The 72089-nt window shown below is 40.0% G+C and overlaps 2 protein-coding genes across 5 annotated transcripts in view; both read left to right on the forward strand.

Moving 5' to 3' along the window:
* The window catches only part of CTXN2 (cortexin 2), a 5003-nt gene extending 3160 nt beyond the window's left edge, over positions 1-1843 (forward strand). For all 3 annotated transcript variants that reach the window (XM_031046168.1, XM_005145876.2, XM_005145875.2), the window contains one exon: positions 1403-1843. In XM_031046168.1, the coding sequence (XP_030902028.1) occupies positions 1452-1700 (249 nt within the window). In that variant the 5' untranslated portion in view covers positions 1403-1451 and the 3' untranslated portion in view covers positions 1701-1843. The remainder of the gene's footprint in view (positions 1-1402) is intronic.
* Positions 1844-9595: 7752 nt separating this feature from the next.
* On the forward strand, positions 9596-57676 carry SLC12A1 (solute carrier family 12 member 1). 2 transcript variants are annotated; one of them, XM_005145873.1, is made up of 26 exons: positions 9596-10006; positions 15413-15544; positions 15756-15831; positions 19699-19794; positions 21188-21327; positions 21911-22021; positions 22968-23079; positions 23574-23701; positions 25857-25941; positions 27622-27773; positions 29364-29471; positions 30226-30349; positions 31299-31400; positions 33222-33377; positions 35685-35784; positions 35871-35982; positions 37427-37567; positions 39430-39536; positions 40391-40473; positions 42940-43083; positions 44961-45092; positions 45318-45429; positions 47815-47901; positions 49747-49882; positions 56480-56547; positions 57541-57676. In XM_005145873.1, the coding sequence occupies exons 1-26, from the start codon at positions 9596-9598 to the stop codon at positions 57674-57676; spliced, it is 3291 nt and encodes a 1096-aa protein (XP_005145930.1). The 2 variants fall into 2 exon arrangements, with proteins under 2 accessions (XP_005145930.1, XP_005145931.1); XM_005145874.1 differs by lacking the exon at positions 19699-19794 and adding an exon at positions 20419-20514.
* Positions 57677-72089: the final 14413 nt, after the last annotated feature.

Below are 72089 nucleotides of genomic sequence, written 5' to 3' on the forward strand. Positions count from 1 at the left end.
GTGAGAAAAGAGACACCAAATGAGATAAAAGTTTTGTCCATTTCTGTCTTCTTAGGAATACCAAATCCTGTTCTTACTTTTTTTCTGTTGCTCTTAATTATAGGCTGTCTCAGTATATGGCTACTTTCAGCTACGACTGCAGTAGAGTAGAGATACTGGAACTCTCTTTAAATTGGCTGGCAATGCAGGTACCTGCAGCAGTGTAGCCATGGCAGCACGGAGCTCTGACTGGCCTAATTACTCTGCCAAGAAATAAACGGATACTGGAAATTCCCTGAGGGAAAGATGGTTGAATTGTTAACAGAAAGAATTTCCCCCTGAGGCAGGTTTGTTAAATAGGTGTTAACAGCCAATAACCTCAAGCTCCAGCCTTAGAATAAAAATGCCCTTGTCCTTTGGCACTTCTGATGTCCCAGTCCTTCCAATTCTCCTCCTGTCTACAGAGACAAAATAAATATGATTTCACTATCTGATAGAAAACCTGAAATCAAAATTATTCCCACCCCAACTAAAATCTATATGTAAGATCTCCTTTAAAAGACAAAAATAAAAGTCTCCTGGCTGGAAACATACACAGCTCTCCTGGTGACAGTGGCAGGGTGGACATCTTGCCTCCATAATACACAGAGTCAGTCTCCAGAGATTCATGAGGAGTATGTGTTTACTATGCATGTAAAAATGGCAGGATATGGATGTGTTTAATTGGGAAGACCAAGCAGAAGAAACAGAGAACAAGATTTAGGGGAAGGGAAATCCCTTCTATTATCTCTCTTCCCATCTAGTTTTCCTCATACACAAAAGCAGACATACATAGAGGAAGGTGAAGGAGCAATTTTACCAATATGCTCACTTTCTTACAAGCTCAAAATGCACACAGCACTTTTCTGAAAATGGAGCCCAAGACTTCACTAAAATTGCATACACAATGTTTTATTTTACAAGTTGAATTTATATATTTAGCTTTATAAGCTAAATTACATAAGCAAAGACCATATTTGGCTGAAATTCCCTCTGAGATCAATGCAGATTTAACTAGTTTAAGGACTGAGGTGTAAAGCCATTTCAGAATTTCTCCAGGTGGAGACCTTGGTGAGTATTGCCAAATCAGAATTTGTAGGTCTGACAGAATGCTGTTTGAAACAGCCATGTACTGAAATAGCTCTGTTTTGAGGAGACAGAGAGCCAGAAAGCTGTGAGTTTGCTGTCTCATAACAGAGGCCAGTAAGTGGATGGTGTGTAGAGGCTGAAAGTTGCAACTTTATCACATAAATTTAAATGTGAAAAAGCAACAGGACATTATTAAAATCCAAACTGCTGTTCATTTCCAAATGTTCATATGCTACAGATCAGATATACACACCCCATTCAAGTTTAACCAAAATTATTCTACTTTTCTATGCAGGCAAAGAAGCAATAGAGGTGAAAATCCCACAGAGTCACCATGATGCCCAATGATGAGCAGTAATTACTGCAGCAACAGTTCAGCCAGCATGAGTGTCAATGAAATGTCTGCCTTCTCTCTGACTTTAGAACAAAAAACTGGCTTTGCCTTTGTGGGGATCTTGTGTGTTTTCTTGGGACTTCTAATTATCAGATGCTTCAAAATTCTGTTAGACCCCTACAGTAGTATGCCTTCATCTACATGGGAAGATGAAGTTGAGGGGTTGGATAAAGGAACATTTGATTATGCACTTGCATGAAAACTCACAGAATATCCTGCCTTATATTTGATGTTGATTTCATTTTGGAAACCAACTGTTGTTACATTTGTTATACATACCTGCATTTTGGAGATATGTTGGTGCCATCCATTTTGTTAAATAAATTTGTTGCAGACTCAAAAGGCACTGCATGTTGCTTTTGTTTTAGTAACAGTTAAAGGGTAGATAAGACATGGTTAACAGCAAATAAATACTACAATAAACAATTCACTAGAAAGTTACCATGGTCAAAAAGTATTTTCAGAATCAAATGATACCTGCCTCTTCAGAGGAGGATCTCTTTTCTATTGAGTCCCATGATCAGCTGTGAAAGATGAAGGATAAAAAACATTCATGAATGGTGAATGCTTAAGTGTAATTCCTTCCCCATCTCATCTGACACAATTTTCTGAAGTTCGCAGGCTGTGCTTGTATACCGAGAATATAAAAGTGGAGAACAACAACTGGCTGTGGCTCAGAGGAGGTGCTTGCAAGAGGTATGTGTCCATGTTGCTGGGATATAAAGAATGAGGGCTGTTCTATGCACTACAAACAACAAGGAACTAATGGGAAAGCTAAAGATCACATCAATTAACTTACCTCTCACCTTCCAAGAAGAGCAGGTGCTGTGCTAGTGACTGTTTATAAGGAAAGTCTACATTGCTTCTCCTGTATGAAACTTGATGTGGTCCTCTGCAAACAGTGCCTCGCTCATATGAGGGTATTTTTTGATAGGTCTCCCTTCTCCTACTCTACAACAAAAGAAAGTCAAGCAGAATTAGTGGAAGGAAAACAAACATCATCAAGGAAGTTTTTGATTCTACAAATATTCTGTAATACAAAATAATAATTATGCATAGACCTCCATTCTGAACCAACATCACTACAGTGGTGAAAGAGAAAATGTGAATGTTAGGTAAATTCTTACGGTCTGAATTGGTCAAAGCATGGCAGTTTTTTACTCCACTTGGTTACGGAAGAAGATTCAGTTGAAACATGAGCTTAACCTGTCTGGTTTACAGCTCCCAGTAGTAATTGCACTTGCACTTGCCAAAGCAGAGTCATGCTGAACACCCACCTGTAGCCCTGAGAGGGGCAGGGGTCTAGAGCTGACTGGAGATCTCTGTACTCTCCAGCCTCTCACCACAGTTGGTTCTTCCTATTCATGCTCCTGTAACAGTGCACAGGGTATAATTTGGATTATCAGATTGAAGAATCAGTCATAGGAGCTTCTATCAAGGCAGAAGAAGTAACAGTGAAAGCAGAGACTCAAATATGGGTATTCAAGGTCATCCTCACATACACAGCTGTTTAGCAAGTGTGACAGTACTTGACACAAATGCAAATCAGATTTTAAGAAGGGTGGCATTAGAATTTTAAGCAGTCAGTTTTGCTAAATAGCTCTGTTTGCAATGAGGAGCAAAGACAAGGAGATCAGTTACAGCAATTGGTTTCTTTTGAAAAAATACATATTGTCTCTTGACCTACATACTAGGCAGAGGCAGACAGATGAATAGAAGACCTCAATTGCCATTTGGAACATGAAATACTTGATTGTACAAGGAAGGAAGGACATGAATCTCCTGTCTGAAGAATGTGAGAGAGGAACAGGCAACACTAATCTACATTGGTCCATTTGAATTATAAACCAATTTTGTGAATGTAAGAGCTTTTAACCTGCTTCAGATTCTGTGTAAGAAAAAATGCCAGTTCTTCAGAGATTCAGTATGTTACATTTATCTTAGTTAATTTAACTGCAACATCAAAGGTAGGTATCAGTACACTGATTCATGTGACCTGTTAATGCTGGATAGGATCATCCACTACAGGGACCTGACTCTGCCATTCTTTTTCCATGCACCTAATCAGCACAGCCGAGCTCCATGCTGTCAGGTTAAGAGTCCTGAAGGTATTTATGTTATCTGGGTTAAATATAGTTTGGTTATCTCTGAACTACACAGCAAACATACCCAAAGAACCCCAATACTGCTATACTACTTTTGTTCTTAACCCAGTCTGTTGCTGGAAGCAATTATCAAATTCTTTTATGATTAGAAAGCTTTATCATTTCCTGCCCATCCTCCTCTGCACCCCCAAAAGACAAGGGAGTCAGCCTTCCTGGTAGGAATACACAAAACATACTTTTTCAAAGGTTTCCCCTAAGTCTACAGAGTAAAACTTTGAACAGGGTTATGTGCAAATGGTTTAAAACCACATGTAGGGCAAGGTGACCCACCAATGAGTGATCCACTGAATTCTCTAGAATCTCTTCTGCATAAAATTCTTTGAGCAGAAGCCTGAACTCTTATTATCTCCATTATTATATATGCAGAGCTGAAAAATAGAGAGCTCATTATCTGTGCACACATGAGGCATAGCTGGGAGGGAAATTGAGATAACAAAAGTATTTTCAGTCCCCCTTAGAAATTTTGCAATACCATAAACCCAGTAATTGTAATGGATAGGAACATTTGCTGGTTAATAGTTAACAAACTAGAATGGCTCCCTAAATCACCATCCAGAAATGTTTTGAACAAGAGGGACTGGATGATCTATTCAGTATATTAAGCAGGAGAAAAATCTGGCCAATAAGGCAGAGTCTGTAATACCTCAAAGAGAGGGACACGCTATACACATGAATAAAAGAGATAGATTGTCCTTCCCTAAAAGCACAGGATTGATGGTAAGTTAAATTATCCTGAATAAGGTAAACTTGATTATTTATGCATAATGCTAGAATGCTAAACACAAAATTAATGGCAAATAACAATTGAGACACCTCTGGAAATACAGTGTGAAAATTAAAGTATTATTTTCAAGAACTGCAGAAGGTAAGAGACTTTTCTTTTCCTAACAGAATAGTATTATTATAGAAATAAAACAGTGAAATTACAGAATCATTTTACTTGGTAGCAAAAAGCTCAGTGTCATCAAAGAATCAGGATTTCATTCAGTCATGGAGATGGAAACAAACCTACTTTCACTGAACCTAATGACAACAGATTTGTTTTTGTTCCTTCATGCTTGAAGATGAAACATTTCTTGCAACTTTAAAAGGCTGAAGGAAGCAGACTACGGTCTATGATCAAAGATGTGTAGTAGTAGTAAAAATAATATTGATTATCCAAATCCAATAGAAGTAAAATAAACTAAATAAATGTAACATGTTGCTGTGAAGCTTACAAAATATTTAACAAGAAAACCAACATAAATATGAGGGGGGTATAAAGTGGTATCATAGAAGAGGGGTGACAGCAGAATACTATGTGTAGCTGATGGAAGTAGCCAGAAAATATGCTTTAGCTATATCTCATACTGAAGATAGACGACATTCAATTATCAGCTGTTGAAATTTATTTTGAGATGTGATTTTAGAGAACATGTACATTGCTGGAGTGTAGCTATTGATGCAGTATTTTATCTTTCAGTGCCAAATAGCCAAATGCATTTTACTAAATTATTGAGAAATTTAGATAGGAAAAAACTCTGGGGGGGTCATCTAGTCCAACCTTTTGTGAAAAAACAAATGCCTTTAATGGACTTATTTAACCAGATTTTGAGTTCATATATTCCTTTATATAGATAACTCTTGTTTCTAAAACTTTCTGGTTTTACATACAGTTGCAGAATTTCAGTGTCTAAGCATGCTCTGTTTTAGCCAGTTTGAACAGACCTGGACTCCTACTGAGTTATACAGGTCTATACAATCACACTCCCTTATCCTCCTTAGAACCATTTTTCAAGATGTATGGATGTCCATTGTTTCAATAGCTTATTTCAAAGCCACCTAGGCCATCCTTGTAGGTTGCTGCAAATGTACTTAACCTACTAAAGGCCTTAAATGTAAGTACCCCTTCTGTTTTGGGGGTTTTTGTTTGCTTGTTTTTTTGAGGGGGCTGTGTGGAAAGAGAAGGTGAGAAGCAGATTGCACAGCTATCGTATGTTCACCTTTCTATGGGCTGCCACTCAGAGGGACATAAAGAGGCTGGAAGAACAGGCTAACAGCAATCTCATGACATTCCCCAAGGACAAATGCAAATCAGACTCAACCTCTGCACTGTACAGGCTGGGGTCTCACTGGGAGGGAGCAGCTCTCTCGGAAGGGACCTGGTGACCAGCACACTACAGAGGAGTCAGCACCATGCCCTGGGAGCAATGAAGGTGAACAGTGACCTGGGCTGCATTAACAGGACCATAGCCAGTAGATCAAGAAAAACAGTCATTCCCCTCTAGAAACCCTAAGTTTGTCTACCTGTCCTGCCCTTCCCTGCCTTTACTTCCAAGATATTGATAAACTTGTGTGTGTCTGATGGAGGGCCACCAAGATGATCAGGGGTAGAAGTATTTGCCCTATAAGGAAATGGGGCTTGTTTAAGCACAAGAAGAGGCATTAGGGGAACCTAAGCAGCCCCCCAGTACTTACAAGGAGGTTACTGAAGTGCACAGGAGAGAGAGAGATGATGATCACAGAGTGACATACAGAAGGTTCTGACTGAATATACATTAAAAAACCCCAAACCAAACCCACTTTGAGGGCAATTAAGTATTATAATAGGCTGACAAGGCAGGTTTAGGAATCTGTCCTTGGAGGACATCAAGACCTGGCTGCTAAAAACTCTAAATAAGCTGATTTACATTCAGTGTTCCCTCTGCTTTGAGAGGGAGGTTAGACCAGCGTTGTTTAAGCCCAGCCGCTGTGCTTGTTGCTTGAGATGAAGCAGCCGCATTGTCTGTTGTTTTACCATCAGATCCAGAGACATCTTTTACGTGTTCCCTACAGAACAAGGCTCTGTTAGGTGTAGGCCAGGCCCCAGCATGTTGCAGTGAGTTGTCCCTCTCTGGTATTGCCAGGACAACAGGACACCTTGTCTAAGTGTTTTACTAGTTTTTCTGGATTTCGCACTTGTTCAGGGGTGAAGTTCCAGAGCACTGGAGGAGCCCACTGGCCCAGATGCTTGCCCATATAATCTCACATACCCTGCCACTCATGACTGTCCAGCCTCAGGGAAAATCTCTTGGTGGTATTGTTAGATAGCTGTTTAACATTAGACAAGACCCAAGCCCAACACTGCTTATTAGCTTCTGAGATCAGACACGATCAGGTGTTCTCAAGGTGGTGTGGCTGTAGGTAAAACATATGCAGCATAGGCAGCAACATGCTAGTTCCCAGCAAAAGGAGCAGGCTGGTTTCAAGGGCATTAAAAGAATATCCAAAATCTTTAACATTCTCAAATGCTGCTGTAAATAGCCTGTTGGGGAGTGAAGGTTGTGAGAGGATGCCTCCTCCATAGATTGACCCTCCAAGGGGTGAAAAAAAGAGGTGTAATTGTTAACAATTCCTATTATATGCTTCCCATAGCATAGAGGTGATGGCCATGCCAAGAATGCAAGCCAGACCAGTTTTATGATCAATAATTCTATTGTATTACAAGCCATTATCATAAAGTACAGCAAAATGAGAACCGTAGCTCAGGTCCCAAAGCCGATAAACATTAAACCAGCAAATACTGACTGCAAGTAAGGTATAACATAATGGAACTCTGAGACCAAGCACAACAACCCCAAGAGCAAATAAATCAATATTGCGACAAATGACTATTAATCCAAAACAATGAATGCTTATCACAAATATGATTAAACACATTCTGCTCAGATCTGTTGTTATCTCAACTCTTCGTGCCCCACACTGGGTGCCACAAGGAACTGTTGTGGTTTAAGCCCAGTCGCTCACTCACTCCCCCACTTCTCCTTCCCCCTGCTTCTGGAGGGATGGGGAGGAGAATCGAAAGAATGTAAATCCCATGGGTTGAGATAAGAACAGTGCAGTAACTAAGGTATAGCACAAACCACTGCTGCTACCACCAGTAATAGTAATGATAAGGGAAATAACAAGGGAAGAGAATATAAAGCTAAAAAGGAAAGGAAAAAAACCCAATAAACACAAATGCTGCACAATACAATTGTTCACCATCTGCTGACTGATGTCCAGCAACCAGCCCAAACAGTGATCTGGGCCTTCTGTGTGAGTACCACCAGTTTCTATACTGGGCATGATGTGCTGTGGTATGGAATACCCCTTTGGCTAGTCTGGGTCAGGGGTCCTGTCTTTGCTTCCTCCAGTCTTCCTGTGCCCCTCCTCACTGGCAGAGCATGAGACTGAAAAAGTCCTTGATCAGGGTGAGTATCACTTAGCAACAACTAAAACATCAGTGTGTTACCACCACTGTTCTCAGACTAAAGTCAAAACAGCACTGCACCAACTAAGAAGAAGAATAACTGTTACAGCTGAATCCAGGACAACTAGATAAGCTCCCAAGCTTCGTGATTCTATGACTTGCTATGATTTCTTTCAAATCATCTTTTTGAGTGTACAAATGTGAAATTGACTGTAAAATTCTATGAACTTTTCAATCCCAGGACTGCTGTTAGTATTTCTCAATAACTACTACTTTACCACAGTCATTTATTTCCCCCATTATAATTTAGAAAGCCCAATGCTATTTTTGGATCTGTTTGAGCTCTCTGTTTATTATTTCATATTTCATCAATTTCATTTACATGAAAGATGAACAATTTGCTATATCTTAATTGCTTGCTCATAGTCACCATCCTGTAACTACTGAAATTTAGTTGAGCTTTTGTAGTTATTTTTTTACAGAGATACTTGATTCAAGCTTTTCATGCAAATTTAATTCAAGATTATGAGAGAAATATACATGGTATCATAATACTTAAGTGGAACATAAACAGTAAATGGACTTCATGGAATCTTATATCCTTTTCTCTGGCTTACTAAACATACATTTTCTCTGGCTTCAATTAAATATTGCATTATTAAAATAAATGCTACATTTGGAAATCAATTTTATGTACTTAAATCTGATCCAAAGCCCATTTTATGTAAATGGCATAATGAGTCATGATTTAGGATCCTGCCAACTATGCCAATTTGTTGCAAATGGGTGATTTAGATTGCTTAAAGAATCACTTTCAAAGGTATTAGTAAACATGATTTTAATATGGTGTTGTAAAAGTTACCATACTACAAGGTTATGCAAAGTATTGGTCACTTACTACGGATCTATCATTGGTAAAAGGTTCCTCTGCCTCAAGGAGCAACATAGAGAGGCAACCCAGCTGAAGCAGAGGTCACCACCATGCAGCCACACTGACTAGCAGGAAGAGATCAAAGAAGGCTTATTTAGGCTGTCATGTTTATGGAATACAGTGGTTGACTTGTAGTTGAATTACATGTGATGGAAAAGGTACGCATGAGACCCCTTGTACCCACAACTTTCTTTGTTCATTGATAAATAAGTCTTGGAAAAACCACCTACAATTCATGTGTTAATTGCATGAAGGCTATTACAAGGCCATCTGCATCGATGGTCACTGTGATACTCTGCTCCTTTGTGAGTTTTCAGAGAACACGCTGAACCTAGAGGAGTTCTTGGCCTATTTACATCTTAGGCCTCTATCTCCTTTGCAGCCTGTACCAAACTACTGCTAGTTTGATTAAGAGGTCAAGCACATCCATCGTAAATGGAAGCAGCCCCACAAACTCAGTATCTAACTAAACTAGTTTTTTACTCAACAAGTCATAGGATTACAGACTCATGGATATTTGATGAGTTGGGGAAGAGCTTATGGTGGAAAACATATCTAACTGTGCAAGTTAATAGAAATGTTTTATTTATATTTTTATGGCAGAAACACAGCGGACAACATTAGGAAGATTGCTTAGAGGTTTAAAGAAAAATATCTAAGAACTTCATTGCTTGGAGCACAGATTCCATATGCAACGGCACTAAACCCTTGGTTGTAGCTGCAACTAACTAGCTGCAGCCACAGAAAAGTAAACGGATCACTGACTTAAAACCACAGTATCCCTCAAGATGTCAATGAATAATTCACCAAATGTATTTTTGGATCCAAATGCAAATCGTTTTCAAGTTAACATAATTAATGAAAGCCATGACAACAATGAAACACCCCAAGAAGATGTGGGCTCTGACCCACCACATTATGAGGAAACATCTTTTACTGACGAAGCACATAACAGACTGAGAATCAGTTACAGACCAGGAAAAAGAGAATTATATGATAACTTTCTTCAAAATGGGGAGAAAACAGAAGCTAGTTTACATCCCTATGATACTCACAATAAAATGTATTATCTACAAACTTTTGGCCATAACACAATGGACCCAGTTCCCAAAATTGATTACTATAGAAACACCGGCAGTGTCAGTGGGAATAAGCTCAGCAGACCAAGCTTATTAGAAATTCATGAACAACTGGCAAAGGTAAGTGGAAAAGAAAGATACAAATTTTCTCTATTCCATTTCCAGGCTGTTAATTCTGTTTATTAATACGAAAAAGTCCTTAAATTCATGGACCTTGCCCAAGAGAAAAATTACAGGTAATCACTTACCATATTTCCTTTGGTAGCTGCAGTATGTTTTCTGCCCTGTACCCTGCTCAAAGCAAAGACTGTTATTACAAGGTGACAGTAATGTACTTGATTAACAGGAAATCATAGTTTAATCTTGCCTAAATGTATAGAACTACTGAATTTCTTCTGTTTCACATAGTTACAATGGCAGATGATGAATATCAATTCATAATCTAACCAAGTTGCACAATTCACACTTACCCTGAACTTGACTTTAACATCAATGCATAAGGTTTCATAGATTCCTCGGTTTTATTCTTTTTAATATATGTATTTAAATATTATTAAAAAATTATGTGCAATATATGCTATTTAAACTAATCAGAAATCCAGAGCACTACCTGCTTATTGCTGTAATGAACCATTCAAACAGCAAGAAAGAACCCAGAACAAGGGTGTTGAGGTTGAAGTGTTGCTCAGAAAAGGGATAGCAGGCAACAGTTCCCAAGTACTGATTCAGTGACTGAATTTAGGCCTTCATGCTCATTATACCAATGAATTTGGAGAAAATCTGAGAAGTCTTTTGAATGACTACATAGAAAATGTTTATGAAGGAGTAATTTGGCTAAATTCTTCCTCATCTGTTACACAGAAGAGCTGTTTAGACTTTGCTCATGTAATAGGTGGGACAATATTCATGTAAAATACACTCACAGAGAGAACTGCTGAACAGGATACAACTGGCTAACCTGCCTTTGAAAGATTTTCTAGGGCTGCTTCTCCTCTCCCCTTCTGAGTGGATCTACTTTTGGTTAATACAATGTAGGAGAGTTTACTATTGATGCATATGACCAATGGATTTTATGGAGAAAAATTCCCCTTAGCAGACTCCTCCTGTTTGCTCTACTTTTTTTTTCCACAAACACACACTACAGTCAATGAATAACGAAATACCAAAACATGTCCTTTATTGTGATAATCCTCACTTTTGTCACCCTGTAATAAGAACTTGTAGGGACAAAAAAAACCTAAAACAGTTAAACTATTAAAAAACTTACTGCAAACCAGTGGAATAGCATGATCCTCTACTGATTTTGGTAAAATCAAACTCTTTCCCCTTAAGCCACAAGACCAAGTTTTCTGTAAAAAGCAGAGTAGAGACATAGGATACACTTACAGAATTAATATGAAACCTTTTCTGAGGTTCTTAATTGTACATTTGTCAGAGCAGGGCTGGAAAGACTGAGATCACCTCAGACTACAAGTGTCAATATGAAGCAAAAACCCCTATAAATTTTCTGTGTTGGGTAAGAGTGAAATAAGAAATCTCCAGAGAAAACACACTCTCATCACCATTCCACTCATACTTCTGAGGTCAGAATAGTTTGGACAAGCATCTGATTTTTGGATGCTGGTCCAGATCCTGTTCAAACTCCAGCTCTCTGGAGATAAACCTGTCCTATGGAAGTTTAATATAAAGTAATGAAATCAAGCGAAAAATAGCCATTAAGAAAGTAGGACGTGATTCTTTATGATCTTATTAGGACAGATTCCTAGTTTGGGCCTGACTTGTTTAAATGAAGGTCTCCGCAGACCTTCCTAAAATGGCTTACATAGAAAGGAGAAAGAGGTTACCTGAGTCACCATTTATTTCCAAAAATGAATACAAAGTGGATGTGAAAAGGAAGGAATACAATTTTGGTATTCCTAGTCATTTGCAGTTGTATAAGCTGCTACTCAAGGGACTAAACACATTGCCATGCCCAGAAGAAACTTCCTCTCATAGAAATAATTTATATTAGTAGTGGCCAGAGAAAAATAGTGCACTACCTTTGAACATAATGCTGAATGAACATGTACTGAACATTAGCATATTAAGGGATTTTCAGTTTTAAGTATTATTAGAAAATTAAGGGGTTTTGCTGTTGCAGCTCTCAGTGGTTTATTTTTAAAAAAAATAGATAAATTTGTTTAGTTTTCTTATGGCTTTTACTTAAAATTAAAAAGAAGGCAGATTCCATCCCAGAATGAATGAAAAATTGCTTCACAGGTTGTGGTTGTTAGGGAAAAGAGCATTATCTAGCTTGGTCATTCTGACTTCTCCCAGTATCCAGCTTAAAGAAGGATAATCCTATGCCTCACAAAATAGGAAGGTGAATGTCAGAGGTAATGGGATTTTCGCTACACTGGCAACCCGCTGTGCTCTTAAGTAAATGAGTTGTGGCCCTGGTCTAAAAGTCCGCTAACCGCAGCACTGGAACAAATAACCCACCATTACCATGGCTGGAGTTTATTCCTGGCTGTCCCATGGACTCACTTCATGACCTTGGACAAATCACTTTGGGATACAGAGTTTGTTCTGAAGAATAAACAAGCATGTGGTCACTAAATAGTAGATTTGTAAGGAAGGGAATTAAGATGGTATGAAAAGCTTGAGCTTCTATCAAGAGGCAAAAGCAGTACATGCAGCTGGATGAGATGCCTATCCACCAGCCCCAACATGCAGCAAGCTTTCTAGCCATTGCTAAGGAGGGGATGAAATGCCACACTGGGTGTGTATGGGGCTATAATAACCCAGACTAATAACCCAAGATGCAGCTCTGGAGAATCACAGAATCCCAAGAGTTGGAAGGGACCTTGAAAGATTATCTAGTCCAACCCCCCTGCAAGAGCAGGGTAACCTAGAGTACATCACACAGGAACTTGTCCAGGCGGGCCTTGAATATCTCCAAAGTAGGAGACTCCACAACCTCCCTGGGCAACCTGTTCCAGTGCTCTGTCACTCTTACAGTAAAGAAGTTCTTCCTGATGTTAATGTGGAACTTCCTATGCTCCAGTTTACAAGATGCTTTATTTCTTTTTACTTAACACTAAAACCTGGGCTTACTACACCATACCCCAAGGCAATACCACCCCCTTCACCCCAAGGTTTTTTGAAACTCAAAACTTTGACAACTGTTCTGTCAAAGCCCACTACCAGATTCTGATAAGCAATGTATGTTTGACTTTGGATTGCTAAACATCACATAAGCATTCTCATTGTGCTTTGATGCTGGTCTTAACATCAGAAGATAAATATTAATATTTAATACACTTTGTTAATATGTAATTTTTCAAATGTCAGAACATAAAGCAGGCTGAAAAGAACTTCAAATATCCAGTTCCCACACTGCTGGGGTCAAATTTGTGTCATCTTTTAGCAAGGCGTGTCATTTTTTTATACACATTAAGCCACAAATCACCAATTAAATCCCTTAAAAATTGTCTAAGTGCTATTTCACAGCTGATGGTGTGATGGCTGGTGATAATTATATGGGCTTAATATTTATCCTACCCAAGAAATAACCTAACCTTTCTTCATTCTGGCTATTCTCCACACTTGTTATAGGGACTCAATGAGTTCACCATCTTTAACCCCAGGAGAGATGGAGATTAAATTGTTCTAAAACAAGAAGGGGATTTTTTTTTTTTAAGATAGCAGTTAACTTTTTATTTTGGTAGCTTTTCAAAATGTTCTGTCACTTTTATTCCACATCCTTAATACATGAGGAGCACAGGTAGAGCTGCCTGGTAAATAACCAATCATTCACTAAAGCACACCAATTTAAAATGCATTTATGGAAGGTTTAAGGCCATAATTTATGATAATGGCATAGAGAGCACAAATTAATTCAAGGTACATAGGAAATGACTTGTTTCAAGTACAAAGACCTACCCTCTCCCTTTTTTTTTTGTCCTTAGAATTCTAACCACTGTAGCAAAAACCCCTCACATTATTCTGGTTATCTTCCTTAACTCACTTAATAATTTACTCTATTTAAGCAAACACAACCATTATCATTTTAGGGTAAGAATTGTCAAATTATTTGAGTAACTGAGGTGCTCAAAGTCACAGCTTTCAATAGATCTTGTATTCCCATTTCCCTTAGAGCCAAAAGGGACATAGGTGTCAAGTTTAATACATGTCGAAATGTATTATCCAGTCACTTATTTCTCATTTGTGAGCACTATCTTGGATTTACTGTGTCAAAGGCATTCTACAACCTTGCATCATAGTGCCTAGAGCCTGCTCCATGAGGGGGAATGGCAAATATTAGCATAAGCATCATATACAGTTGGTTTTTATATCTGGTTTTGGTCTTGTCTGTTGATTTTTAGGTCCATGGACAAAATATAGAAACAGCCTTGAAGCTTAAACAAGAGGAAAAAAAATCTATTATTTTTCACAGAGTCACAGATATTTCCTTTTCTTGACCTGTTTAGTTAACCTGGAGGTATCTTCATCCCCTTCTAAACCCTAAAAGCACCTTGATTCCTTTCCAGAAGTGATACACGCTCCTGACCGTCTGGCAGACTATAGCAACGTACATGGTCATTCCTAAAGGTCTTTGTAGAGGACCCAGACAATACCTGGCAGTTGTTAACCTAATGCTAACTCCTTGCAAAACCAGTCAGAACTTTGTATTAAAAAAAAGAAAAAACAAAACCAAAACAAAACACCAACCTAACCCCCCTCCCCCCAAAAGCAACAATGATAACACATATCAACCGTAGACTTGTGACTGATTTCTATTCAAGCCACAAGAAACACATCATGATGCTAAATTGCCTCAAAGATTCTGAGGCAGTAGAGCTGAAGGGAAAATAGATTTATGTCTGTGACTGTATGTGAACAGTTCAAAATTCTGGGCTATTTATTCTGGTTACACCAGAGATGTGGCAATTCTTAAACCTATCTACTATGGTTATATCAGAATTGGATAAACCACAAAAAATTTTTTATTTACTGCATTATTTACTAATTTCTCTGTCATTTCTCTGTTTTCAAGACTGTTACTATTTGCTGCTGCAATTATGTTTGTAATTCATTCAGCAGAAAGCATCACAGTTCATTACATAACTTTGCCATACAGCACTCAGCTAGGTCTCTCTTCTCTAGTGAACAATTATCTCTATCTCTACACTTAGCATTATTCATAAATTGTTGCAGTGGCATATAAAGGGCAACCACAAGACCATCATTATGCTAGATGCTGTACTAACATATCAACATGACATATATGTTGAATACAGTTTACAATAAAAACAATTCAGTATCAGATAATAATGTATTTACTCTGTTTAAGCAATTCTTTAATATTTTCTTGCTGTTAGCAAGCCCACCTGCTGATGCCTGGTGTGAGCAGAATATAGCACTCTCTCCAAAGACAGTAAAATCTGGTCTTCATTGAAATTCCTTTATTCCATGCCTCTCTTATGCAGCCAGGTGTCCTCTGCTTGGCACAAAACTGTATTTGTTTTCTGTGTGATTCTTCAGAACATAGCTGTGAGCACTGGATCGGTCGAGAGAGTGGCCAATGGAGAAAGCACCACTGGAGATGAGACAGTCAGCAAGGAAGAAGAAAACAGAACAGGATTTGTCAAGTTTGGATGGGTGAAGGGTGTGCTGGTGAGAAACTTACCTGCATTTCTAAAAGAAATAGAAGAAAAACATCAAGATTAGTTTTGCAACATTAAGGTCTTTTGAGAAGTGGGAGGGAGACAGACTTAGGGATGTTGGGGTGCTTTTTAAAAGCCTGCAAAGGAAGATACTACCCTTCTGGTTGTTAACACTACTTTTAACATTGTACTAATGAAGTATTTTTTTGTTTAAAACATAGGTAAGATGTATGCTTAACATTTGGGGTGTGATGCTTTTTATTCGACTTTCCTGGATTGTAGGTCAAGCAGGAATTGGTATGTATCTTATTTAATATAATTTTCAACAGTGAAAGAGATAAAGAGGATAAACTATACATGATCATGATTAATATATAATCCAAGATGTGCATTTGCATGTTGAACTAAAGAATGTTTTCAGATGCTTGCCAGGGTAAAATCCTCCAAACTATTGGAATTTTCCAGACTCACAGCCAAATTACTGCTTAGAGGCACGGATCTGTTAACCATGCATATGATCATCACATTTGAGTATTTCTAAGCTTTAGTGAAATTTGTATTAAGATCCTGTAATAGATGTAAACCTCATGACTAGGGCCAATTCCTAATATGCATGTATAAAATTAACCTTTAAGAGTTCACACTTTGCTTATCTGTGAATCCCAGACCTTGTCATTTACATATTAAAAACGACACTTGTTCACACCTCTCAGCAAAGATGAAAACAGAACTGGAAGGAGGTTTCATCTCATCAGGATTTTGTTATTTTTAACTCTAGCACAGCACTAGATACTACTCTGTTATGAAACACTAAGTTTTAAAAGCTCTGCTACAGTTTTTACATAACTGTGTACACTTCATTGTGTGCTGTATCTTTGCTGCGGTAGCAGTGTCACTCTGTGTTACATGATAATACAGACTAGAATAATGGGCCCTAATCTTTGACTAGCACCCAAATATCATGAAAAACAGCAATCCAAAGGGTGGATGGCAAGTATTCCACTTTGGATTCTCACAGAATGGAAATATTAAGTAGACACGAGCTGAAGTCCAAACTCTGGTCTCAGGTCATTAACATTCCTTGTTCTTGCAAGGTCTTGGATCAAACTCAGTGCTCAAATTAAGATTGTATATAAATATCATTCACTTCCTTGTTAATGGAAGTGGAATGAAAATCTGAATCAAAACGTCTCCAGAATTCTGCATGGTTGAAGTCTCGTTTCCAACAAAACACAGCAACTTTACAAGAAGTTTCATTTGAGCAACACTGAGCTTTTACAAAGAGAAACAAATAAAATGCTTATTAAGAAAAATAATCCAGTTACAAACTTACACGGACATCCATATGTTTAAAAAAAATAAAATCCCTCAACACCAAAGCAAAAACCAAACCAATAAAAGATCCAAAACTAAGCAGAAGAACTTTATTACTTCTGCAGTGCTCCATGCGTGGCTCTAGCACTGTGCCTGACAAAGGGGGGCTTGCTGATTTTATGATGCATACCAAATGAGAGCATACAGCCCAGGGCACTCATAAGTATATGCCTTGCCATTAAAATTCTGCATCTTAATATTGCCAAGACTTTGCTCTGGGGTTTCATGCAAAATTAGTTTTTAAGGGCAGTTTAGTAACTTATTGAGATCATCAAGAAGTATTACTTTGTTTTGAGGTGTGAGAATAGCCATAGGCAAGAGTAATTCGTTTTCGAACAACTTACTTAGCAGCCATATGCCTGGTTTTCAACCTAAATTTTAATCAGATTTTAACATTAATTTGCACCAACATCAGTTACAGCCTTTCTGCTTTCACATTTAATTTTACCATTTAAATTCATTGATAAGCAGGCTCTCCTTTCTTATGGTTTATTGCTCTGCTGTTGCTTTTTAAAATTGCATGCCTTATGTAAGGAGGTTAACTTTACTTCCGAAAATGAAACATCAAATTCCATTTGAATAATTTCTCAATGCATTTTCTGAATGTCTTCTAAGCAATGAGCTTTAAGTCCCTAGTCAAGCTGCTTAAGGAGAAAAATGACGGAAGCTCATCATCACAAAAGCTCAGGGATTTCACTAGGTAATGCTACTAACATGGAAATTAAATGAGTCAGTTAAACCACCATCTGCGCACCATTTATATCCCCATCATTTGACGGCCAAAGAGAGAAAACCCAATTATTTCCATATCCTGATGGGCTGTCTTGGGTAAAAGCTCTTACAAGGGGAAAAAAATGTAACATTCCAACAAGGTTCTCCACCTATTACCAGCTGAGAAAAGAAGGACAGCATAGTCCTGACAAGGTTTTGGGTACAAAACTAGTTAGGTATGTCCACCTAATCTGGGACTCTCCAAAGTCTCTATTTGTACCTGTATATGGAATGGTTAGCCAAAGGCAGGAAAAACCATCAAGCTTCTGTTAACTGAAAATCTGGCCCTTAACACTACAATTCTGTTACATTATGTTAGATTACACTGAAATTTTGGTCAATCACTTTATTTGATGCACTTGTCTTCATAAATGTTAAAATATTTTTTTTAATTAACATTAAATCCTTCCCAAGCAGCTGTAACTCATCAAATTAGCAGAATATCTGACCCTGTGTAGCATATATATACAAACAACATGAATTGTGAAATGTAATAGAAAATCCTGGAAAAATCTTAGGATGCAACATCCAGTATGAATCAAAGTAAGGAATCTGGTCTGGAAGCCAGAAGGTAGAAGTGGAGCAGATACAGCAATACGTTTGCAGTTGCAGGATCACAGTTTTAATTTGGAAAAGCTCTGGTCAATAAATATTGCTACAAGCAGTGTATGATCTTCAGTTCCACGCTGAAGACCTACGTATCTTACGGAAACAAGACAGCCATTGCATAAGTGTTAATAAGTTTAGATAAAACTAAGAACCGATTCCATATTTGACACCAAACTGTAACTGTTTCAGTTCCCCCTCCCCCCCCCCCCCCCCCCCCCCAGATAGAAATGGTAGAATCTGGATTGGAACAAGAAAGTATTTGGTTCTGTAGTTCCAAAACACTTCTTGGTAGTGCCAGAAAATGTAACAGAAGCAGTGGCTGTAATTGTAGCTTGGGATGTCCAGTTTGTACATAAAGAAATATTTTTCATTGGGCAGGTAGTATAGCCCTGGAGCAAATAATCCAAAGAGGCTGTGGGTGGGATCTTTGTCCATGGACGTTTTCAAGATCCAGCTAGCCAAAGTCATCACTGATTTAACCCTGTGTTGGCAATAGCTCTGCTATGACTGGGAGGCTGTTACAGACCTTCAGAAGTCACTTCTAACCAATGTATCTGTGATTATAAATCATACTAGGAACCTTCCACCCATTTCTAACACAGTTTAATAAAGTTAACAGAAACCTGACTATATAGCCAAGGACTGGAAACACTCAGATTTCAGATGCTACTCAGACTGAAACCCAGCTCACCTATAACTAATCACCTATCACTGATGTTCAGGTGTTTGGTTATTTCTGTTTGATGATAAAATTTTCTGATATTAGCTAAAAAAAATAAAAATACTCTAAGATTACATATTACAGGTCACCTGTTAAAGCAATATTGGCATCTTCAATTATGTTTATGTCCTGTTAAGAGTAAAATCACTTTTTACAAGGAAAGAGGGAGACAAGAGAGTGGAGAACCACAGCATCTGATAGCTTGGCATGTAAGGGTATAGAAGGCTCACACTCAGGTCTAGTCTCTACTTGATAGACTCTTTGTCCTCATGTTCTATGAAACTATACAGTCAGTCTTTCTCTGATTCAACATCTAATTAACTGAAGAAAGACAGCAGCATTCTTACAAGGTTAACGCATCAATCTCTTCACTTAAACAGCCCAGGAGTATATTAAAGGGAGATATAAGCATTCATGTCAAGGGACACTTGTTTTCTCATTTCCTCCAGCCTTCAAAAATCATTTTGGCTAGGGTACTGCTCCCAGAAAGAATCACTGCTTCAACACTGATGGGAATAATTTACTACTGTGACATGAACTCCTTGGAAATGTTCTGAAACTGCAAGTGGTCAACAAACCATCTTTTCAGTTTATTGCTCTAATTCTGGCCTGAAAATTCAATTTAAAGAGAATGATTTGTAGGAATCATGGAACATGAGTAAAATATTTTATCTTCTTATTACTGACAGGTCTTGGAGTAATCATAATTCTTCTCGCCACGATTGTAACCTCAATTACTGGGTTGTCAACTTCTGCAATAGCAACTAATGGGTTTATCCGTGGAGGTAAAAATCTTAGGGTTACTAATGCTTTTGAGCCCAAAAAGGTCTTTATGTATTATTTTCATATGAGACAAACCAGAAGGATGATAAACCAAATGGCACAACTAAAGGAACCAGAAGGTAACAATTCTAGCCACCTCTAATCACGATTTATGGCATGACTGAGTTGTCACTGTTAACAACCCCAAATTTCAGTTCAGTTTTTGAAGTACATTTCAGATGTTCTTGCCTACTGCTGAGTGAGATATGGCTTCTGGCTTTTCAAGTTCTTTTCTTACCTTTCAGCAGGTCTTTCTTATTCAGAGCATTTCAGGTTGGACATCCTTGGACAAACTGAACCTGAGACATCTCTTCCTCTCATTTTAAAGATTGATGGAGATCAGTGGATACCTTCACTTTAATTCCTTCTTTATAAAACTCCTTACATTTCAGCCACTCCTTGGAAGATGAGTAAATAATTTTGTCGGGAAAGTGCAAGTCAGGTATTTTATGAAACAAAGGTTTAGTGCATTTCAGATCCTAAAAGTAATAACTGGTCTGCTCTAGTCTCTCTGGGAAATGGCAAGTTCTTACTATGTCATTTAAGGAAAACATTTGAATATACACTTTCTTCTTCGGATCTTTCAGGTCTTGGAATCATAGTTATTGGTCTGAGTGTAGTAGTAACGACATTAACAGGTATCTCCATGTCTGCCATTTGCACTAATGGAGTAGTAAGAGGAGGTAAGTAATATGATCTCATGAAAAATAAAAAAATCTGCAGATTTGTATTAGGAAAAGAAAAAAGAAATTGAGATAATTTATAAGCAAAGCGATAATAAATAAATGAGTGATCTCTTTCAATGGGTTAACAGTAAATGTATATAATCTTAATGTATATAATCTTAAACACTTCCTGATAATAAAGTGTCAGTGAGATAAGATGAAAGAATTAAATGAGAAAGTAATATGCTCCATTTATGGTGCTTTATGCAAAAAATCCATTATCCATTTAAGCAAAAAAGATTCACTGTATCACTATGCAAGAGCTTTAACAATGTGCCACAGAATATGGTCTTTCATGCTAACATTGGGATAGACCCAAGTAAGTTAGAATCTGTCTGAAAGTAAGGTTCTTTCTGCTGTGTTAGTATACTATGCATCATGAAAAATTATTTGAAGGTCTGGTTTCACATGCTAATAAAAGATTTTTGCAATTGAAGGGCATACAGAAGGGTCTGGAGGCAGAATCAGTACAAAGCAAATTCCTTTTTTTAATCAGTGTTCTCTATTACTATAGTGCAAATAATGTTTGTTAGGCTAAATGCAGAGATTCCTGAGGTATTATTTGTGTGAGAAAAATGAGAAGAACCTGAACATGCAGCTGTGCTGAAATAGCAATCATTTCTGTCTGCAGGTGGAGCATACTATTTGATCTCCAGAAGTCTAGGCCCAGAGTTTGGTGGATCTATAGGACTTATCTTTGCGTTTGCGAATGCAGTGGCAGTTGCTATGTATGTAGTTGGATTTGCTGAAACAGTTGTAGAACTTCTTAAGGTAAATGTAAATGTCTCATGTATATGACTGAATTGGGGGGCTTGTTTTGTGAAGGATTTTTTTGTTGCTTGAGACGTTTTGGGTTTTGGAGGGGTTGGGGTTGGTTTTTTTTGAGGGGGGCTTTATTTTGGGGTTGGAACTAGATGATCCTAAGGTCCTTTCCAACCCTAATTATTTTACGATTCTATGATTTCTAGGTTTTTGTTTAGGTTTTGCTTGTTCGGTTGGTTTATATAAAAGATTTAAGTGGTGGTACTTTTTAGCTGAGGCTTGAGGGACATCTTTAGCAAGAAGCTAGTCTGTCTGAACATGCCAGAGTGCTTCTCCATTATTTCTTCCTTATGAATATATTTCACACATTTCTCAACAAGAACCTCAAAATCAAAAAAAAGGAACAGACACGCAATTAAGCAGCCAAATAACACCAGCTGCAAAGAGGCAGCCAGAACACAAAATCCAAACACCTATTTTCACAGATCTCAGAAAGTTTGACAGCTCACTGCTTTCTATTTCACCTTATTACCTGATCCCACCAGTAGGGCAGAGAAGGATTGGTTCTAATAACATTCATTACTGCTTTCAGGAGAGTGATACACTGATGGTAGATGAGTCCAATGACATCCGAATTATAGGTACCATAACTGTTGTCTGTCTTCTCGGCATCTCTGTTGCTGGCATGGAATGGGAAGCAAAGGTAAACCTTTAAAAGTACATGAAAGCAAGCAGTATATTAGAATACTGTAAAGAATTTGTGTGTGAGGAATGGTATACAACAGGTGGAATTTTCAAAAGCACTGTTTCAGTTTATGCTTAATCTTTCTAGAAGCAATAGTAGTTTAATATTGCTTTCAATGAAAGCACAATTACTCCATGCTCTTCCCTGTACATACATTTAGAAGGGAAGAGAAAGTCTGTGTTCTGCTGACAGCTTGATTATATTGATTTTTATAATTCATGGCATCATTTAGTGTCTTGGGTAAGTGCCCCTTTTGCCCTTATTTTTGATGCAGCTTGACAGAATAAACAGTAGGAAAAACAATATATAGTTTTATCACTGTACTCACTCAACTGTATTCACGCTACTCAGCAGAAGAGCACTATTTGGTAACCATACCTTAACCACTAATGTTTTCTGTTATTCCTTCACCTATAAAAAGAAAAGTTCAAAAATGGAAATACTTAAGAGGGTGAAATACAGCTATCGAAATCAGATACAGAATAGCACCTGTATTTTTACATTCTGCTGTGATGAAGACTAGAACTACTTGTAAAGGAGATCAGAAAAATAATTAGATATTATAATCCTTGAAGTGACAACTGCAACCAAACAAATTTTATAACAATATAAAAATGTCTTACACTTGATAGCAATGCATTAGCTATTTTATTTTGCCTCTTCTTGTAAGGAAACTAACATAAAAGTAAATTATAACTACCTATTTCATATAGTTATATAGCCCCCTAGTAAAACCTGCTGTTTTCATTAGCTGATTCAGCTATCTTGATGCCTGATATTTAAAAAAAGCTATAGAAATTAGTAATCTGTCATGGGGAACACATGCAAATAACTTTCTCTAAAGCCATCTCCATAGTCAATGCAAATTAAATAATAAGGAACATGGTTTTGTTTCCATTAATAGGCTCAAGTTATTCTTCTAATTGTTCTCCTTGTTGCCATTGCAAACTTCTTTATTGGCACAGTCATTCCTACCAGCAATGAAAAGAAGGCAAGAGGCTTTTTCAATTACCAAGGCAAGTAACCTCACTGTCTATCATAAAATAGTAAGTCTGCGTTCTTTTTGGCTTCATACCAAGTTAAGGATTCCATTGAAAAAGGTCACAAGATCAGCACCTTCTACCCGAGTTTAAGTAAGCTTGCAAACCAAGGGACTTTATTTCATCTTTAATTTTGAGTCTGTCTCTCTGCTGCTGAAGCTGACAGCACATTTAGCTGCAGCTTGAGTCATTTATATATCTGCAGAGCACAGACAAACCTTTGAACAGAGCTAAGTGCAAGCGATGTAGTGACACTCCTGTCATTTCAATACAGATCTGTAGCTCTGAGATGCAGACAAGCACATCCTACTGGGAACCAGACTAAGGAAATCAAATTCACTTGGCTTACGATAAGAGACAGTTCCAAACCCAGTTTTCCAGACATGAAAGACTAGCTTATTCACCTCCTTCGTTAAGGAACTTTAGAATCAAATCAAGGTGATATGTTTAATTTTCACCTATATTTGCAGCATCAATATTTGCAGAAAACTTTGGACCAGGTTTCAGAAGTGGAGAAGGGTTTTTCTCGGTGTTTGCCATCTTTTTCCCAGCTGCCACTGGCATTCTTGCAGGAGCCAATATCTCAGGAGATCTGAAAGTATGTATTTCATTATCTTCATAATACTAGCTGTAGGCTGAATAAAGAACAAGAAAACAAATTAAGAATCAACACTGTATTCAGTTTTAAATCATGTTTTATTCTGGGAAGCAAAAGTCTCCCTTTAAAAGTACCTGGTTTATTATTTTAAAAAATCAGTTCACATTTTCTCTCCTAATACCTTATGGCTATTTACAGAAACTACTGCATTTAGGTTTGGGTTGTGGTATCATTTAAAAACATGTTTCAATAATCTGTAATAATATATTACTAATGGTCCACTAGCAGCACACTACATAAGAGAAATTACATGTGTATCTCTTGGCACTCTTGCAAAATATCCTATAGCATCATCCAAAAAAGCATACCTGTAAAGCCCACATCTGTACTCACAAGAATCAGCAGACTGGCTTTTTCTATTCAGGGTCATAGGAAGGGCAGAGCAAACAGAGCATGTAACGAAAGCAAGTATGTCCCAGTCCCATGTCACTACCGCTGCTCAAAGGAAACACTGCTGGTTTGCAGATGTGACAAAAGAAAAGTCAAAGAGGAAGGGAAAGGAGGTCCAAAGGTGCTCAATTCTCTTGCTGTGGCGATTCTGTGAAGTGCCCACTCTTGCTGTAAAGCAGTGGGAAGATGATATTTCCAATATCTAAACATACTGCTAAATTAGAGAAAGCAATTTAGTTTTACCTTTGAGTGCCCTCTAGTTTTCATAACTTTCCACAGTGTATTTAATGCAAAGAGTGTTTAAAGCTAAATGCAAAGCTTAAGTAATGCAAAGTTCAGTAAAACATTGGGTAAAATATCTCCAGTAAATGTGAGGCAACACTTAGTACTATTACAAGAAATTCTGAAAGGCACCAGAGGTATCCGTAACTCAAGTCTTGCAATCTAATACTGAAAAAAAACCAACAAAAGCCAAACAAACAAAAACACACACAAAGAAAAATAAAGTCACCAAAAAGTTGTAGCTTACACCTAGATAACCCCAGCATGTCAAATAAGTTATTTGGTTTTACCATACAGACACATTGTCTTGTAGAACTTTGGGATTCAAACAAAGGTCTGTTGTTTCTGTAGTGGCACAGTAATCAAGTTCACCAGATCCTACCAACTCTGACAGCCAGTTCCATTTCTCTTCCTCACACTGAGCTGCATGCCTTATCTCCTTTGCTTTCAGAGGACTGCTTTTGAAACAGCAGAGAGAAATTTGTAGAAACTGAGATACTAAGAGCATCTACGAGATTCCATTTTTAATTAAAAAAAACCCAAAACATTGTACTTCTGCCCAGTGAGACTGAATCAGCCTCACACGATCTCCACCCTTTTATCAAGCAAAAATAATTCTTTTGCTATGTACAGTGCTCTCTACACATAGCAAGCTCCCAAAACAGCAGTACTTCCTTCATAAGCTATTTGAAAGAGGCTGAGCAGACCAAGGGAAACAGTTCTCCTGTTGGCTGTCTGCAGTCGTTTCAGTCTGGCAATAAGTGGATTTCTATTACCAAGTCCTCCAGGCTGCAGATTCCTCACTGATCATGTTTAGATACAGTAGACAGATCTAATTAAATTAACCATCCTCTCCAGAAATCTAAAAGACAAGTTATGAAGTATTTAAAAAGTGTAACATTTACCAATCAAACTTTCTCTAGAATTCACTGTGAACAGCTATGTATACACTTCTGTAGCCACTACACATTCAAGCAGTGGCCTGGTCCAAAGCCTGCTTACAGACACAGCTAGTCTTCCTAGTAATTTCAGCGGGTTTTGGAGCAGGCCCTAAAGTGCTAACAGCATATTAAATATGTGTTTAATTATTGATAAAATTTAAAAGTTGTTAAGCTGCAAGAAGTTAAGATTTAATGTTGTAGTGTTTAAGATTGCAGCATGAGGCTCCACAAAAACAATGGCCTAAGACATGCACATCAGAACTGTGTAAATTAATGTCACCATGATCTGAGGGTAAAAGGTCTTATGCAGCTAAAGTAAATGACTTTGCAATTATTTTTCAGCTCAGTAAATCCCTACTTATTTAAAAATCTTATAAAGGTATCTTCAGTTCATAGTGTGGCAGGACTCCCTAGCATGCAAATGCAATCAGACTGCAGCGTACAGACTCACAGTGTTTTCTGGATCACTACTTTGTTTTCAGGATCCTCAAAGTGCGATACCCAAAGGAACAATGCTGGCCATTGTTATTACAACAGTTGCTTACATTGGCGTTGCAGTATGTGTAGGTAAGTACAGAATCTCTGCTTCATGTCTTAATTTATACAGTTAAAGTTTGAAAGCCTGGTAAGCAAATGAATGATTAACCTCTCAACTTTTTTATCTTGTAGATTTATAATTTAGAGAGATAGTTGTTTTGTTTTTACTGTAGGTAAAAACACCAGGGGGCAAGCAGCAGAAACAGAAGTTCCTGTTTGGCAGCTGGACTTTTGTATAACTTGTATTGTTACTTTTGCACTCAGTGCAAAAGATTCAGTGACAAAGGCCACTAGCATATAGTATCCATGAACGTAGCAAAGACTAAAGGAACCTCTGATCAATCTGCTGATCTTTTGCTCCTCATTCACAATGAAAATTCACATGGCTTCTACTTTGCTCTCACTTGTCTTAACGAGCACTCATGAGTAACAGGGCAACATATAGTTCATATGTTATATGTCAAAGACAGAAATCAACTGCCTGTCTTAAAGAAGAGGCACTATATTGTTAGGTGCTTTACAATGTTAGAATGTGATGCAACAGAACAGACACAAAAATAAAATGGAGACCTGTACTGAAGCCATTAACTGTGTTGGAGGAACATGCAATTAAATTCTCATTACAAGGATACAATAAATCTCTGTTCAAGAAAAAGCTGTGTTTTTTTCTTATTTTAGTAGTTCAGTAAGAAACAGTGCTGTAAATTACACTATTCCTTATGAGCAAATACCTCAATGCTGCATGAAAGCCCTGAGGGGAACTCCCTTTTCTGTGAGATGAATCAAAAGTCTTCCTGACTTTTGTGGTTCTTGTACTTGAGTCAAGCTGCAGCTCAGGTTATTGCACTACTTGGATCTAAATTTTGCCTGCAATTAAAGCTGAAGTAGTCATTCTTCATTTTCTATTATAAATCTGTGTTAATGCATTGTTCTGTTCTCACAGGCAATAGCTGTATCTCAACTTCAGAACTGTCCATTTTTCAGTGTAATAATTTGATTTTTTTTTGTTTCTGTTTTCATATTGTTTGTTAAACAGGTAATGATTACTTTAGGACTCAATAGCAACATTTTTGTCACATTTGAAGATACCATATAAATGTATGTTTTGGCCACTAAAGATGTTAAGATTAACACTCTAAGTTAACTCCGTATGATTCTTCTGGTGGCAAGCAGAAAAAGACAACATAAATTTTAATAAAACCAAAAAGAACATAGGTAATTCCTCCTGTTTAAAGTTTTTTTAACCATTCTGATATCGGTAGGGCTATGACAACTTGAACAGCTGAGGATCTGGCTCTCTAAAGCAACTGTGTGTCCTTGTTAAACAAAGAAGTGTGTGTCTATACCTAGGGCACTCACTGACCTGTTTCCTCTTGTAAAAGCAGTCACAGGCAAACAGTATACTTCTGAGTTAGTTAATTTATTATTGATCTCTGTCTGGTTCTGTAGTCTCAGATATCTGCTAGTTCTCATTAGTCAACTGGCTGTTTATTTTGAAAGTAACAGAAGTAAATATTTGCTTACAGATAACTTGAGAAATTAAGCCACACTAGAGGAAGTAGTCTCTACCCAACATGAAATATTGGTCTTTGGGATGAGACTATGGCAGCAGTTGTACAAAACGTGTGCAAGCTAGAAGTCAAAATGTGCCAGGAACATTCATCTGATGTCACAGAGAAGGAAAATAATAATATATCCTTGTTTCCACAGCCTCCTGCGTTGTACGAGATGCTACTGGGAACATCAATGATACAGTTTTACTTGGAATGAGCTGCAATGGATCATCTGCCTGTGGCCTAGGCTATGATTTTTCCAGATGTGCAAGTCAGCCATGTGATTACGGGCTGATGAATAATTTTCAGGTTTAAAGAGATAATACATATATATTCATGTATTGATTATGATTATAAATACAAGCATGCAAACCCATTGTTTTCTGACAACTAAGTGCAACAGGACATCCACTTCTGTCTAAAACAAGTAAAAATCTATAGGAATAATCAAAGGGAAAAGTCCCCTGCATTCCACATTACCTTCATACTGGCCATCGCTAGCCTTACCAGCACTGTGGTAAGACCTTTACCTCCTCTTTCAACAAGTACCATCCTGCAGTGTATGTTGTAACATCTTCAAACTCAAAATCTAGACTTAACAGGGACATCAATGCTCCTGTTAGATAAGCAACTCATCTTTACTGCTCTTTACACATTTTACTTCAGGGGTGCTGCGGTCACTGTTAAAGGTTTGTGCCACAGTATAAAAGAGTTCTGACTTCTTAAAAAAATGTATCCAAAAATAGTTGAGTGAAAAATCAAGTGAGAAGTAAAAGGGTCTTTCTCCTAGGCCAGAGAGAGACTATCTGCCATTTATATTCTTCAAAATAAAGCTTAGGCAAAGCATCAAAGTAAAGCAGTTCTTCTGCAGCCTGACAACCCCAAATGCCTGTTCAGCTCCTGTGCTTCAGGACCGAGAGGAGCTCACCACCCACCTGCACTTGCTTTTCAAGTAGTCATTTGCAGTGTTTAAAGCCACTTGCTTTTTTCCCAGCTGGCTCTGCTAAATGACAGGGCTGGGTAACCACCTTAAAAGGGATATGCTGCTCCTGTCAGAGACTGCTTTTCCTTCCTTTCTTTATCATTTGTTGTGCCCACTCCCACCTCAGTTTAGCTACCCAGGCCCACAGTGATCCTTAAAATAGGTGACCTCCCTACAGCCAAACAGTTTTAACTTTGTGCAGTTATCTTTGCCAGACTAAAGCCAGAAAACAAATATGTCTTCATCTGACAGATCTGCAGAATTAACTGGTTTCTTTCCTGGAGTACTTCCTACGCACCAAAAAGCATCTGGCAATCACAGCTGTCCACTTCATCTTTTAGCTTTCTTGTCTGGTGTTTCTCAACAACTCTTTTGTTTCAGTAGTTGCAGAGGCCAGTGCAGCCCCCCTGGGAGGCCTAAGGGAGGCCTCATTACTGTATCCAGCACTACTACTAAGCCAGTACATTCAGGCATTTTCTCTCTTTTTAGCCATGTTAAATAATCAAGGAAAAAAAATCTTACCAAACCAAAGCAAGGACCTCCAACCACATTTTATACTTTGGTGCTTTTTCCTGCCATTTCCATTTACACTTTTTGCTACACACTGTTTACCCATCAAGTAGAGGCTGTTATTTACAGCAACCAGTTAGTAAAGAAGGTGAGAAAATCTCAGAGAGTACTCACCTGCCCCAGCAGACAGCTGTATACTTGTACAAAAATTTGACTATGGTTCCATTGCTTTTCTAAAACAGGAATAATAGTATTTCCCTACTTCACAGCTGATTTGTAGCATATTGAATTTAGAACTGTGAAAAGCAGAAACATGTAGGAACTGATTACTTAAATGGGTCTGTGGTCAAAAGGTATATCCAAATGCAAGCCTGACTATTATCTTCCCCTCTTTTTTTTGCTCAAAGGTGATGAGCATGGTGTCTGGTTTTGGTCCTCTCATCACAGCTGGCATCTTTTCTGCTACTCTGTCATCAGCTCTAGCATCTCTTGTCAGTGCACCCAAAGTTTTCCAGGTAAAATTAAATTATCCATTTAATTTTACTCTGTTTTACTTCAAATACATACAATTTAGTTGAACTCTATGTGCCAAATGTGATATATGTTTAAACAACACTTGCAGACTTGGGAGGAAGAGGCAGGGAAAAAGTTTGCAGAATGTTCTTCTGCAGAAATAGGCAAGTCTTATCACCCTCATAGGGTGATAATGTTCCTTTAGTCAAAGCTCAGCTTTGCTACAGCATATATGTGTGCTTGTTATAGATAGTTTCAAGGATACTTTCAGGACCACTTCTATCTTCTTATAGAAAACCATCCTGTAAGCACAGGAGTGGCAGCAATATGAAGGAGCCCTCAGGCCCATAAAATTCAGGTGCTGGCAGATATGCTCAAACAGGCTATCCAGAATCTGTGTGGGCAGCAGCAATGTGGACAGAATGGGAACAGAGGGTATGGGACAGAGAGATAACCTGCACAACTTACACCAAACCAGTGATTTGTGCTTCAGTTTCCCCCAGTTTAGATTCTATTTAGCTATTCAGTTCATCTTTTCTTTAAAGCACTGAATAAATATGGAATGGCTGTGATTCTGTTTCCCACATATAGTAATAATATAGCAGGATATCACCTTATTTGAATATTTACATACCATAGCAGTAGATGTACTAGAAGCAAAGCAAAAGCTTAGGAAACTGTCACTCACAGACAACAAACAACTTCTGATGCAAGAAAGCACTGCCTAACAGAATTAAGTTCTGGTTTATCTACCAGGCTCTTTGCAAGGACAACGTCTACACAGGGCTCCACTTCTTTGCCAAAGGATATGGAAAAAACAACGAGCCCATCAGAGGATATGTTCTCACTTTCGTGATCGCTATGGCATTCATTTTGATTGGTCTGTATATTGTTACACAACCACTATGATCTCATGTTCTGAAATGGTATGAAGTGATAATTTAATGCAATTCTTAGCTATGGCTGGAAAAATTTCCAGTTAGGTAAGCTCTGACATAAGCCCAAGCGCACTCAAAGCCTTGGTAGCAATTCCATTATTCTTAATTAGGACAAAAAAACTCCCAAAACAGCAGTCTAGTAATATCTCTAGTAATGCCACCACAGCCTCATTTTCAAAGGTGCAGAATAGGTGCAATTCCTGTTCACTTGCTGGAAGAGGGCAGTGCTTAGAACTTCATCACATAAGGCAAAGTCACCAACTTTGAAAATAGTTTTCCAGTTTGTACTGGACAAAGCTCTAAGGTAATTCTGAGCTAATTAGGAAGCCTACTCTGCCAAGCCTTCCACACAGTCAGCCCCAAAGCAAATCCCAGTTTGCCAGCAGTGGTGGTAGAAAATCCCTGCTGTCATATTTAGGGGATTTTTAAGATTAGTTTTTCCAAGATTTGAAATGCAAACTATGTGACATGAAGCAAACAGGAAGTTCAGTATAGAAAATTCAGATTACCATTTAAAAGGCAAAACAGTAAGTTTTAACTCTGTGTCTTTCATAAAATGCATCTGTCCTTTCAATTAAATATGAATTAATTCTGAAATTTACACCAACTCTACATCATTAAGAGCCAGTCTGTAGAATCAGAGTATCAAGTACAACTTTGCATAGCACACCATATTATTAAAATGAGCATCAGCAGACACTACTCAATATGAATGAAGATAGATCAAGGTGGCCTTAAATTAGTATCACAGGAAAATACCCAAGCTATTTCTGGAAGACAAATTCTGACAGTGCCCAAAAATCTGACAGATTTAATACATCATCAGGAAAAAGCTATCCACAGTCTAGGGAACTAGTGCCTATGTCTGACTTGTGTCTGTCTGTCTTGCAGCTGAACTGAATACCATTGCTCCCATCATCTCCAATTTCTTCCTGGCTTCATATGCTTTGATTAATTTCTCCTGTTTTCACGCCTCATACGCAAAATCTCCAGGTGAGTGAGTCTGCATTCACCGATGATTTAGATGTTGGCTTCACAGCCTGATCTCTGCAAGGTTTTGACTGTATGTCAGAGAAAGCTGCAGTTCCTGTAAAATACCGAAGCTATGTGATATGAGGTTTTATTGCTCTCATGGAATATGATGAGATTTTATCTGTGTTCAAAAGATAAAAAATAAAGGGTCTAGTCCTTACAATCCTTACAGTTTTACAGGATGAAAAAGACTTTGGTGGATCCCACTGCAGCAGCAAAGTTCCTCCTCAGGGTGTTTTTACCTCCTCACTATCACACAATGTGGGTGGATAAAAATCTATGCCAACTCTAGCCACATAAAGCAAGCAAGGTATAGTGGGGACCTGTTATGCCCTTCTCCAAATCTACAGTGAAATTTACAGGAAGGTTCATAAGAACAGTAATTGCATTAGAAAGGAGACTGTGTGGAAGAGAGCATGTAGAACAAGAACAGGTCCACCTGCAGAGCTCTGTAGTTGCTAGTAGCAGAATTGTAAGGTGAGGTGAAATGAGGACCTTTTCAAGGCTAGCACATTTGGGCAGCAAAGGAACATACTGGCTTTCAGGCTTGTGCATCACCACAGCAAAATAATTCTCATAATCTATGATTCTATGATTCTAACTTTATGAATGAAGGGGTGATACCTGAAGGACTAAAGTCAATCATCTGAGCAACACTGGTTTTAGCACACAGGAAAGACAATTTCCTGACATTGTGAATCAATTATTCAATTCAAGGAGTGAGGAATACATTTTTTACTTCCAGTGTGAAGAAACTGCAGTAGTGACATTAATACCTCCATCAGCTTCCTTCCTATAGATCTGCATGGTGCCATTTGTTCACAGGGCAGAAAAGATGAACACTTCTGCTAATTACCTGCACAGCTGAACAAATGCAGATCTGCTACAGACAGCCTTGGAGCCGAGTAAAAATTACCTCTGTAGACTTCATCTGTGTCTTAACATTTCAAACAAAACTGCAGCCATTTTTCTTTTCTCATTTCCTCCAGTTATTTTCTGCCAATTAAGTGATAGATTATCATAATTGCAAGGCTGCAGGCCAACAAATTTCTTCACAGCAGGACCTTCCCATTCCCTCATTACAAAGATGATTCAAGATAGGGTTGCTTAGCCTCTTCTGTGTTTTTTCCCTTCTCCAAAGAGTCTGCTCTGTAGAACACCTGGCAGAGACCTGCAACCCATGGAGGTTCACTGCTTGCCTCATCATTTTAATTGCTAGCAGGGGATGGATTCGGTACTGCAGCTGAAGAGCAGCAGGAATAGTGTCTTTTTAAAGTCAATTGCAAATGATTTTATTTTTCTGCAGTGAGGCCAGGCAATTTCCAAGTTTAAGGCAGGTGCACTTATGGTATTGGGATAAAACTCTCCTCTCAGCAAATGTTAACTCCCATTAAGAAGTTTTATGAATATGCATCAAAAGGACACAGTAGCCAATTACCTGGAGTTACAGGAAAATCTATTTTCAGTTCTGAACCAGTGAACTTTAATTTGGCAAAAAAAATACATAAACCCAGAATGGCTACTCAAAGCCAGTCTGGACAATGCAGTTGAAAAAGGTTTGTAGTAAAAACCTTGTAAGACCCAGTACTTCATATGTATAGAAATCTACTTCAGCAAACACCTGAAAGTATCTGTTTATACAGTGCCCAAGAATTTGCACATACCACTCCCACCCCTTCTGCCAGAGACAGAAACAAACTGTAGATGGGTTTGTACATGCAAAAGAATCAATGGATCTATGTATTTTATGCTTTTCCAACTTCCTCAATTCTCTTTAAACAGGCTGGAGACCTGCATTCAGATATTATAACATGTGGGTGTCACTCTTTGGAGCCCTGTTGTGCTGTGGTGTCATGTTTGTCATCAACTGGTGGGCAGCGCTCATCACTTACGCCATTGAGCTCTTTCTGTATATTTATGTAACATATAAGAAACCAGGTAAGGGCATGAATCACTATTGTTTTGTGTATGTGTTATACAGCCAGACTGAATTTTACAGGAATTAATCCTGCTTACAGAATAAGACATTGCTTTTTCTCCAATACTTTCTTTATATCCCATTATATCCCACTGTATATAATACAGATTAAGATGATTGTATGGTGAATTTTGCCTGTTTAACAGACACTTTGAGTATGGTTCAGAGGGTTGTGTAAACATTGCAGCATACAGGTTTATTCCTACTATGTCTTCACTACATTTGGGCTTTTATTTGAATAAAATTTAATTTACTCATAATATTTTTCCAACCACACATGTGAATTTTGCTGTGTTCTTAGCTAACTTATCTGGGGCCCTCACTCAAAATGTAAACCTGCTACCCATTCTACAACAAATATGCAAGCTGAACTATTCATGAACTGATCATCCTCCAGCAACTCCTTACGATTCCTCAGTAAATCAAGAACGATGGGCACTTTACTCCTGGAAAAAACTGCTTAGTACCTCAGCAGATCACAGGAGCTGTCCTCAGAAATCTGTGTGCCAATACAACACTAGTACAAGATTAGACAGAGTGGTTATCCGTATCTAGGACACTAGATATATGTCTCACTATCCTCACAGTAGAGGATTTCTTCATAAGCTAATATAAATCTCCCTCTTTTAGTTTGAAGCCATTGCCCCTTGTCTTATCCTTACATGCCCTTGTAAAAAGTCCCTCTCCATATTTCCTGTAGCCATGCTCAAGGTACTGAAAGACCACAATAAGTCTCCCTGGAGCCTTTTCTTCTCCAGACTGAACAGGTCTGAAACCAGGTCCAGATTTCAGTGCTAACCATCTGAATTACTTCTACGGTAGAAAAAATAATAACACAAACAAAAGAGGCAAGTTTCCCAGCAAAAGATATGCTTTTATTGCACCTAGCTTGGGACAGCAACACCTGGCCTGAGCTTGTGTTACTCTTTTCTGTGTATATTGCTGCACTATCTGTGCTCTCATACCCAATGGGATGGTCTATGGTTCTCTTGCTGTAAATATCATCAGCTGTACAAAAATGCACCTGTGATAAGACAGTTGTCAAAAGCGTTTGAGGATATCTACCCTTTCCAGTAGATGTGTCCTTGCTGCAAACTAGCAGCTTAAAGCTTGGTTAAATTCACTAAAAACACTGTACGAAAGCTATCTCCTTCTCTTTAAGACAGTGACTTTTGCTCAGCACTTAGATAAGATGATCTATACACAAACCTCCACATGCACTAAGTATTAGCTTTGTATCTTAGCATAATGGGACTTGAGCTGCATTCATATAGATCTCAAAGCATGGAAAGCTGTTTCTTATCTGTCTTCATCCACCAAACAACTGCACAATAATGAGAAAATACATGTATGTCAAAACAGGTTTTCAATAACAATTTTAGGCCTTAATAGAACAGAGCTAATTTGACCTAGCAGCATTCATCCTACTGGTCTAATTTGACCTTCCTGAAATCCCACAGCAAATACATGATTTTATACATGGGAGAATAATGCAAAGTTAATGGAACAGAGAAGAAAACAGTTTCTAAGCAGAGGAAGAACATTCCCTCCAATTTTTACATAAAGCATGAAATTATGGAATATTGTGTCCAGTTCTGGGCCCCTCAGTTCAAGAAGGACAGGGAATTGCTTGAAAGAGTCCAGTGCAGAGCCACAGAGATGATTAAGGGAGTGGAACATCTCCCTTGTGAAGAGAGACTGGGGGAGCTGAGTCTCTTTAGCTTGGAGAAGAGGAGACTGAGGGGTGACCTCATCAGTGTTTACAAATATGTAAAGGGTGGGTGTCAGGATGATGGAGCTAGGCTTTTTTCAGTGATATCCAGTGGTAGGACAAGGGGCAATGGGTGTAAACTGGAGCATAGGAGGTTCCACGTTAACATCAGGAAGAACTTCTTTACTGTAAGAGTGACAGAGCACTGGAACAGGTTGCCCAGAGAGGTTGTGGAGTCTCCTGTGTTGGAGATATTCAAGGCCTGCCTGGACAAGTTCCTGTGTGATGTACTCTAGGTTACCCTGCTCTTGCAGGGGGGTTGGACTAGATGATCTTTCAAGGTCCCTTCCAACTCCTGGGATTCTGTGATTTGCATGTTTTTTTTGCATCACATGAGCAAAGCCTATACTATTATGAAGCACAAAATGATAGTTCTGTATCTATAAAGCATGAGAGAACATACCCTGCTTTGGCTCACATATAACATGATTGCTAATCTTTGTACAGGGAAAAAGCCCATGGTTTAATACGTATTCTTTATCTTTACTATATGCAGATGTAAACTGGGGCTCTTCTACCCAGGCTCTTTACTATGTTAATGCCTTAGACAGTGCTCTGGCATTAACTACAGTGGAAGATCATGTGAAAAACTTCAGGTAAGATTTCCAGTGAACAGTAGAATGGCTTATTCTGAATGACTACATCATCCAAGTAAATACAACCTCTTTTTTCCTCCTAACAGACCCCAGTGCATAGCACTAACAGGAGCACCTATGATCAGGCCTGCTCTGCTAGACATCACACATACTTTCACAAAGAACAATGGGCTGTGCATCTGCTGTGAAGTGTACACGGTAAGGTCAACTCATATAAAACTGAAAATCCAGCACCAGTGGGTGCTGCAGATCATAGAATCATAGAATAGTTAGGATTGGAGAGGACCTCAAGATCTCCATTACACACTCCACTCTCACTCAGCACACAATGTTCTCACTGGTGCTGATGGGCGGCAGTGCAGACCAGGAAAGAGATCTGCATTAAGAATTAATTTTGTCATAAGTCTTGACAAGAAAGCCATCAAGTGATACAGAGCCTGCTGGCAAATGCCTCATTGAGATGTATTTCAGAGTTCATAATAGATGGACCAAAACCATTTTGAAAAAAAATAAAGCATTATAAGGAAAGATTGGTTTGGGTTTTTTAAATGGACACAGCAAGGCTTTAAAAACCCAACCCAACAAAAACAACTACAAAAAAAAAAACCAGAAAAACCTCCAAACACAAAAACAACTTAAAGGATTATAGTGCAAGAGTCCAGTTACCAAAGGTCTTATTTTCAGCTTTGTCACTGATTTGCAGCACTGGGGCTTGGAAAGTGTAGGATCATAGAATGATTTGTGTCTGAAGGGACTTTAAAGCTCATCCAGTTCCAATCCCCTGCCAGGGATGAGGCAGCCACAGCTTCTCTGGGCACCCTGTGCCAGTGTCTCACTATCCTCACAGTAGAGGATTTCTTCATAAGCTAATATAAATCTCCCTCTTTTAGTTTAAAGCCATTGCTCCTTGTCCTGTCCCTACATGCCCTTGTAAAAAGTCCCTCTGAAAGACCACAAAAAGTCTCCCTGGAGCCTTTTCTTCTCCAGACTGAACAACCCCAGCTCTCTCAGCCTGTGTTCATAGGAGAGGTGCTCCAGCCCCCTGATCATATTCATAGCCCTTCTCCGAACTCACTCCAGCAGCTATATCCTTACCCTGGAGGCCCCAGAGCTGAATGCATTGGACTTTTGTCTCATTAAATTATCAGATGACCACTGGAAGAACCTGGTGACAAAGGCATTTGCATATTTAATTGTATGGCAATTTCTCTTTTCTCTTACTATTAGCAGAAAGGAGTATAACCATATATATTTAGATCTGCTGAGACTTGTTTACATAGATCCTGGTGTGAATAAGGTCCTTCCCTGACTTGACTATGTAAGGGAAGGACCTTATTCACACCAGGATGCTTCATTGTACCTTAGATATTTTTATAAGATGTTACAATCCATAGTAGTCCTTCTTTCTGTCAAAACCACTATATTTAAGTAGCATTAGCAGCCTCAGCCCTCTTGAACAGAATGTGAATTATGGTAGCTGCACAGATCTTTTCAAAGGGCTGAATCTCTGCAGCCCCTTTTTGGAAATTTATTTTTCTGACTCTCTTTGTTTGCTCCCATAGCAGACTAGGTAACTCCTTCAAAATCATCATGTGATGTATAATACAAAGCCTTCTTAATAGTATTTTATTGTATCATGCAGGGACCACGCAAGCTGTGTATTAAGGAGATGAACAGTGGCATGGCAAAAAAGCAGGCTTGGCTCACAAAGAACAAAAGAAAAGCCTTTTATACAGCAGTGGCAGCTGACAGCTTCAGAGATGGAGTCAAAAGTCTACTTCAAGTAAGCTTTTTGTTTACAGAACACATAGATGAGTGTTACATCAAAGCATCCTTTCATGTAAAGCATTACTGTTTACTTGTTAAGAAGTCCTGTGTGTATGTGAATAACGTTATAAACAGAAAGGGCATTCTGGGGTACGTGTATATTGTATTACAGGTTATTTAATAAAGATGTCTCATTCTAGGCTATGGACATATGAGACAAGGCAGACTGATTCTCTTCTAAATGAACAAAATATTATTATTAAAAAAAATAAAGAGAGGCAGTTACAGGGCAACATTTGAATGTCTTTGCAGCCGACACTTGATACACTTCAAATCAAGTCGATTGTTTGGTATTATGCAGCATATTAAACACCTGAGAATATTTTTGCATTAATTGAAGACTGAAAATATGTAATATACATTTTCTGCAAACAGAGAAAATGTCATCTAAATAAAAGACTCTGCAATATTTTTCTATTACTCTAAGAACACAGCAGATCATTTCCAACAGTCCATTTAAAATGGCCTTAATAAAGGCACAGAGGTGCTGTTTTCATATTTCCCATCTCCCTCTCTCATACATATGAATATTTAAATATACAGGTACGGAGGCAAAATGTAGAGAAAATTCCCATCCTTTGCACAAAATACACTGATGCTGAAAAGACAACAGTGCAAACTGAGACAGTAGGGAATTGACTAAAATACCCTACCAGGGTTCTTTGTACACTTGCTGAATGAACAGTACAATTGAGCAAGACGTTAAGCATTAATAAAGATCCCTTTGTTCTATCAAAGCCTCACAAGGACACTTCTTCTTGGGTTTATACATTCTCTCAGTAGGAGATCCTTCTGATGTTTTTGAGAACTGTTACAGTCTGATGATCTCTTCCTTTCCATTACTACTTGAACACTATTGCCAAAGTGAACTACTGGACCACAGATAATTGCCTTCCAGCAAACAGAGGAAAGTCACATCATAATTATTGTAACTTAAAGATATCTGCACTGCTCTGCCAACCAACTATTCATGTAAATAGTGCAGATGTATCAGTGCTACCCAAAGAAAAACCCAGAAACCACCAAGGTTCCAACAGTTTTTACCTATTTTCTTTTTGCTAATAGTAAAAATTGGCAAGTGTAACAACATGACAAGCTGGTGTATTTGTGGGTCTCCTGAAGGTTCCCAGTATGTTGCATATTTAGATTTTTGTAAAAATTAGGTTAGCTGAATCTAGATCTGATAACCCTTACTTGTTCAGGTTTTAGCATCCAGGCCCAGTTTTGGAGGCAATCTAATGTCTTGACAAACCATTTGTTCTTCCCGATTATGAACTTTACCTGTAAAGCATGCTCAACTAATTTTGAATAATCTTTTGGAAAGAATACAGCAAACAGAATGGCAACACTTCCTAAGTTCAAGGCAAAAGACCCCCAACATTATATGTTTAAAAGGATATGCCTTCTCTGCATATCTGAAGTGTTTTAAGAGATTTCAGACCCAGTTCATCTACTGAGTATTCCAAATCTGATAAGAGTTTTATGCTATTATGTTAGAATGAGCATACAAACAGTGCTTGAACTCTCTCTTGATTCCAAGTTATTGAACCATTTTAATGAGAACATGTCAGAAGAAATGCAAATGAATGCTAATTTAGCAAAACTACATTTGTGTCATCTAAAATAATTTATAGTTGGAATGATTTAGAGCTAATCTTTCTGCTTTCTGCATGGGTATGAGCATGAAGGACATTCATTAAATGCAATCTCATTGTAAGTGTCTCCAGAACATTGCTTCAGTTATCTTTTGCCATTACTTTTCATTTACAGTAAATGCATGTGTGTATACCTTCTTAAGCAGTGTTTTAATATTGCTAGGCCTCGGGGTTGGGTAGAATGAAACCAAATACCTTGGTGATTGGATTTAAGAAGGACTGGAGAAATGCCACTGCTACGCAAGTTGAAAACTATGTGGGTGTTATACAGTAAGTCCCTTTTTTATTCCTCTTAGTCTAGATTAATATAGCATTCACATATAGAATTTGATGTATAGAAACAATGTAAACAATACCTACAAATCTGGGTTCACATGTTAGCCCTGTAACAGAGGTTTCTGCCCATTAAAAAAGGCTTCTTGGCTTCACACACATAGTGAGACCTACCTAGCAAACACCTGGTCCTGTCAGAGCTGATGTGGTCTGACAATGCTACATAAAGAAGCTGCACTGCTGTCAACAATGCTTTTGCAGAACTTCATTTTCTCATTTTTAGTCAGCAGGAGCTCAGAGAAAAACAACCTATAATGTACATACATTCTCTTAGGGAATAAGAGGACATTGTGGAATTCTTTTTTTAAGCCTAGGAGACAGAGGAAGAGCCTTGCTTCAAATCTCACGTGTGCCTACAGCTCAGCAGGCTCTGTGGGTTGGGATTTAGGTAGGAAACAGTCATTTAGAAACAGGCTTCTCATGGATTCTTCCTCAAAATTCCGCTGTAAAGCTGCATTGAGTGAAAGAAAACTAAGGCCAGCCCAGCTTTGTTCTGTCCTCTGAGAAAGGAGAAAAAAATTATCCAATGGCAACCTAGATCCTAAACAGCATTGTCAGAAAGACCCATTTCAGCAATAGCCTACCTGTTCCCATGCCCAGTGATACCCTTCTTTTAAGTAAGGGAAGAAAGCTGATAGTACTTAAGCTTACTTAGGCAGCTCCTTCTGCAGTTTTACCTACAGCAGCCTAATACATGCCAATAACACGTCCCTGGGACTGATCTGCTCAAAGTAGCTTTCCTCGCTAACATGCATAATGCTAAAGAATATTTACTCTTCCTTCCTTTTCAGTGATGCCTTTGATTTTGAGCTTGGAATGATTATTGTCAGAATTAGCCAAGGATTTGATATATCCCAGGTCCTCCAGGTTCAAGGTATGTGGTGACTCAGCAGCTGAATATCTATGCAGATTACATGCTTAGCATAAGAAGGAATCTGGTCGAAACTCTGAGAGTCACTGCCTGGTCTCTAGAGTAGCTCCTACATCTGTAACTTCCATGGTTACTGCTTCTGCTGTTTCAGTCCTGCCCAAAATCCTTGCTGAATCACTGGTAGTGACAGAAGGTGGCCAAGCCTCAGACTGTAAGGGGCTCTGCACAACAAAGAACTCAATTCCCAAAGCACTTCCACCACAGGCAGAGACTAATGCAGTAAAATCATGCTGTGCCACAGCAACAAGTCACTCTGGCATGTTTCCTTCCTGCTCTTGATACATCCTCCTCCCTCTGCCTATTCAAGATCTCCGAGAATAGTGGGAACCAGAAAGCTGCACTTTTGGTACCACATGTGTGGAATGCTGAGACCCAGAAAATTCCAACCCATGCAAAAATTTGGAATCCACAGAAAACACCAGTTCTATTTTTCACCTTTTTGTTCATCCTTCCTTAGGTTAGTGGTGTGTATCTGAGGGGGAAAAGGAAAACCTCCCACCACACCACAGCCAGTCAGGGAGACATGCCATCTGCATGGACAAAGACAGCATGCAGGAAGCTGCATCTAAATGAAGGGTTTCCAAGAGTGACATACAATGGTGGCCTTCGATTTTCTTTTTCAGGACACAGAGTTATTGTTACTGGTAACTGGTTCCTCAGGTACCCTGGGGAGAGCATGACTCCATAGAAAAAACCCACCAGAACAATTCTCTAGGTTTTCAGTACAACAATTTTCTCACTTCTCAAAAGTTTGGCCACTTGAACAGACAGATACCACCTAAACCTGCACATTATTCCTAGCATCCCTTGTCCTCCACAGCAGATAAATGTTTTGAATTATAAATGAAATAAAATCTGCAGACCAGGAACACAGGCAAGTGTAAAAAGACTGGCAACTCTTTGCTGCCGCCTGCTGCAAACCTGCCTCCAGCTTATCCCGTTTCCCAGAGACACAGACCACACTCATACCTGCTGGGGAGAACATGCAGAAAGGACGTAAGTGCCTTTGCTAATTATAAGCAAACCCAACTCTTCATTAAAGACGGCAGATTCTATGATGAGGCAACTCTCAAAAGCAAATCACGTCTTAGATTTAAAAGGCGCCAGAGACTCCTTTAAGAAGCAAGGGTAAATGAGCACCCAGCAGAATGGCAGCTTGCTGTGTGTGCGCAGAGCTATGGGGCAAAACTACAGGGACTTATGGAAAAAAACCCAAACTAATCATGTGGGTTTTTTTTTTTCCCTCCTCCATGTTGATATCTGAAAGAGATCTGCCTGTTTCTTTGCTTGTTTTGAGAAACTGACATCAGAATACCAACTTTGCAAATTAACAAATTTTCTCCCTCCAAGCATTAAGACAAAATGAATTAGAAAGAATTAGAATTGGGGGGGGGGGGGGGTGGGGTGGGATGGGACAGGTTTCTATTATACTTGTTAGCGTATTCTGTTTAATAGAGAAACAGAAATTTTAGTTTTGAGTAACTATCATCATGTCTAATAATCAGAAGCACATGGCTGTCATGGATGCTAAAGTAAAAGAAATTAGATTGCCAACAGAGCTAACAGTGCCTAATTTAGCAAGGGCTTAGTTTCTTTAAAACACAATGTCTCAAATGAACTAACCTCACTCTTAGTTCATGTATTACTCAAATAGAAGATTTCCTTATGAAAATAAAAAGCTTTCCGCAGGCAAATGCCTGGATCATATCAGTTAATGTCTCACATGCATATATTCCACGGTAACATGTGCTCCCATGGTACCTTTTGCTCAACAGAAGTCTAATATTGCTAAGATTAAACTGTTCTTTTATGTTACTGAATTTACATAATTGGTTAGCTAAATCTTACATCTTCGTAGCAAACGCCAAAAAAAAAAAAAACAAAACAAAACCAAAAAACCCCAACCCTAAAACCTTAGAAACATTTCAGCATAGAAACTGATCGCATCTTCAGGATCCTTACATACTTCCGGGTCTCAAAGTTCAATAGAAGTCAATACTTCAGCTTTCTCACTTTAGAAAAACAGTTTTCATCCTGTGTTTTCACATTCCTGGGGAAAGAAACCAACCAACCAAATCCACAAATATGACTCAATAAATAGCATTTGCCATAACGATAAAATAGAATAATATTGAACTTGATTTGGAAGAGGAAATCTGAGAGCAGTTGAATAGCACTTCAGTACACAACACTGCTATAGGTGGGGGCACCCTGTTAGGGCTTCCAGAGATGAATTGAGCTCCTCCTCCCTATTGCTTTGCAAGGAAAAATATTTTTAAAATAGTTTTTCTTCCCAGAAGCTTTACATTATGTACAAAGTACCACAACAATTACATTATTTTAGTAAGTGATTTAATTTAAAACAGAAAATTATTTGTTACCAGTTCCCTTACTTTTCCCAATACACAGAGGAGTTAGAGAAGCTGGAACAGGAGAGACTGGCACTGGAAGCTACCATTAGAGAAAATGATTTTGAAGAAGGAAAAAGGGGCATATGTGGATTCTTCAGGAAAGCCAAGACACTCAATATCTCAAAACATGAAACAAAAAAGGGTAAGTTCCAAACTGACAACTTCTTCCTGACCCTTCAGTGCACCAGACTGTCACCAATATGCAAACGGGATTTTGACTCGAAGGCAAAAACTCCTGAGCAACATATAAGCCCCTCTCTGTGCAAACCTGACTTGGTGGCCACGACAATGTAATGCAGAACAGAGTGAGAGTCCTCTGCTCGTGGGACATGGTACCTCATAGAAGACAACTATGTTTTCCCCCTCATTTGAGGGGGAAAGCTCAGCTTATGTTAAACTCCATTTGTGAAAAATAGCACATGGTTATTAAAGTTTGAGGAATTTAGAACAGGTTGGGGTTTGTTTTGTTGGGGTTTTTTAATAGCAAGTTTTCAGTTTTTAAACAGAAGCCTTTTTTCCTCCCTTTTAAAGGAAACAGGAACATATGCACAATATTCAGGGAACAAGCAATCTCACTTTCCTCAACATACACACACACAAACCCAGTACCCAGCTGAAAAATAGGCAAAAATAGCACTACTGCTTTATATCCTAATTTCCTAAAAATGCACAAGTGAAGGTGGCAAAAGTACTGAAAGCACATATACAAGGTTCTGTGAAATAACTAATTAACACATAAATGTATAGGTGATGAAATCAAAATTACATTTCAGATATAGTGAAATGATACAGAAATGCAGCCAGAATTAAAAGTCTCATTTCACAGCTGCTGGGCTGCAATCATAATGACCCACCTGAAGCCATGCCTGCATGCAGGCAAGTGTTTTCAGGATTTTCACCTGCAGAGACTATAACATCTGGCTGTGAATGCAGCTCCCATGGGTATCAAGAAGATCTACAGACTGAAAACATAAAATGTCATTATTCTTTGCTTGGCAGACTCCAGTAGAATATTTTTATAACAGTACAACAAGAATGTGCACCCCTGTTTCAAGTACCCTTTTCAATTTAGTTCAGAAAGGCATAAAGAAAACATATATTACATACTTTGGCTCTATATATGAGATAGATGATGTTAATAAATATCTCCACCTCTCCATTTTACTTATACATTCATCTTGTTGCATCTTCTAGCCCAGATGCCAGAACTGTAGAGGAAAACCAATAGCTGCTTTAGAACTATCCCATCCACACTCTAGAAATACAGAAAACCCAAACAAAGTATTTTCAGAACCTACCAGATCAGAGTAAAACCTCTAAGGAAGCCTGCCTGCTCCATTTAAAATACTGCTCTAACACAGCCTCTTTGAAATCATTGAAAGAGAAGCAGTAATAAAGCCACAGTCTTCAAAAGATGAAATGAGAGAAGATATTAGCACATAGGCAAGGCTGTACCTTTTAAAGCCCACCAAGCAAACAGCAAGAATCAAAGTTTATTTTCAATTAAAAACAATCCTCTCAAGCACAGGGAAGTTGCCATATATACTTATGTTCTCTGCCTTTCAGTCTTAGCTTCACCTGTGCTCTTGCTGTACCCCATTAGCTCTCTTTACCATTATTGTGCATTTCAGAGAGCTCTATATTTTACAAGACACCTGAGCTTGTAAGTAATGCAAAATGATGCCATTCCCTTCTAAAATCTCTCAGATATTTCCCAATTGGTTTTTAAAGCCCCTGTGAACTTTGGGTTAACTAAAAAGATCCAGAAAACAAATAATCAGGTAACCCTTCTCAAGATGTTACAGTCTAGCGAGAATGTGTTACACAAACTTTGGTTTCTCTGTGTGTTGGTGTATTAGAAGTCCACAGCATTTGCACTGCATTTTTTTTCAGATTTAAAGTATAGAAATTCCCAGAAACAGTTCATTTTCCCAAAGCTTTCTCTCCCCTTGGCTCCCTAAAGCTACTTGTTGCCTCACTTGTCAGAAATCCTTCCATGTATTTTCTTTCTCATTACAGACAGCACCATTAACACAATGCAGTCAATGCATGTGGGTGAATTCAATCAGAAGCTGCTAGAAGCCAGCACTCAATTTAAAAAGATGCAAGGAAAAGGTTCAATTGACATTTGGTGGCTGTTCGATGATGGGGGTAAGGAACTGGAGTAAGAACTGCAGGAAGAGATAATTTTGTTATTGAATACAAAAACAGACTTGGCAACTTGAACAAAACTGTTTTAAGATTACACAGTCAGTTTTCTGTCTGCCTTAAATGTTTTATGAATAACCTATGTCCAACAGTGCCACAGTGAAGGATGGAATTTTTACCACACAATGCACTAATATGATTTTCCTGCAATTTCCTATGTTCTTCCAGGTCTAACAATCCTAATTCCTTACATTCTAACTATCAGGAAGAAGTGGAGAAATTGCAAACTAAGGATCTTCACTGGAGGAAAAGTCAATAGGATTGAAGAAGAAAAACTAGTGTAAATATAACTATATTTTATCATTTAGAGAGTTTGAATTGATGTTGAATATAATTCATATACAGCAGGAAGCCGGGAATTTCTTGGCACAACTGGTTTATTGTGCTGTGCACAGCATGAAAAAAAAATTATGTACTTGATAGAAAGGTGCCGAGCTTATGGCACAGCCCTCAAGGCTCAGTGTGAATGATAATTACTAAAGGAAACTCACATCCAGCATTTTTTTCCATTAATAGCTCATATTTCCTTCTCTAGAGCAGTGGTCTGCACTCTGTAATGAGAATATAATTAGTTTTGTGGGGTTTACATGAGATTGTCCAGTTAATAATAAGTTAAATTGCACATGAAGTTTCTCATATACAAATACCATGGACAGATAGCTCACATAAATGTGATTAACCATGGTAAAATGTAAAGAAGTTAAAGAGCAAGTTAATGAACTTTAAGACCAAGTTGATTTGGCTTAGCTTTTTAAAGAAAGCCTAGATTTCATCATCATCATTCATATCCAAGCAAATGAAAGTTACTAATATAAACTTATTTTCATCATCACTGTATGATGACCTTTCCTTCCAAAGCACTTTGCACACTAGAGATACAGCCACTTCACCACGGGTGGAAGCAGGCCAGTTTGGGATGTAAGTCAGTGACTGCAGCAGCACAATGTAGTGAGTTAAAAACCAACATATCCAACCAAAATTCCAGTGAAAAGCAGGAGCGATGGGTGCAAGGAGAGGAGTTAGAATTTAGCCAGGATCACTACGACTATGACACCGTGTCTCAAAGGCAGCTGCCACAGGGATGCTTTAGAGCAAATTTTATTCCACTGTTCTTCTGTCAGTTGCAAGGATTACCCTAAAGTTAACATATTTATAACATAGAAGAAATTCACAAGTGTTTGTACAGGCTATTCTTATCACTGGGTAAAAAAAGCCTTGCAGCTGCTCAAGCACCTGCAGGGAAACGTTCTTGGCTCCCTGCCCACAGCCTGCCCACACTCAACTGTTCAGGACTGAACTGGCTCCTAGATCTAGGAACTTAAGTCACCAGAGTTCAAGAGACATTAGGAGGTTTTGACATCCAATGGGATTTGTCAAAACATGAAAGATCTTCACAGAGGCAGTTCTGGCACCTGTATACACTGCTTGTCCTACAAAAGCCAGAGTGAACAGCAGTCGGTACAATTGACAAAAACCTCGTTTGTCTCAAAAACACTAAAGTGTATGCATTTCTACCTCATGAAGTGTACTTTCTACTTCATAAAGTGTATGAAAACTACCTCAACAGCATATGCTACCCACCACACACAGAAGTCTTCAAAGAGACAAATCTGGAAGCCAGATGACTATTCCATTCCATAGGTACATTTGACACAATGACATCAAACTACAGTTTCATCCATTGTATTTCCAATTCAGAAATTAAATTTATCTGGACTCTTGCTAACATAAAATTCCCCAAATACTAAAACCTTTCCATAGAAGTTGAGACTCTTCTTTCTGATGTTCAAAACAAGGATTGCCCCAGAGGACATAAAAATTTCTATAAGCAGTATATTGTTCTTCTATAAAAAAACAACAAGTAAATTCTCAGGTCATATAAGCTTAACATGGTTTGCTCCTAGGAACTTTCTGACCTTTTCAAATTCCAAAGCTTACATACAAAAGCAAGCAAACAAGCCAACCCACAAGAAAAGCCTCCCCCCAAAAGAAAGGAGAGAGGGGAATACAAGTTCGCTACTGTGCTTCAACCAAAGTCAAAACTGACATAACTAAACCTCTCTACCCTCAGCACAAACACATAGAAAGCTATAAACTATTCCTCCTACCAACTGGGGCAGAAAAGCAAACTATTTAGTTTTATGACAATACATAAAGACAACATATGAACAGATCAATACAAGTTCATACATGAAAAGGATTTAAGTATTGCACATCAACCTTCCAGACCCAATTTTCACCAGCACATACCAGTACTGTACATACTCCATGCACAGAAGTCTGGTAAGAGAACAGAAGCCCTCTGCAAGTGTTGGAGAAATCTGTCCTCCCACATTTTGAGCATTTTTCCTTTATAATTCAAAGCTTTGCAAACACTTGAAGCACCATTTTTTTTCTCAAAAGGTAAACACCGTTCCCTCTATTTATTTCAATATTTTGTGATTTTCATTGATTGCCAATTAAAAGAATTATACTACAGCAATCACACCAATCCAGCTCTGTAACTGGAAACTGAAACACTAAGGCATTTAAAATAATTTGTCATATAGTTACAGATGATGAGACAAATGCATTTGATATCAACTCATTTATGAGTGCTCTTTGTGCAAAACACTTAAATACAGTTCTCTCTTTTGAGACAAAATGTTCTCTCTTTTGTTTTCAGGATGGCTTCACTTCTAAGCAAATTCAGAATAAAATTTGCTGATATTAATATCATCTGTGATATCAATATAAAGCCCAGCAAAGAGAGGTAAGAAACACTACCCAAACCCATTACTTAGCAGCTGGCCTTTATCAGAAACTTGTTTCTTTTATGTTGAGCATCTGAAAAAATTAAAACAATCGCCAAAGAATAATACTGACAATTTATTACAATCATTTTCTAAAGTGCCTTGAGCAGGAGAAACAAACAGAACCACAACCTGAAAGGTCAAAACCAGAGGCAGCCTTTTTCTTTATGATGTGATAAGACTTAATTTTTATACAGACTAATTAAACATTACATTTATGAGCCACAAAACATAACAGCCATTTTATTATGGCTTTTCATATCTATTTAGGTTGCAACAGACTTCACCATATCATTCAGTCAGTCACAGTTCTTGTAAATTCACCGTCTTTGCCAACTCAGCCTTCTGGGTTTTACCATGAATTCCTAAACTTAATATTTTTCTGGCCAAATATAAGCATGCTTCTCCTTTCCTATAAAGACATTATTGTAATACTCCCCTATCACTGAAATACAGTGAAGGTTCAATGCTTGCAAAAATTAACTTACAGAATCAATGCTGTCAGGCAGAGGTTAGGAAGTTGACAGAACAGAGCTCAGGAAGCTCCACCTCCAACTATATTAGCTAAATAAAAAAAATGAAATTTTTATGTCCTTGTTTTAGAAAACATGTCATTATAAAAATCACCCATTTCTTCTGCTTTATGTAGACAAAAGTAGATGCTAGATACCTAAAGTCACTTATTAGTGCCCTCCATCTCTCAGTTAATATTTTTAAATATATAAAGAACTGTGCAGAATACTTATCTTTTTTTCTAGTACCATGCAGTGATTCTACATAAATAAAAGCTATCAGAAACCAGTCTGTATCTGGCATTAACAAACAAACATATTTGCTTCATCAGCACTATCTGAACAGAACAAGCAAATATTGTGCCAGACACTTGCTAGACCACTGCATCTCTCTCCCAGCTGGCATCCCATTTATTTCACTCATAATAAGGGGATTATCACTATTTTACATACCGAAACAGATATACTCAGGATGTTGAAAAAGACTCTGACAACTTAGCAGCAACAACATTAAATGCTTCATGTCACAGCCTTTAACTCGTCTCTTGACTTCCTGGCCATACGCCAAAGTCCACCCTGTCCCCAGCCTCCTTTTTCAATTCACAGTGAGACCTGTCAGCATAAAGTGCACATGGAAATAGAGTTACAATAATATAAAAGAAACTCCTTGAAGTCTCTGTGGGACAATATAAACTTTAAACAAAGGGGCAAGAAGGGAAGTACAGAAGGATGATAAGCTTCTCTGGATGATGACAGTGAAAAGCTTCAAGAAGCAAATTAAAATTTAGAGAGAAAAATCTGTGGAGAAGTGTGGAAATTAGCACAAACCTGAGCCTTCATATAGCAAAAAACCTACAGCATCTCCTTCAGCCCCTTGCCACAAGAGATACAGGTTTACTGAAATGGAGAAACAGGTGATATGTATCAGTCAACTAATGCTAAAACAATAATAAAAGCTCAGTATTTATGAGGAGACCCACACTTATTGTTGACATTAGTACCAATATTCTGCAGTTTGGAGTTACAGTATTTTTGCTACAATTTGAGGAAAATGCAGAAAAATCTCTGTAACTACAATAGGCCAAATGGAGTGTTTAATTATCCTCAAGTAACCCCAACATACTAAAGTGGCACAGATATAAATTGGGGCACAATGTAGCAAAGAATAGTTAAAAGATTTTGCACATTTTCCTGCTATAATTATTGTCAGTGAGGCCTGCCATACACATTGTCTGAAATAAGTTAGTGAGTTCATACCCTGCAGCAAGGCTTCCTTTGTAATTCCTGTTTCAGCTGGAAATTCTTTGAAGAGATGATTGAACCGTATCGCCTTCATGAAAGCTGCAAAGATATAACAACGGCTGAGAAATTAAAGCGAGAGACTCCATGGAAAATCACAGATGCAGAGCTGGAAGCATTCAAGGAGAAGGTAAAGCCTTGCCTCTCTTTTTACATCTGTACCTTTTCTTACACTCCAGATGTTTGAAGCGATTACTAAAAAAACGTGAAATACCAGATGCAGAATTAGAAACATGACATGTACAAACCTGTACTTGATATTTACAAATTGGTTTTATATCGTAAACACTGCAGAGCTGTGTTATGATTGCATTATTCAGCACTCCGTAAGACCTTGGCATGTTTATAGTATTTTCCAGGCTGATGAGAAGCTCTGCCCACATCAGAGCCAGCCAGCCAAAAGCCACCTCTGAACCAGAAGCCACACAATACTGTGCTAAGCCTGAGCTAATAACATCTGCTGAGAGGTTTATTAAATGGCTCCACTGTTCTAGAGCTTGAAAGTCTTAAAGAATGTAATTCCATTCACTACTTTGGGACATTTAGAACTGAATCCAGACCCTACCACTGCCTCTAGGGATTTTTCCAAAGGCGAGATTTAACAGGGATTCTTACCTCAATGGCAGAGTGAAGACTAAACCTGCTCTTAATGCAGGAACTCTCCCACAGAGGTACTCTGAGGCTAATTTTGGCTGCTCTTTTAATTTTGTTGGAACATGCCTTTTTAGTAATGAATGGTGGGGTTTCATCAGGCTGATGCCAAAAGGATACTGCAAACTCTTCCACATTTAAGAGACAAGTTCTGTAACTCACAGTGAATTAATCTAGCAGTTTTATTTATGGTTCCTGTTGGATTAACCTGAGTGCACTGAGAGTTTAGTTATTTCCACTTTATGGTGCTCATTAACTTCCTCAGTGGAGCAAGGATTGTGAGCCTGAGCTCAGAGCCTCTACAGGTCACAGCCTGACATATTAACATAAGCTGAAATCAATGGTGATTTAAGATAACACACTATACTACTGACTGCAGCAGCTGGGAAGCTGACTGACTGCTCACTGTATTACCCTTTTCATAGATTTGATAACCAGAATAAAGCTACGGTAGTCTGCTGTGGGCAGAAAGCTTTTAAAGTACTCTCAGCATAAATCATCAAAACTTGGGAATCAGAGCCCTTAGAATATCTCACTGTAAAAGAAATCAGGAATATAACCCCCGATAGACAAACTTGTGTGCAGAACCAGTAAGGATTATAACAGGGGGAAAAAGTACACGATTAAACCTGGTCTTGTTTGGGTCACTAAGGAACCAGGAAGAAACCCATAGGTTGAAAGCAGCAATATGAAAATGCAAAATCTCTCTATAAAATAAGAACAGCAAGAAAAAGTTCAGCTTACACACCTGGAAAGATACGCCCCTTATCTTCAGAAATAAGGCTGTTCTGCGAATTTCATGGAGGACATTATAACACATTTAAAATTCAAGAGAGAAACCCCCCTGAAGCACAGATAAAGGGTGATGTTATAGGATGAATCTCATGAGATAACCACTGGCTAAATTACGAAGATTCTTACCTATATAACTCATGTAAAAGAACAGCAAAATTTCTGTAGAGAAGGCAAATTTAAGGTTTGGATGGAGAAAAAACAGCTATTAACCTTCTGCAGGGAAAGAGAGAACAATTTATAAGACCAGTTAAAATACTTCTATCTCCCATGCTGCTATCTCACTGGACACAAACTTGCCCTGGTCTCTTGCTCCTTATGACTTGTGTTAAGTTAAAAAACTCCGAGGGCCTGAGCCTGACCATAAAGTAATCTTGGCTGAATGTCAAAGTAACAGCCATTTACGTGATCTGTAGAAGTCCATACAGATACACAATACATAAAGCAGCTAAGTCTTACTCTAAACTACTGGTCTTCTGTTTAAGAGGTGAATTCCTGGCAAGATCATAGAATCATAGAATAGTTAGGGTTGGAAAGGACCTCAAGATCATCTAGTTCCCACCCCCCTGCCATGGGCAGGGACACCTCACACTAAACCATATCACCCAAGGCTTCATCCAACCTGGCCTTGAACACTGCCAGGGATGGAGCATTCACAACCTCTCTGGGCAACCCATTCCAGTACCTCACCATCCTCACAGTAAAGAATTTCTTCCTTATATCCAGTCTAAACCTCTGCTGTTTAAGTTTCAACCCGTTAGCCCTTGTCCTATCACTACAGTCCCTAATGAATAGTCCCTCCCCAGCATCCCTGTAGGCCCCCTTCAGACACTGGAAGGCTGCTATGAGGTCTCCATGCAGCCTTCTCTTCTCCAGGCTGAACAGCCCCAACTTTCAAAGCCTGTCTTCATATGGGAGGTGCTCCAGTCCCCTGATCATCCTTGTGGCCCTCTTCTGGACTTGTTCTAACAGTTCCATGTCCTTTTTATGTTGAGGGCACCAGAACTGCACACAATACTTCATGTGAGGTCTCACTAGAGCAGAGTAGAAGGGCAGGATAACCTCCTTCGACCTGCTGGTCACGCTCCTTTTGATGCAGCCCAGGATACGGTTGGCTTTCTGGGCTGTGAGTGCACACTGCTGGCTCATGTGCATTTTCTCACCGACCAACACCCCCAAGTACTTCTCCGCAGGACTACCATGAATTTCCTTTTTGCCCTGCCTGTAGCTGTGCCTGGGATTGCTCCGACCCAGGTGTAGGACCTTGCACTTGGCATGGTTAAACTTCATGAGGTTGGCATTAGCCCACCTCACAAGTGTGTCAAGGTCCCTCTGGATGGCATTCCTTCCCTCCAGCGCATCAACCGAACCACACAGCTTGGTGTCATCGGCAAACTTGCTGAGGGCGCACTCAATCCCACTGTCCATGTCACTGACAAAGCTGTGAAACAAGACTGGTCCCAACACCAATCCCTGAGGGACACCACTCGTTACTGGTCTCCAGCCGGACATTGAACTGTTGACCACAACTCTTTGCATGCAGCCATCCAGCCAGTTCTTTATCCACCGAGTGGTCCACCAATCAAATTGATGTCTCTCCAATTTAGAGACAAGGCTGCCATGTGGGACAGTGTTTAACGCTTTGCACAAGTCCAGGTAGATGACATCAACTGCTCCACCCCTGTCCATTATTTCCATAGCTCCGTCACAGAAGGCCACCAAATTGGTCAGGCAGGATTTCCCCCTACTGAAGCCATGCTGGCTGTCACCAAGCACCTTGTTGTTTGTCATGTGCCCCAGCATGCCTTCCAGGAGAATCTGCTTCCATATTTTGCCAGGCACAGAGGTGAGACTGACTGGTCTGTAATTCCCTGGGTCATCCATTTTCCCCTTCTTGAAAATGGGGGTTATATTTCCCTTTTTCCAGTCGTTGGGAACTTTACCTTACTGCCATGATTTTTCAACTATGATGGCCAGTGGCTTTGCAACTTCATTTGCCAGCTCCTCCAGGACCCGCGGATGGATTTCATCAGGGCCCATGGACTTGTGTACGTTCAGGTTCTTAAAATGGTCTCGAACCAGATCCTCTCATACAGTGAGCCCAAGGTCTAGATTTTCACAGTCTCTGCGTTCGCCTTCCAAGACTCGGGTGGTGCAGTCAGAGCCTTTGCCAGTGAAGACCAAGGCAAAGAAGTCATTCAGAACCTCAGCCTTCTCCAAATCCTGTGTTGCCAGCTCTCCTGAAAGCTTCCGGAGGGGGCCTACATTGTCCCTAGTCTGTTTTTTAGCTGCTACATACCTATAAAATCCCTTCCTGTTATCTTTAACATCCCTAGCCAAGTTTAGCTCCAATTGGGCCTTAGCTTTCCTAAGCCAGTCCCTAACTTCCTGGACAACATCCCTGTATTCATCCCAGGCCACCTGTCCTTGCTTCCAGCTTTTACAAGCCTATTTTTTCCTGTGAATTTTTCTCAGCAGCTCCTTGTCCATCCAAGGAGGTCTCCTGGCCCTCCCGCTGCACTTCCTTCTAGTCGGGATGCAACACTCCTGAGCTTGTAGCAGGTGATCCTTGAATATTAACCAAGAGTCTTGGGACCCCCTGCCCTCTAGGGCTATATCCCATGGAACCTTGCTAAGCAGGTTCCTGAAGAGGCCAAAGTCTGCTCTCTTGAAGTCCAGGGCAGTGAGCTTGCTGCACGCTCTTCTCACTGTCCTGAGGACCTCGAATTCGAACATCTTGTGATCACTACATCCAAGGCTTCCCTGGAGAGTCATATTTCCAACAAGCCCTTCCCTGTTGGTGAGCACGAGGTCAAACATGGCACCTCTCCTTGTCAGCTCCTGTATTGCTTGCAGAAGGAAATTGTCTTCCACACAATCGAGAAACCTCCTGGATTGCTTGTGCTGGGCCGTACTGTCGCTCCAACAGATGTCAGGGTGATTGAAGTCCCCCATGAGAACAAGGGCCTGTAAGTGTGAGGCTTTTCCTATTTGTCTGTAGAGTTCTTCATCCACAGGTTCCTCTTGATCAGGCAGTCTGTAACATATCCTCACAGTAATGTCTCACATCACTGTTTTCCCCTTAACCCTGACCCACAAACTTTCTGTTAACTGATCACCTGTCCCCAGACAGAGTTCCATACTCTCCAGCATATCCCTAATATAAAGGGCAATTCCCCCTCCCCTCCTACCGGGCCTGTCTTTTCTAAAAGCCCTGTAACCTTCCTTTCCAACACTCCAGTCAAAGGAGCCATCTCACCACGTTTCTGTGATGCCTATTATATCATAGCCTTGTAGATGTGCCCACATCTCTAATTCCTCTTGTTTGTTCCCCATGCCACGGGCATCTGCATAGAGGCATCTGAGCTGAGCTCCAAATGAAGCTGGCTCATTGGCTGGAGCGGCTAGGATATCACTACATTGTTCTGAGCATTTATTATAGGTGCTAGCAACTGACTGGGTGTGTTGGGATGGAATGATGCCCCCTCCCCCAGCACGTCTAGTTTAAAGCATCCTTGACAAGTCTGGCAAACCTCCCAGCAAAACCACTCTTCCACCAGCCCCCAGTAGGCCTGGCCTACAAATGTGGGCCCTATGTCCAAGACACCCAAACCCTTGACTATGACACCATCCTTTTAACTATTTATTAACCTGTCCAATCCTCCTTGCCTTTGGAAGGTCCTCCCCTGTGTCTTGGAGAATTGTCAAAAAGACTCTCCCAGGGCTCTGTAGTCCTTCTTTATACTCCTCAGGCTACTACTATCTATATCCCTATCACCCACATGTATCACTAGAAGTGGGTAATAGTCCGTGGGACTTACTAGAGCAGGCAGCCTCTTCGCAACGTCTCTGATCCGTGCCCTAGGTAGGGAGCAAACCTCCCTCGTGACCGGGTCAGGCCAACAGAGGAGTACTTCTGTCCCTTTCAAGGCAGAGTTTCCTACTACTACAACCCATTGCTTTTTCCTGGCGGCACCACTAGAGACCTTCTGTACCAGTGCACCAGCCGGCTGTTTCTGATGCAAGTGCCTTTCCTCATCAGCCCCCTGCAGGACAGCAAAGCGGTTCTGGGTGGGTACAGTAGATTCTGGAGGAAGCCCCTTGCTTTTAATTGCTCTCTTCCTCCTTTTGTTGTTTTTTTTTTGTTATTAATTCCCAGCTTCCCTGATCAACAGCCTCCTTCTTTCCTCCATGAGTTAGAGGGGAATCTTGAGGCCCCTGTGCTGTTTGGTCCTGGAGCAAGCAGTCCTGCTTCCTCTCAGCTTCCCTGACATCTTGCAGCTTACTGACAGCATCCTGTAGCTCAGCCACTTGCTGGAGGAGGACCTCCATCAGGGAGCAGCGAGCGCAGCCCTGCCCATTCTGCACCTTTCCCTCACAAGACCAGTGCAGGCACTCTCTACACTCCAAGCTCTGCACCGCAACCTCCCCACTTACCGACTCTGTCTGGGTGCCTACGCTGGCCACTAATGGGGTGGCCGGGGCAGAGCTCCCAGACCGGACCCTGGTCGTACGGCGAGTGGTCACCATCCCGCTCGCCTGCCCGTGCGAACTGCCGCACAAACTGCCTCGACCCGCTCTGTTTGCCCGCTCTGTTCACCGCGCTCCTGCTCATTGCGCTCCCTGGGTAGGTTTTTAACCACTTGCAGTTGGTGCCACTCCTCCTGGCTCCGCTCCTGGTGAGTCACCTCCTCGCGATAGCTGAGCTCTTTGCAAGTCCTGTCGAGGACTTGAGGCTTCCTCCTCAGTGGCTCTTGTCGCTCTGAGGTGAGGCTCCTGGATGCTGATCTCCCCCCACTCCACTCCAGTGTTGCAGGTGTCCTCTCTCAAGCTACTCACCCCCCAACTTTTACACACTGACTTTCAGCTCTGTCAGCATGGTGGCTGGACACTTAGAAAACAGATGAATTAATACATTAACTACTGTCAAACAATAGCACAAAAGAGTCTCTGTCTAGTTCCTATACGCCATGGCCAAAGAAATACTTAAAAACTACATCTGAGCCAGCTCTGGTACTGCATCAGTACAAAAATAATTCCCATTCCCAGGAAATCTTGCACAGTGCTGAACAGCTCTGCCCCCCCAATAACTACACTAATCAAGAAGCATGACTTAGTCTCATATTTTGACATCTTTGTCACTCTGAACCACAGAGCAGACCTGGCTTTCAATGATGCCAAAGCCACAGCAGAAAGCAATGGGTACTGTAGCTGGGCACAAGCACCAGAACTGAGGGTCACTGACCTAATGATTTTTTTCCCTTCTTTTCCTATTTTGTTTCAGAGCTACCGCCAAGTCCGTCTGAATGAACTCTTACAAGAGCACTCAAGGGCAGCCAACCTCATCGTTCTGTGAGTTGCAAGATTTTGGTTCTAGCTTAGACAATAATCTAACGTGTAAATGGATCCTGGACTAGAGCAACAGAAACACTTGTGCCAATTCATTGAGGGCAAAAATAATCTTTTAAGTATGTTTTGACTGAGAGTTCTCTGATACTACACTGAATAAGACTCTTTCTTTAGTAGATCTTCATATCTTAAAACAAAGCTCTACTCATGTCAAAAATGTAACACTCAACATGTAGATTTGTATGTGAAGATTACATCTGCTTACTTACCTGCAGAATATACATATTTTCCATTATTTTCCCCCAACTATTAACAACTTGAAGTTAGAGAAAGGATTATTTTGGTTTGCACATAATAAATTGAGTTGTTAGCCAAGTTCTCCTTGGAACCTTGTAGAACTGAGCAAGGATGGTGCAATTGCATAAAATTACAAAATAAAACAAAGGCATTTTCAGATTCAACGTTTTGTTAGAGACACATTTTTTTTATACACAGTTTCAATAAATTTGTATTTGTGATGCACAGATAAACCTCTTTAACTCTATTAATTCAGTCTCCAAGAAAAGGTGATCAGGTAATGTTCACCATAAATTGACCCATACTTTAAAACTCCCATCTCATAGTAATTACAGATCAGAAAGTATCTTGATGGACTGCAACGCTGTGCATGTACTTTATTTTTTCCTTTGAAAATACATGGGTTTTAAGACCTCAAAAATGCTTCTTTACCACTTTAGGATTACAACCACAAGCAATCCATGTCCAGTACAACTAGCCATGTTAATGACACTAACCAGGTGAACAAGAGCTTGCAGGATTAAGACCTAATGGTAGCTTTGTGCTTTATAAGATTAAAACAATCATGCAGTCTAATTGTGAACATTTGGAGCTGTAAATGAATAGCTGATATTTTCTTGTTAAGACTTAGTGACATGCATGTTATCAGAGCTACCCCTGTATTCATAATGCTAATTTCATTTTTCTCTTTCTAAACAGGAGCCTCCCAGTGGCAAGAAAAGGAGCAGTGTCTGATTATCTGTACATGGCTTGGCTAGAAATTCTCTCCAAGAACCTTCCTCCAGTCTTACTGGTCAGGGGCAACCACAAAAATGTACTGACCTTCTATTCTTAGAAAAACATCCATGCCTAGAATATCCCTTGCTTGATTTTAACACCTATGTTTTTAATAGCAGTGACTTGACAGAAAGCTTTTCAAAGATCCAAAGAAATACAGTAAGGAATTAGACAAAAACAAAGAAAAAAGTAAATGGTCCCTGATGATGTTACACCAATACAGGCAAAAGAAGGAAAATCTACATACATACATATATACATATGACATGAGACAGCAAATATTCTGAATACAGAAAAATTCCATTAATTTTGAAAGGTATTGAAAATGCTTTTGATATTTATCCCAGAAAGCCAAAATTCACTGCTACAATACAAAAAGCATTGAATCTATAAATAAATACTTTTCAAATTGCACTGTCATAGTTGCTAACAGACACACAGGAGGATTCCAGTGAAATGCACTAACCTGGGAGAGAGAAAAGGAACCTGTATCATATCAATCAGGTCAAAGTCATAAACTGATACAATGCAAGTAGAACACCCATGATGCTGTTTAATTCTAATATTGCCAAATTAAGACCTATGCCTACAGCAGATGCTTTTACCTAAATTGTTATGCTAATTTATGTTAATTCAAACGCTTCTAATTAATTGACAAACAAAAGAGTTATACATAAAAAATACAGACTCTATATGACAAGACTTGATAATTTTCAAGCTCTGGCATGGCACAGAATGCATGATTGTAATAATTAAATGTGATAAGTAAATTTCACAAAGAAAATAGTGAAATACTAAATACTCTAACAATTTTTGCTATGAATGTTAGGGTTAATGCAGTCTGACATTATATATTGGGGTAATATATACAGTGATTTATGTGATTAGAAAACAACAAAAACTCCATTAGCTGAGTTGAATGCCTTATTTTTTGATTTATATAAAGTATTTCTTTTATTTTTAGACTTTCTAAATAATATTCATTATACATTAACTTAAAATAAAGGAAATCTATTAAGTTGTGTAAGTTTTCTATTTTCTATTCTGCAACATTACACTACTTTATAATTTCAGCTGTCAATAAAAACAGCTTCTCTTTTTAATGGGGAAAGCTATATCCTGTGTGTAAGCATTATTTAAATTAAAGACCAATAAAGAATGCAGCTATTTAATTACTATAGTTCTGTAACTCCCTTGCAGAGATTGACTGAAATCTAAGCCCTAGGAAATCCAGGAAACCCTGAATTTCACTACATGTTTATTTTCAAGCAGGCCTCATTTCTGTCTTTGCTTAAATTATTAGAACTTAACCTGTGAAGGATCTAGCACTCTATCTCCAAAAAAGACAAATATTTGACACTCATATTTTTCAAAGTTCAACAGCAGCAATTCAGCATAACACGGTAATGTAGCCCAATAATTTGTGTTTTATTTTCTCCATCTATTAAAAGTAGGATATGAATTATTGATATTTTCTCATAATGTTTTTCCTTTGCTCCTTCTTGCACATTTACAACCAGGCCGAGGGATCATTTTGCAATTTAATTTCATGACATAGATATACAAGATACTCAAGTTTCCTAGACATACTGGGCTTCTTTGCACATCTTTGAGCAAGCCAAACCTCACATTCTGCACCTGCAAAACAAGGAAATTACTTTCATCCTTCACAGCCATGCTAGCAACAACACGGGAGCTTGTTACATGCTGTCAGGTCCTTCCACCTTTGTAGAATTGCAACTGCCACCATCATCTCCATCTCACTTCCGACACCAACCAGGAATAGTCTGCATGTGGTACCCAGACAGTCAATACAAAGAAGAAGAGCTTTTATGGAGACTCCATTTAGGCCTTCTGTGAGTGTATTTCTTACCTGCAGAAGGATCTGGGACAATTACACATCAGCGTTAAGCTCTTCAATCATGTACATAAGCAGGCGTTATTTCCTAAATATTCCCAAATACTGTAATTCTCAATCAACAGGGAACATCAAACCAAACTGATCTGGGGGACCTAGGCAGCAGATCCAAAATATGAAACAGCAATGGCACTTTCAATAGTATTTGCAATTCTCTCTCACAAACACATCACTTGTTTGTGATGTGTGCATTACAAGAATAAATCTCAAGAGACACATTTCTAAATTAACAGCATCAAAAACTAAGTACTAAAATACACAACTGTGTAAACTCCTTGCTTTTTGACCATAACTGATTAGAAGATGTATCCATACAACTTTCTAGGATTTATAATGGGCATCACAAACTCTAGACACAAGAGCACTTAACTATCTGAAAGTGTTATTTCCACAGATTCACAAGAAATCTCAACACAACAGTTTCTTAGGAACTTCTATTTCTTGTTCCTCACCACAATTCCTGAAACATGTGCACAACCAATTTGGAGAGCATACTAATTATGGACTATTGTAAATTGCAACTTCAATTGCAAAATTTAGTTAGTCCACCTACCTCCTTTCCCACTCTGTAACAGACATGTCCTCTTTAATATAAATTACGCATAAAACGACTGCTGAATTTTAATCACCATGTTAGTAACTGAATTCTAATTACAAGTTTGACTTCTCTAGAAAAAAAAATATGACTGATGCTGTCTAGCACATTTTGAGCTTGTATCACACTACCAACTCTGCAGGTTTATATAATATAGGGTTGATTTGATCAGCCACAACACAGGTAAGAGTAGACAAGGCAAACAGGAACATTAAAGTGTGAAAATACTACTGCAGTGAAGCAAGAACAAAGAATATTTTAACTCTTCCTCGAAAGCCTAAGCATTCTGCACAGCTAAGCTTGTGCCTAAGGGCATGTTAAAATGATCCACTGCCGCTCCTCTCATCAGTGAATCTTACTTTTCCCTCCAGGAGCTCTAACAGCTATCACAGAGAGCATTTCACTACAGTTCAGAGAACACGTTTTCCTTAAATCCTTTTGCAACCACTGGCAAGTTACCCATATTGATCACATATCCCTCTGGGAACAGAGCTTAGGAATGGTAGTAGGTGTCTCCACCTAGGCTCCAGAACAGCTTTCTTCCAACTGTTACTAGGTTTTCAGTCCCCAACAGAGATTAGTTTGGTGGGGAAAAGTTGTTTATTAGTTTTATTTTTAAAATCAGCAACCCAATAACACAAGTATAAAATCTACCTAACCAAAAAGGAATCACATTCTGAAGATAAATAGCTGCAACTGCTCAAGCCGCATTGCGCAAAGAGCATGCCACTACCATACTTCACATCCAAAAGAGTTCTCAATCTAATGATCATAACAACAAACTGCAAAGCTCCAGCCACTTGCATAGTAAATTTCACCAGTCTTAAACCTCTGAAATTTTCACTACATCTTTGAAAAGACCTAGCAAAAGCCTTCTCGGCTAAGCAAAATGTATCAGACTACCCTTAATTCCCAGAAAACCTGGCCATTCCTCAGCTTTTGTCTTTCAAAAGAATTCCATAATCTTCTAAAAGACAAAAGCTGTTTCAGCAACTAATGAGCAGTTTAAAAGCAACAGACATGCAACAGGCAGCATAAATTAGCACTCAAGTTATAGATATAAGGAAAACAGTTACAAAGTTTTAGCTATTAGTGATTCATTTAATTCTCCATACCTGCTCTCTGGCAGAGGTTCCTGATTTACTAGCAGAGCTGGGAGAACAGAATTTGAGTAACCCCTAGCCTCTTCAGCTTGAGTCTCAGTGGTGTCCCTCAAGCTGCTGCCTAACATAGTTTGACTGTCACTGAACTTCAATGAAATGACTTAGGATCACTCTCAGGACCTGATCTTTCTCTCCCCAGCAACCAGATTTTAACTTTTGTCAGAAGGACACTAAACCCTTAAAGTGCTACAAATGAGTGGCTCAGCTCTCAAGTTACAGGTGAGGAAACCTTGTTTGTAACAGTGTGGTTCAGCATAAGTCAGACCACTGTAAACATCTATTCATTGTGGTACCTGGTTGGCACAGCCACTTGGCAGCTATGTAACCCATCAAGACAGCATGGCCAACTTTGTCGAGGGAACATCTCACACTGAGCCTGACTCTGCTAGGAAGGATGGAAAATGTAGCTGTGCCAGCACAACAACAAACAAATATAACAAGTTGTAGCTCACATTCTGCACAAACAACAAGAGCAATAACCCACAGTCATGCCACTGCTGGAATTTCATCAGAAGAAATTCAGTTTCAAATGAAATAAAGCAGGAAGGTTTTTCTGGAACAGAGTAAAAAGCAATGGCAAAATTTCACAGCCCCCATACTATACAGCAAAACACACAATCAAAAATAGAGCTTCATTATAAGTAAACACCCTCACAGCAGCCTTTTAAATCACAAGCCTAATCACTGTGAGAAACACAGCTGTTCTAAGTTACACTGGGTGGGCAATCTGTCTGTTAAAGCCACAATTTTCTCTAAGAAAAATGCTCATTCTAACACCAAAACTTCAGTGGGAAGAATTTTATGGATTGTTATCCTGGAGCGAAGGTCTGTGTTTCTTTCTGTGCACAACAAAGCAGCCTCCATTCCTGCTCTTAATCTAGGTAAAGGCAGATAATTTCAGTTTGTCTCGTTGTCTTTCAAAGTTGGGAGGAAATGCCCAGTGGAGAGCAACACTAATGACCAATCCAGAAGGCAGGAATGTTGACCAAGGGACTATTTATCTACAGAAGAAACAGCACATTCTTAGGACCCACACAAACTTGCCCAGACTTCAAGCAGCTGGGTTGTTTTCCTTGTAAAGATCTGTGGGAAAAAGAAGGGTCACTCAGCTGAGACCTTCCTACTTAACAACATGCTTGGAGGAGTCCTTGTATCTATTTTTCATGGACTTTCAGGATACCATAAATGCAGTTTAGAACCCAGCCTGCCTCACTGAGCCAAACTATTCATAAGATTAGTCTTTTTCTATGCTATAAGGCAGGCTGCAGTTGTAACCTCTATGAAGTTCTGCTTCTATACATAACCATTTATAATTAGGTATTCATGTGATACAATTTAAATTCTTATGATCTTCAATCTGTGGATGGCTTATCTCAGAATTCATAAAATATTCTAAGTAGCTTTTTCATATGGGTCTATGATACATACATACACATCCCCATTCAAGCAGTGCACATTATTAAGACTGAAGAACAGCAATAAAACAAACCCCAAAGTGTCGGCAATATTTTTCACAATTGGACTGCAATATGTAGCAATGGTTTCACTGCCATCTGGCTGCATTTGAGACATGTAACATAGCAAGGATACAATCATACAAACTTGAATCTTTAAAAAGTGAAAGAACAGTTGTCTGAATGAATTTAGACTGCTCCAGTCTGTGGCTACTTTGCACGAAGAAAAATACAGCCGTTGGAGTGCTCAAGGCCAAGGAGGATGATCAAGGGCAAGAGGGGCAGCTGAGAGATGAGGGGCACTCGTGAGGGCAGACCATGAGGGAAGAGCAAGGGTGGCCATGGGAGCAGATCTTGAGAGGAGCTGAAGGGTGACCATGAAGGGTAGGGGCGGCAGCTATACAATGTGGGTCACTATGGGGAAGAGATAAGGGGTGGCTGTGAGAGGAGATCACAAGGGGCATCTTTCATAGATGGGATGGCGAAAGAGAGCAGCCCATGCCAACATCAAAGATGGTGAAATTATTAAAGTATTCTGCAGTGAGACTGAAGAAAAAGACATGTGACACATTGATGGGTTTGGCTATATGCATCCTCGACAAGGAGGGGAAACAGATTGGCTTTCCTATGGCAAATACTTCCAAAAGTCCATTTGCATGCAAAATCTGAAGTACCCACTCTCGGCTGCCCAGCAGCAGAGTGACTAGAGCATGAGTGAGTAGAGCACGAACGTCTGGCCTCTGCTCCCACAGCCGAAGAGCCAGGATGGAATACTAGTGCTGTGTCTCTTCTGCAGAAAATTGGCATTGCAACAGAGACACAACCATTGCTGTCTCTCCTTGCTTTAACACCTAAAACTCCATTTGCATCCAAAATCTGCAGTGCCCACTCTCGCCCAGCAGCAGAGGGAGTAGAGCACGAGTGAGTAGAGCACAAATGATTCTCCTCTGCTTCCACAGTGAAGGAGCAAGGAAGGAATAATGGTGCTGAGTCTTTTCTGCAGATAACTGGCATTGCAACGTTGCCACCCTCATAGCTGGTACTCCTCACTTTCCCACCTAAAACTCCATTTGCATCCAAAATCTGCACTGCCCACTCTCGGATGCCAACCAGCAGAATGAGTAGAGCACGAACGATTGACCTCTGCTTCCACAGCCAAGGAGCCAGCAGGGAATAATGGTGCTGCATCTCTTCTGCAGATAATTGGTATTGCAACGGTGCCACACACATTGCTGTCACTCCTTGCTTTACCACTTCAAACTCCATTTGCATCCAAAATCTTCAGTGCCCACTCTCGGATGCCCAGCAGCAGAGTGACTAGAGCACGAACGTTTGGCCTCTTCTCCCACAGCCAAAGAGGCAGGAGGGAATACTGGTGCTGCATCTCTTCTGCAGATAATTGGGATGGCAAAGGTGCCACCATCACAGATTGCACTCCTCCCTTTCCCACTTAAATTCCATTTGCATCCAAAATCTGCAGTGCCCACTCTCGGAAGCCCAGCACCAGAGTGAGTAGAGCACGAACATCTAGCCACTGCTCCCACAGCTGAAGAGCCAGGATGGAATGTGGTGCTGTGACTCTTCTGCAGATAATAGGCACTGCAACAGAGGTAACAACACTGCTGTCACTCCTAGCTTTAACAAATAAAGTCCAACTGCATACAAAATCTGTAGTGCCCAAACTCGGCAACCCAGGAGCACAGTGAGTAGAGCACAACTGAGTAGAGCATGAATGTTTGGCCTCTGCTCACACACCCAAATACAAAGGAGAGAATAATGGTGCTGCATCTCTTCTGCAGATAATTGGCACTGCAATGATGCCACACTCAAAGCTGGCATTATAAACTTTCCCACCAAAAACTCCATTTGCATAAATTCTGCACTGCCCACTCTCGCATGCCCAGCAGCAGAGTGAGCAGAATACGAGTGAGTAGAGCACAAATGTTTGGCCTCTGCTCCCACAGCCAGACAAAGAGCCATAAGGGAATAATGGTGCTGAGTCTCTTCTGCAGATAATTGGCATTGCAACAGTGCCACCCTCATAGCTGGCACTCCTCACTTTCTCATATTAAAGTCTATTTGCATTCAAAACCTGCAGTGCCCACTCTCGGATGCCAACCAGAAGAGTGAGCAGAGCACGAGTGAGTACAGCACGAATGTTTGGCCTCTGATCCCACAGCCATAGAGCCAGGATGGAATACTGGTGCTGCATCTCTTCTGCAGATAATTGGCATTGCAACGGTGCGACACATATTGCTGTCACTCCTCACTTTCCCACCTAAAACTCCATTTGAATCCACAATCTTCAGTGCCCACTCGCAGATGCCAACCAGCAGAGTGAGTAGAGCACGTACGTTTGGCCTCTGCTCCCAAAGCCAAGGAGCCAGGAAAGAATAATGATGCTGCATCTCATCTGCAGATAATTGGCATTGCAACGGTGCCACACACATTGCTGTCACTCCTCCCTTTCCCATCTAAAACTCTATTTGCATCCAAAATCTGAGATGTCCACTCTCGCATTCCCAGCAGCAGAGCGAGTAGAGCAAGAGCATTTGCCCTCTGCTCGCACAGCCAAAGAGACAGGAGGGAATACTGGTGCTGCATCTCTTCCGCAGATAATTGGCAGAGCAGCGTGGCTACATATATTGCTTTCACTCCTTGCTTTCCCACTTAAAACTCCATTTACATCCAAAATCTGCAGTGCCTACTCTAGGATGCCAACAAGCAGTGTGAGTAGAGCACGTACGATTAGCATCTGCTCCCACAGCCAAAGACCTAGGAAAGAATAATGGTGCTGTATGTCTTCTGCAAATAATTGGCACTGCAACGGTGCCACACACATTACTGTCACTCCTCGCTTTCCCACCTAAAACTCCTTTTGCATCCAAAATCTGCAGTGCCCACTCTCGGATGCCCAGCAGCAGAGTGAGTAGAGCAGGTATGTATGGCCTGTGCCTCTACAGTCAAAGAGCCAGGAAAGAATAATGGTGCTGCATGTCTTCTTCAGATAATTGGCATGGCAACGGTGCCACACACATTGCTGTCCCTCCTCACTTTCCCACTTAAATCTCCATTTGCATCTAAAATCTGCAGTGCCAACTCTCAGACGCCCAGCAGGAGACTGAGCAGAGTACGAGTTTGTAGAGCACGTATGTTTGGCCTCTGCTCCCACAGCCGAAAAGAAGGCAAGGAATACTGTTGCTGCATCTCTTCTGCAGATAAGTGGCAGTGCAACAGTGCTACACACATTCCTGTCACTCCTCCCTTTCCCACTTAAAACTCCATTTGCATCCAAAATCTGCAGTCTCAACTCTCGCATGCCCAGCAGCAGCGTGAGCAGAGCACGACTTAGTAGAGCACGAATGTTTGGCCTCTACTTCCGCAGCCAAAAAGAAGGCAGGGAATTCTGGTGCTGCATCTCTTCTGCAGATAATTGGCATTGTAACAGTGATACCCTCATAGCTGCCACTCCTTGCGTTCCCACCTAAAACTTTGTTTGCATTCAAAATCTGCAGTGCCTGTGGAGACAGTGTTCTCTCAGGAGAATGGATATTCGGTACATGATCCCTGAATAACTCCGAGGGATACAGCAAGGCCGTGGGAGGCCTGAGGAAGCTTAAGCAAGCAACATAAGAAGAAGCTGTAATCCACTGAGTTATGAGAACTGTGGACTGTTCGCAAACGTTCGAGGTCAAGTTCTCACACCTGTGCTTAACCAATTATATGTTAGTCACAAAGGGTCTTCTAGACAAGTATCCAATCATGATACGCCAAATTGCTGTAGGTGTGTGTAAGCAATAGTATATAAGGAGATAATGCTTTGCAATAAATGGCTTTTTGTCTGATCATACTGGTCTCTGAATGAGTCCATTCTGCGGCAAACAGCACCTGAACAGGGACCCTCTATAAGCTCACATTGAAATGGAAGAGGGCGTGAATCGCTGGGCCGTGAAGAAATCATCTGGAATCGATCTGGCTGGAACCGATTGAATTTGGGAGGCAGAAGCCTCGGAGGAGGGAATCCTCGGATCGGAGCCTTGTGAGCCCGGAAGACACTGCACAGTGCAAATAAGGTAAGCAGCCGGATGGTTGGAAGGGAGATTAAGGATGGGAAACCAGTTAGGTAAAGAAGAAGAAGTAATACTTAAGCTCTTCCAACATATCCTCTCTGTGAGAGGGACAGACTATGATGAAGCTATGCTATAAAGATTGTTGCTCTGGAGTAAGGAGAAGGAGTTAATTGTGGGAGTAAGTAAGTAAGTAAGCTTTTAATCTCAAGACTTGTGAGAAAACTACTAAGGAAGAAGCCTCTGATTTATGGATGTTTTCAGTCCTTCTGAAGATGAAGGGAGCAACCTTTAAAGAGACAGACTTAAAGTTAATGTTGAAATGGTCGAAGACACGTTCCGCAGAGATTGATGAGTCTACCGGACTTGAGATCTCCTTGTGGAATGGGGCAGGAGTGGAATGCAGCCACGAAAGGCAATGACACTGTGAAAAGTTTGTTAGTCATTTGGAGAAATGTTTTATAGACGTTAAAGTCAAAAAATGAGATCATGGAGACCAGCGTGCAACCACACCCCCCCCCCCCCCCCCCTTGCCCTCCCCCGCAAACCTCCGCCGGTTGCTGTTATGGCTGCGAAGATTGAAGATGGGGATGAAGACGATCCTTTCCACCCAGGCCCTATTGACCCCGACAAGGAGCCTGTGCACGTTCATCAATCTGCTGTTGTGATCCTGAGATTCTGACACCTGGTAATTCCAGTGCTGACCTGGATGGTGCTTTTGACCTGGAGCCTATTCATCTGGAAAAGAAGCCTGATTTATATCCCCCAGATACTCGTGATAAATGGGCAGCTGTAAAGGGAGAAGCAAGATGGGTGGGGGATGCAGATGTACTGCACATTTTCCCATGGTGTGTGTGCTTCCCACCCGAGATGGGAAGTTCTCTTGTATGCTCTTATCAGGGGTATCGGGCAGAATGTGTCAGACCGTGGAGTTGGGAACCCATATACAACTCCTTTGATACAGTCTCTCTGTGATACTCGTGTACTAGAAGTTGGTAAATATAAGTATGTCCATGTTTCTATCAACCCTTGGAAAACTTTATAGATATTGCTGGCAACTTCTTCCAACATAGGCTGGCCACCTGTGTCGGAATGAGTGTGCATTTTGGTCAGTATAAAAGCCCAAGCCTCATGCGATGTGAGGGAGGCAGAACCTCTGTGGGGACACCCGCTAAGGTTGAGACTGCCACCTCGCACTGTGATGATGCTTCTCGGAGCTGGTTTCCTGATAGTCTTCACAAGGTCCTTGTGCCATGCTCTGCATGTGGGACTGTATAGAGGGAGTAATGATTGTCTGGATTTTGTGTTTCAAATATTGTAGTTGTGTGGAGTGTGCTTGTGGGATCCCATACGTGTGTGTGTGTGTGTGTGTGATGAGGGCAGACAGTGTTCTGTATATTTTTTGTTGTCAGATTCATGTAAAAGTTTTAACAGGTAGCAGTTTAACATATAGGGCAAGAAAAGGTTAATGCAAAAGCGCGGTTGCTGGCAGATATTTGTTTCTGCCGCCGAGCAGGCTGTGCAAAGCAGGGTGAGCAACTTTGAGAAAAAAAAAAAAAAAAGGAGAAGTTCATTGGAACTTCTGGGATCAGCTGATGGGCTGAACCTGCCTTCTCCCCATAGGGACACCTATTGGGTAAGAATTTTATGCATGATAAATAATTAACTCATTCTGGCTGTTATTAGTGACTGTAGTTTTGTTGTGTATTTCTTCAAGCTTGTTTTCCAGCCAGTGTACTATCAACAGCACGTAAGGGATTTGATTCAGTGATGCTGTCAGCGTGGATCCCTGAATAGGTTAGTTGAATCACCCTCCGATACAGTGGGCTGTCCCGTACAGTTCCCACAGTGGGATGCAGACAGGCTGGTTGGACACAAGGGTCTCATCTTTCTTGGGACACTGATAGGCTGATCAAATATAAAGGGTTCAAGGAAACCCCCCTTACAATGTTACAATGTAGTCTGAGCCATAGGGGTTAGGAAATATTGATTTTGATTCTGCTTGTGTGACAAAAAAAAAAAAAAAAAGGGCGTGTAATGATGGAGCAAACCCCTTTGACTGTTAAAAATGTGCAGTCTATTTCTGCAGCTGCTTCACATTTTGTTTGCATCAGAATGCTTCTGCTTTAAGGAATCGCTTTAACCTGTCTACTTCTCAAGAACTGATAACCTGGGAGAGGGGGTATATTTGTGTCCTCCTACCTACAGGTCCATGGCCGCTGCCTGCAAAGTTTGTCAAGCCTTGCCATGAGTGGGACAGATGAGTGGAAGAACTCGATGCCTCAGCTACAGGAGCTGACTGTGAATACCCCAAGCAAAATGACATAGAGGAAGAGAAAAACGAATGATTGCAAAACATCGCTTGGGGGCAGCTGAAAAGTAACAGCTTGAATATGCGTGCTTGTAAAGTACCTATTATTAGAGGTTGTGATTTTGTGTATAAAACCACCTGTATTTACTAACCAGTTGCTAACAAGAAACAATATCTTATACTGTATGGATTTGTCACTTTTAAAAGAGATGTTAGAACATGCAAATTTGCAGCAGCTGCTAGAAAATGCTAAGGCAAAAGCTAGAAAGATTCTAATATGATGGTACTATTACAAAGCAGGTAATGGAACAAATTAAGAGGGTGGGAGAACTCCACTAGTAGAAAGTTTCTTTGGTTAGTCACCCACTGCCATCAGCATCTTCAACATGCTGCTGCACTCTGTAATAGTTACTCTGCTAATGTAAATCTGTGTGTGCTTTGCCGTAGTAGTGACTTGTTACTGGATGAAGCAGGTGAAACTCTGCATTGACAACAAGGTGCAAGGACTGAGATTGACCAAATGCCTGCTACTACAGTCAAGGGCAAGACTGGGTTGGCCTCCGTGTCTGCCACCAAGAAGAACCTTTAGCTCCGCTGCTGGCTGCAACCCAGCAGGTGTGGATCGGTGGGGACACATGCCATGCCAGACCTTGATGTGAGGGATGGCCTCTGCTGTTATCAGAGGGCCATACAGGAGAAAAAGGGTAGGCCCAGCTGTGTACAGCTATCAACAGGACCATACTGACTGCCACCGAAACATATAAAGCCCCAGAACTCAACAATATAAACAGCAATGACTAAAACTTTTGTAATATCTGTTCTATTATGTGTGACCAAGGGTAACGAACAAGTATACTGAGCACATCTGTTAAATCCCCATTATTCCAACCTGTTACATGGTGTGTAGGATTCACTGGTATGCCACATGTTATAAAGGTTCAAGTGACTTCAAATCAGACTAATCTTACTGAAATAATGCTACCTAGAGTAGTGGTTTGTTATGCTACACAAGTCAAGCAGTGACAGAGCAAACATATGAAACTGTAAAAGCTTTTAGTAAAACTAAAAAGGGGGAGATGTGGAGACAGAGTTCTCACAGGGGAATGGATATTTGGTACTTGATCTCTGAATAACTCCGAGGGATACAGCAAGGCCGTGGGATGCCTGAGGAAGCTTAAGCAAGCAAGATAAGAAGAAGCTGGAATTCACTGAGTTATGAGAACTGTGGACTGTTGGCAAATGTTCAAGGTCAAGTTCTCACACCTGTGCTTAACCAATTATATGTTAGTCACAAAGGGTCTTCTAGACAAGTATCCAATCATGATATGCCAAATTGCTGTAGGTGTGTGCAAGCAATAGTATATAAGGAGATAATGCTTTGCAATAAATGGCTTTTTGCCTGATCATATTGATTTCTGAATGAGTCCATTATGCTGCAAGTGCATCTCTTCTGCAGATAATTGGCATTTTAACGGTGATACCTTCATAGCTGCCACTCCTCACTTTCCCACATAAAACTTTGTTTGCATCCAAAATCTGAGATGTCCAGTCTCGCATGCCAACCAGCAGAGTGAGCAGAGCACATGCATTTGACCTCTGCTCCCACAGCCTAAGAGCCAGGAAGGAATAAAGGTGCTGCATCTTTTCTGCAGATAATTGGAATTGCAACGGTGCCACACACATTGCTGTCATTCCTTACTTTCCAAACTAAAATTCCATTTGCATCCAAAATTTGCAGTGCCAATTCTCAGATGCCCAGCAGCAAAATGAGTAGAGCACATATGTTCGGCCTCTGCTCCCACAACCAAAGAGCCAGGAAGGAATAATTGTGCTGATCCTCATCTTCAGATAATTGGCATTGCAACGGTGCCACCCACATTGCTGTTATTCCTCGCTTTATCATCTAAAACTGTATTTGCATCCAAAATCTGAGATGTCCCCTCTTGGATACCAGGCAGCCAAGTCAATAGAGCGCGAACGTTTGGCCTCTCCCACAGCCAAAGACCTAAGAAAGAATAATGTTGCTGCATCTCTTCTGCAGAAAATTGGCATTGCAATGGTGCCACACACATAGCTGGCATTCCTCACTTTCCCCCCTAATACTTTCTTTGCATCCAAAATCTGCAGTGCCCACTATCATATACCAAGCAGCAGAGTGAGTAGAGATTTATGTTTGGCATCTGATCCCACAGCCAAAGAGCAAGGAAAGAATAATAGAATCATAGAATAGATAGGATTGAAAAGGACCTCAAAATCATCTAGTTCCCACCCCCCTGCCATGGGCAGGGACACCTCACACTAAACCATATCACCCAAGGCTTCATCCAACCTGGCCTTGAACACTGCCAGGGATGGAGCATTCACAACCTCTCTGGGCAACCCATTCCAGTACCTCACCATCCTCACAGTAAAGAATTTCTTCCTTATATCCAGTCTAAACCTCTGCTGTTTAAGTTTCAACCCGTTAGCCCTTGTCCTATCACTACAGTCCCTAATGAATAGTCCCTCCCCAGCATCCCTGTAGGCCCCCTTCAGACACTGGAAGGCTGCTATGAGGTCTCCATGCAGCCTTCTCTTCTCCAGGCTGAACAGCCCCAACTTTCAAAGCCTGTCTTCATATGGGAGGTGCTCCAGTCCCCTGATCATCCTTGTGGCCCTCTTCTGGACTTGTTCTAACAGTTCCATGTCCTTTTTATGTTGAGGGCACCAGAACTGCACACAATACTTCATGTGAGGTCTCACTAGAGCAGAGTAGAAGGGCAGGATAACCTCCTTCGACCTGCTGGTCACGCTCCTTTTGATGCAGCCCAGGATACGGTTGGCTTTCTGGGCTGTGAGTGCACACTGCTGGCTCATGTGCATTTTCTCACCGACCAACACCCCCAAGTACTTCTCCGCAGGACTACCATGAATTTCCTTTTTGCCCTGCCTGTAGCTGTGCCTGGGATTGCTCCGACCCAGGT

Source organism: Melopsittacus undulatus, chromosome 9, assembly GCF_012275295.1.
Source record: "Melopsittacus undulatus isolate bMelUnd1 chromosome 9, bMelUnd1.mat.Z, whole genome shotgun sequence".
Lineage (NCBI taxonomy): Eukaryota > Metazoa > Chordata > Aves > Psittaciformes > Psittaculidae > Melopsittacus > Melopsittacus undulatus.

Excerpts from the sequence above, each read along its gene's own strand:
- SLC12A1 (XM_005145873.1), top strand. The coding sequence starts at position 9,596 with ATGTCAATGAATAATTCACCAAATGTATTTTTGGATCCAAATGCAAAT. Across the intron at positions 45,093-45,317 it reads GTGGCTGTTCGATGATGGGG|GTCTAACAATCCTAATTCCT; the intron begins GTAAGGAACTGG and ends ATGTTCTTCCAG. Across the intron at positions 49,883-56,479 it reads TGGAAGCATTCAAGGAGAAG|AGCTACCGCCAAGTCCGTCT; the intron begins GTAAAGCCTTGC and ends ATTTTGTTTCAG.